The following is a 72089-nucleotide window of genomic DNA, read 5'->3' on the forward strand; positions in this document are numbered from 1 at the left end:
GATGTTTTAGTTTTTATACTCACGACATTGCACATAAATTATTTATGAACTTCATGAAATATGTGCAAATTTCGTAAGTTTTTTGCGATGTTCCAAAGTTTGATTGAAGTTCACACATAAATTATTTGTGAACTTCATGAGTTTTTTATGATGTTCCAAAGATTGAGAGTAAAACGAGGTTGGCATAAAATTATTTGTGAACTTCGTGAAATATATGCAAAATTCATAAGTTTTTTGCGATGTTCCAAAGTTTGATTGAAGTTCACACATAAATTATTTGCAAACTTTGTGAGTTTTTTTACGATGTTCCAAAGATTGAGAGTAAAACGAGGTTCACATAAAATTATTTGCAAACTTTGTAACATATGTGCGAACTTCATAGCATATATGTGATATTCTGATGTTCGAGATTAACAGGAAGTTTGCATATAAAATTTATGGGACCTTCGTGATGTCTGTAAGAAAAAAAAATGTGTGGATCTCTTTTTAAGTGGTTATTTGTATTATTCGAGAAGCAACACAATATATTGCACAAACTTCACCAAATTTGCACATACGAGGGTTAAAAAGGTCATAGTGAAGTTGGGTATTTACGATTTTGGGCATCGGGAGAATAGCAAAAATTACAAGAAATTTCTGAAAACATATAATATTTTCTGCGTAGTACGGTCATTTTTCATAAAATATATGCAGACTTCCTCTGGTCTGCATAAAATATATGCGGACATAAGAAAGTACGAATATATTTTATGCAGACTTGAGGATGTCCGCATATATTTTATGAGAACTTCTTCAAGTCTGCCTATATTTTATGTGAATTTTTTCATCCTCGCCTATGTTTGTTGTTTGCATATTTAGGAGGAACAATCTATATTTTAAATGATGTTTCTCTCTAACCGCTCATCATATCAAGGTGATCTTGGTGCCAGTGGAATGCTAACGTCCCAATCTATCTTTTTCTATTTTTTTTTTTTTGTACAGGTGACTAGAAAATAGTATAAAATAGATGAAATATGTGCAACCCTAGAGGGTGCATAATATGTTTCTATATCATTTTTGGAACTCAGAAACGAAAACCCTTAAAGGGTTTTCAGTTCTGACTCAAAACATGAAAGTTATAAGTCTGTCTCAGCTTTTCAACGACTATAAAAACCAAAGTTTCCAACATTTGATTGGAGAGACATATATGAGAACAAAGATTGTTCCACAAAAAATAGTCACATATTTGGGAAGAAGTTTTCATGTGTGAAGGGTAATAAATTTAGGTATTTGTGATTTTGGATATGAGGAGAATATTGAAAATTATAAGGTTTTTAAGAAAAATACGTCAAATTACCCATACATTACAGTCATTTTCCGATCTTTATTTGGCTATTTCTTTAGAAAATCTATACTATTTAACTAATTTAGGTTATTCAAAAGATAATTTGTTTTTTTTTGCTATGCCATGACTCCCATCACTGATCACATATTGGCAGGCATCCGGTTGGTAAAAACCCTTGAGGTCTTTCCCTCTTATATATATGCTTTTTTTGTTTTTAAGAAGCCTAAATGAGTATTTTGCAGATTTCGTGGTGGGACTCACTAGTGCAAGGCATCTCTTTCTCAAGGGATGAGTTCATCACGTGCTTTACACTTATGTTATTATCAATAATGGGTCTTCCTCAGTTAGGAAGCTTTCAGATGCTACAGTTTGCGGACGATTTATTGCTTTTTGGTGAGACAACACGGCCACAAATGGTCCACACAATTATGTTGCTTCAAGTATTTGAAGTAGTATCAAGGCTCTCTATTTCAGAAAAAAAAAATGGTCGCTTACGTTGCTATAAACATCTCCTTTGCGGAGCATATGTTCGGATGTAGAATTTAAATCTTCCCAATTGAGTATATTGGCTTTTACATCAATCAAGGCAGAACAGACCCATCTCTATGGAACAAGGTTGAATGCAGAATTGACAAAAAGATGCAAATCTGGCAGGAGAAGTGCCTATCCAAACCGGGGCGAGTAGCATTAATACGGTATGTCTTCAACTGCATATAGGGGTGGCAATTTCTGACACGACCCGCCAACCCGCCTCTTAGGCGGGTTCGGGTTGGGCTTAAGCCAACCCGTTTAATAAACGGGTCGACCCGCGTAACCCGTTTATTAAACAGGTCGGGTTCGGGTTGGGGGTATGCCAACCCGCCAACCCGGCTGACCCGTTTAATAAACGGGTTAGGCGGGTGGGTCAACCCGCCAACCCGTCTGCCCAACCCGATCCGTCAACCCGACCCGCCAACCTGAAAACCCGTTTACCCGACCCAACCCATTTATTAAATGGGTTGGCGGGTCGTGTCGGGTTACCCGTTTATTAAACGGGTCGGGTTCGTGTTTGCCACAGCCGACCCGTTTAATAAACGGGTCGGGTTCGGGTTGAGGTATGCTGACACGCCAACCCGACCCGATTGCCACCCCTAACTGCATACCACTTCATATATATGATGTGCCTTTTCCAAATTCTAAAAAAATAGAAGCCAAACTGGACCGGTTATGCAGATCATTTCTCTGGGATGGTCCAAGCCCCCAACAAGGCTTTGGTCGCTTGGAATCGGGTCTTCAGGCTCAACTCTAGAGGTGCATGGTAGCTATTGGCAGACATCATCAACACCCAGGATTGTCTTCAAAAAATAGATTATCATCTTGCAAACAGATGCCCACTGTGTTGCAACGGTATGGAGGAACCGATTCATTTACTTTGGCAATGCCAATTCTTTCAACGTATTTTCCAATCCTCCTGGCCACAGATCACCTTCCCTAAGCATGCTGATTTCAGAACATTACTGCTCAGTCCACCAATACTTCATAACAAAAGTTGGAGGATGACTTGGAGATGGTGGGTATTCGCTGATTGGTGTCCAGTGTAGGAGCAATGCCACTGCAGAATCTTCAAAAATAAAAAGAACTCACTGGGTGCTGTGGAACGTGTAATCCAAAGTGACGTCTCATTTCATCCTCCAACTTGTAGATAAATTTCTTTTAATATTATTTATATTCTTTCCCCCCCCAAAAAAAAAACAGCATTATTGGTATTTTTTATTATTGTCATGGAGAAAACCACTGTTTGATTTTTTTTTCCATCATTGGCAGGTAGCATCGTTCACTGAGTCGTGTGTCTAAATGACTTCAGTATAAAACCCTTGGGAGACACCCTGCCCATCGAGTGGAACCTTTACATCCCCTAGGTATCGAACTCGTGACGTTTCTTCAACTTTATACGTATGAGCCGACCAAGGCCCAGTTGATTGTACCTTACTCGGCCCTCGCAACCTGACTTGAGCCTGTAAGATTATCAAGTAGGCTTGAACCATGACAAGGCATAGCCATCATGTTTTGAGATTTTTTTTTTTTTTTTGTAAGCCTCTTTTGACATTATTTGATAATAAAGGAATTGAAACAACTTGCAACAAAATTAAGTCGGTACCAGATTTGAGGTTATAGCTGCTTTATTGTCTCTCATTAATCAATGCTAATAAAGGAGGGGTGCCTTAAGCCTCTACCTTTATTATTGAAATAGCTGATCTATTGTCTTCTCATTAATCAATGCTAACAAAGGAGGGTGCCTTTAGTCCTCTACCTTTTATTATTGAAAAGAATAAAGGAAAAAAAACAGGGATCAAGTACGTGCAATGAATAGTCTGTCTGGTAGGTGCAGCTCAAAACAGCTTTTTTTAAGAAGGTAGTTGCTGTGTCCACAGAGAACTCTTGGCAAAATCTGATACGTAAGCTTGCTAGAGGAATACAAAGGCCAGCTACCTGTTGGAGACGCCCTTGGTTTGGATGGACCCTTCTAAAACCATGTTTTTCACTAAAACCTGGTTTGACCAGGTTTTCAACTTGATTTTGCGTATCATCCAAACAGAACCTAAGCCAGCAACCATAACTTGGCTACCAAAATCCATTCTGGAAAGAGGATGAAACTCTCTCTCTCTCCTGTTTGTCAAACACTTTTTCATTCCAAGCCAGAGGGCATCATTGCCACGCGACACCACCCCTGGCTGATTTCTAGGAGAGAAAGAATGGGACTTTCAAACCCAGAAGTGATGCCAATTGGTCAAAGTTCTGTTATCAGCTGTTCTTGGGCAAGAAAATTTCTAACTCTTCCATTACATCTGTATTCTTGGGCATGAAGAACTGAAAGGCAGCTGATTAAACAACTAGCCTGTCCAGATCTCCATACATATTCATATCATGAAGGAAAATACTTAAGTTCCATATTTACAGAAGTCTCAATCTGTGCATGTATGCATGTGGGCATGCAGGCACATTAACTCTAGAAAATCAACTTATGTCACAACTTCCATATTTACAAAGTCTCAATCTGTGCCTGCATGCATGCACATTAACTCTAGAAAATCAACTTATGTCATAATTTAATAGCTGAAGATAGCTCCAGATCCAGGCCAAGACCAACTATTATAGATTTTCTATTAAAACCACCGAGTTCCAGTTGTAGAGGGATTCTACCCTATCCTAGTTTCAATGCTACTTGAACAAATTATAATTATAAAATTATCAGAAGAGCTGGTAACAACAGAAAACTACTAGTGACCTACTATTCAGACCAACAGCTGAGTCAATATATCATTTTCCTGAAACTATTCACTTTCCTTTTGAGGCACTTTAAGGAAGAGCCTTAGTGTATCCAGGAGCGCACAAGTAGAGCCAAACCTGAGATTGGGTTGTTCACCTGGATTGGTGATCAATTGAGTTGAGCTCAGAGTTGGTATTAAAGCTAAAAGCCTTCACGATCTTAGCACGAAAAGAGTAAAGGAGAAATAAAAACTCAATTTTTGGCCTTTAATGTGAAAGTTTATACAAACTTGTTACTGAGTTATTTATTGATGATATTATTAGACTTAAGTAAAAACTAACATATTTATTAATAATATTATTAGACACATAAATTTCAATGAGCCGATCAAACATTTTGATGAGCTTAGTTTCGATCTTGAGCTTGGCTTATTTATTAATCAAGTGAGCTCGAGTCAAGCCTGAGCTTCTCTTAACAAGCTTGGCTTGCTGATCAACCTTAAGCATATCGCTCATGCAATAAACGAAACCATCAAGGTAAAGTTAGAACCAATAAATAGCTTGTCTTTTCTTATATTAAAAGACTTTGTTCTTGACAATCAATACTATACAACATCGACAGCTTCTCTGAAGATCAATTCAATGAGCTCCATCACAAAGCATAAGATTAAAGCAAAGTATTGATGATTTCAAGTCCATGATTGAAAAGCAATAGTATACAAACTTTGGCTAAAGAAGTTGCTTAGAAGTAAAATTCTTATGGAACTTATTTAATGGATACCCATGCACCAAGTTGCAAAAGCAAAAACGCCTGTGATCTTAATTAAAAAGATATCCATGAGCTAAGTGGTCAAAGTTAACTCAGCTGATGTTTCTTCCAATACTTTCTAATTGACGAAACTGTCATAGATGATGATGATACTCATCATTGACGCTATCTAATTCATTTTTGTTTGAATTTTGAAAAAGAATGATTATGTAAAATTTTTACGTATTGAGAAAACAACTATGATATTGGTTTTTGTTTATGTAAACACATTATCATGAACCTTGTGACTTATTAGCTTAGATTCATTATTTAATATGCATAATATTTCATAGTTTGCATTTTTCTTATGAGATATGCATGTCATTTATACCATATTATCTTGATTATTGAATACAACACAACAACAACGCCTTCATCCCAAACAATTGGGGTCGGCGATATGAACCAAAAAGAAAATCATTTTGGGTCCTCCACATGAATCCTTCTCTTCCAATCATTTCTATCCAATGTCATGTCCTCGGTGAGGTTCAAAGCATTCATATCCTTTCTTATCATCTTCATCCAAGTCTTCTTAGGCCTACCCCGACCTCTTTTAGCTAATATATTTTCTCATTTCTCCATCCTTCTAACCGGAGCATCATTAGGCCTTCGCCGAATATGCCCAAACCATCGTAAACGATTCTCACTCATCTTATTTTCAATGGATGCAACGCCTACCTTCTTACGTATTTCCTCGTTCCGAATCTTATCTTTTAGTATCTTTCCACACATCCATCAAAGCATACACATCTTGATTATTGAATGTTCGATATTTTATGCATGCCATTTAGCACATAATTGTTTTGATATGTGATAATATAGTTTTACTCTTATGCAATTCATCATATTTCTTGTGTTATAAAGTTTTTAGATTTTTTCTATTTTTCTAGATTTTTTATTTAAAATATACGAATTTTTATGATATGATAAGTATCTTAGTTTGGGCCCAGCTGATACAGGTTCTGATACGTTTTTTAGAACCTTGGCAAGAATACATGTTCCCCAAGAGTCAAAATATAAAATGGCATTTCCTATAGATATAATTTAACTCCTACCACAAACAAAATTTTCTTTAGATGATTTTGATTAAATTAGCCATATAACCCCATAATCACAATGTTTCATTCAGTTTTAGGGCATATACTGTAGCCATTGGTTCCTTGTTCTGAATCTCAGAGCAAACTTCTCTCAGTGTTCATATGATGATCATTGGAGAACAAGAGGGCAAATACTCTTGAGGTTCCTTCTCATGGAGGGATGGCTACTTGGGTGATTAACAAATCATTATGTGAAGTTGTATCATGAAAGTTCTACTCAGGTCAATAGCAATGGCTTAGTGAGGGTGGTGTCCAAACAAAAGCAAGGCCATTAACATGCTTGTCAAGGGGACAGAGATGTTATCATCGACCACCTTGGTTATGGGAAGAGACTCCACAATTGTTGCAATCAAAGTAATTAAGGCCACCTTGCTTCCTGTACTTCCCCAGTCAAGAAGAAAATAACCAAGAGATTCAAAGTAGAAAAGCATCCTACATAAGAAAATCCTTCTCTGGTCAGTAACAATTTAAAGGAATATATCAATAGTAACCTTGAAAATTGTAGGTTAGGCAATACCAAATCACAAAAACTAACCAAGACATGCACACCTTAATCCAAATATGTCTGACCCAGTAAAAAGAAAGTAGATATGCCTGATTCAAGCATCATCCTAGTTAACCCAAAGTTGTCAGTGGAGGAAGCGTGAGCGGGAAGTGATTTATGAAGCGGAAGCGAGAAGTGAGGCACTTCTAAAATTTTAGAAAGCAGGAAGTACAAAACGACTTAGAATTGAACCAGGAGTCGTCACGTAAGCAACAAAATAAAATGAGTAGATAATATTAAAGTTGATCTATTAATCTCAAAACTGAATCATATATGCAAGTGAAACCATTTAACAAATGCATCATGTTGCAAGCATTTATTAAATAATACATCAAGAAAAATTCATAAATTCATATTTCATATTCCATATTCCATACAACAAGAATTTAAGAACTACTAAAATAATGAAAACATTATCACATTATTGGTAGTAAAAGTATAAGCTATAGAAAACTAAAATTTTTGATTAAAAAGTGTACCTTTTTAAAGAAATTATTCAAATGACTTGTTATTTATGGTTGTGAGAGACAGAGAGTGAGAGAGGGGGGGAGAGACAGTTAGAGAGAGAGAGAGAGAGAGAAAGTGCGAGAGACAGTCTGTCTGGTAGGTGCAGCTCAAAACAGCTTTTTTTAAGAAGGTAGTTGCTGTGTCCACAGAGAACTCTTGGCAAGATCTGATACGTAAGCTTGCTAGAGGAATACAAAGGCCAGCTACCTGTTGGAGACGCCCTTGGTTTGGATGGACCCTAATTCTAAAACCATGTTTTTCGCTAAAACCTGGTTTGACCAGGTTTTCAACTTGATTTTGCATATCATCCAAACAGAACCTAAGCCAGCAACCATAACTTGGCTACCAAAATCCATTCTGGAAAGAGGATGAAACTCTCTCTCTCTCTCCTGTTTGTCAAACACTCTTTCATTCCAAGCCAGAGGGCATCATTGCCACGCGACACCACCCCTGGCTGATTTCTAGGAGAGAAAATGGGACTTTCAAACCCAGAAGTGATGCCAATTGGTCAAAATTCTGTTATCAGCTGTTCTTGGGCAAGAAAATTTCTAACTCTTCCATTACATCTGTATTCTTGGGCATGAAGAATTGAAAGGCAGCTGATTAAACAACTAGCCTGTCCAGATGTCCATGCATATTCATATCATGAAGGGAAATACTTAAGTTCCATATTTACAGAAGTCTCAATCTGTGCATGTATGCATGTGGGCATGCAGGCACATTAACTCTAGAAAATCAACTTATGTCACAACTTCCATATTTACAAAGTCTCAATCTGTGCCTGCATGCATGAACATTAACTCTAGAAAATCAACTTATGTCATAATTTAATAGCTGAAGATAGCTCCAGATCCAGGCCAAGACCAACTATTATAGATTTTCTATTAAAACCACCGAGTTCCAATTGTAGAGGGACTCTCTACCCTATCCTAGTTTCAATGCAACATGAACAAATTCTAATTATGAAATTATCAGAAGAGCTGGTAACAACAGAAAACTACTAGTGACCTACCATTCAGACCAACAGCTGAGTCAATGTATCATTTTCCTGAAACTATTCACTTTCCTTTTGAGGCACTTTAAGGAAGTCCCTTAGTGTATCCAGGAGCGCACAAGCAGAGCCAAACCTGAGATTGGGTTATTCACCTGGATTGGTGATCAATTGAGTTGAGCTCAGAGTTGGTATTAAAGCTAAAAGCCTTCATGATCTTAGCACGAAAAGAGTAAAGGAGAAATAAGAACTCAATTTTTGGCCTTTAATGTGAAAGTTTATACAAACTTGTTACTGAGTTATTTATTGATGATATTATTAGACTTAAGTAAAAACTAGCATATTTATTAATAATATTATTAGACACACAAATTTTAATGAGCCGATCAAACATTTTGATGAGCTTAGTTTCGATCTTGAGCTTGGCTTATTTATTAATCCAGTGAGCTCGAGTCAAGCCTGAGCTTCTCCTAACAAGCTTGGCTTGCTGATCAACCTTAAGCATATCCCTCATGCAATAATCGAAACCATCAAGGTAAAGTTAGAACCAATAAATAGCTTATCTTTTCTTATATTAAAAGACTTTGTTCTTGACAATCGATACTATACAACATAGACAGTTTCTCTGAAGATCAATTCAATGAGCTCCATCACAAAAGGAGAAGATTGAAGCAAAGTTTTGATGATTTCAAGTCCATGATTGAAAAGCAATAGTATACAAACTTTGGCTAAAGAAGTTGCTTAGAAGTAAAATTTTCTTATGGAACTTATTTAATGGATACCCATGCACCAAGTTGCAAAAGCAAAAACGCCTGTGATCTTAATTAAAAAGATATCCATGAGCTAAGTGGTCAAAGTTAACTCAGCTGATGTTTCATCCAATACTTTCTAATTGACGAAACTGTCATAGTAGAATAAGAACCAGTACATCCAAATATTGTTTCCAGAAGGATGCAAGAATCAGTGTTGTAAGTACGTACAATACACTACAATAATCTATGGGGTTTTCCGATGCGATACACACCCATATCTCAATACATGTGTGTATCTTACGATACATTTCTGTATCTTATGATACACCCCTGTATCTTACCATACACTCCGATACGGGGCCTATCTGAAGATATGCTATACATGCAGTTTAAGTGCACTCATTTCAATTTGTTTCTCGAAAAACATATAAGGCCATTAGGGGCTAGTTCGCTTTCATCTCGAAAGAGCTTAAGAGTGATTTAGGGAGATTTGTTGCAAAAAAAAAAAGAAGATAATGATGATGATGATACTCATCATTGACGTTATCTAATTCATTTTTGTTTGAATTTTGAAAAAGAATGATTATGTAAAATTTTTAAGTATATTGTTTTTTGTTTATGTAAACACATTGTCATGAACCTTGTGACTTATTAGCTTAGATTCATTATTTAATATGCATAATATTTCATAGTTTGTATTTTTCTTATGAGATGTGCATGTCATTTATACCATATTATCTTGATTATTGAATGTTCGATATTTTATGCATGCCATTTAGCACATAATTGTTTTGATATGTGATAATATAGTTTTATTCTTATGCAATTCATCATATTTGGTGTTATAAAGTTTTTAGATTTTTTCTATTTTTCTAGATTTTTTATTTAAAATATACGAATTTTTACGATATGATAAGTATCTTAGTTTGGGCCCGGCCGATACAGGTTATGATATGTTTTCTAGAACCTTGGCAAGAATACATGTTCCCCAACAGTCAAAATATAAAATGGCATTTCCTATATATATAATTTAACTCCTACCACAAACAAAATTTTTTTTAGATGATTTTGATTAAATTAGCCATATAACCCCATAATCACAATGTTTCATCCATTTTTAGGGCATATATTGTAGCCATTGGTTGTAACGACCCCAACTCATCCCCTTTAAAATTGCGATTTTTTTTTTAAAACAGTGCGAAAAACTTCCCAGAGACCCGGGGTCCTCACAGTTCCAACTTCAGCTGGATAGCCAAACACCACAAACGAACTTGCAATCATCATCCATAAAAACCAAACCAATTTCTTTATTCAAGAGTTAAGAATTAATCTCAAAGTCAGTGTTCTACTCAACAGAAAGTAATGTAACTACTGATGAAAATAAGTAAATGAAAAGAACACTAGACTGAAGGACCAAAAAGAAAGAACCACTCTATCCACCAATGAAGCTGTCGAAAACTCAGTGTGACTCTCGCGCCCTTCCAGTAGCTGTCGACTTCACTGATCACCTGTTCTTGCGAAAAACCAATAAAATAGGGTGTCAGAATCGAAATCTTGAGCACAGCTACTTCTTAATGAAACAGGTGAAACAAAAAGGTTAAGATAAGATATCATGCAACATTTGAGAGAAATACATACAGGACCATTAATAGCATTTAGAAAATTTTCCATGTAACAATTATAAATGTTAAACATGCGCAAACAGTAAAGCAGTAGCAGGTAATAAAACTTCAACATACAACAAGAAATAAACATTTTACACTCACTATCATGTATTGATTGAGGAAACCATTAAAATATGCATGATCTAATACATAATAGAAAAATGCATGATTTTTGTGCAATGCATGAATCATTTTATTATCTTTCATTTAAGTCTTTTGTTTCCATCTGTATGCCCTATTAAATGCATATAACTTTAAGTTTCTCTTTTTTAATTACCGTTGCCCGCAGATACACCAAACGGGTACAATCTCCGAGGTCAAATTAGGTTCCAAGGGTAGCTTAGCACAAAATTTGTATTTTATTACTGGGTTCCAAACTTAGCCCTCGGTCGAATCACCTTCGGTACATTAGACCTCCACATCTAATGTCAGGGACACAAGGGACACCTCACGCCCACAAGTGACACTTTCTTAGTACCAAAAACAACAGATGTGTCAAAACACACTACCCCCAGGTAAAGTGGCGGACTCTCCCTAAAACCGTTGTCAAGAGAAGAAACCTCAATATCGGGTTCAGGGGACCAAATTAAGCACACAGAGTTTTTGTATTCTCACAGTCTCCCCAAGACCGGATCTCTAAGATCCCCATTCTCCAGATGAGAGATCTCAGAATGTATATTACATTGTTCTTTAATATTATATTTCATTAAAAATCAATTCCTTAAGTTTGCAACACCATAAGCAAAAATAAAGGTAATGACTCGCATATACCTCGCGAGAGCCATCACAGGACTCCAGCCCGTAGAAACAAATAAAACAGTACAATAAATAAAATATTAATAAACTATGATTTTTGTGATGCATTAGAAAGAATAAGGAAAAGCAATCCCATAGCTCGGGCTTATCAAGCCCTCGATGATTCATTTCGATCACCGAAGCACCATATGCATAAACCATAGCATGTTATATGTAAAGTAAATCACATACTTTCAATTTGCACATTTTTCAAGTCAGTTACAAACTCATAACCCATAAGCATACGGACATAAATTTCCAAAATTTCTCCACATGCAAACTCAAGTTTATGCATGTTTTCTTTTAAGTGGGTTTCCTTAAGTGCATAAATATTTCCCAAACTGTGTGTCTACTCATGTTGGTTGCAACACCTCAACAAGCGTCGCATATGCATGTCACTATATGTTCTTGTCATGTGCATGCCCCCTTGTAAATGCATGTGTTTTGTTAAAAGAAACATCAGGATATATGTATTTTCACGTGGGTGTAGCCAACAATAAAATGAGTTTGTTTGCAATAAACATAGGCACATCAATACAACTATTACAATACTACGTGACAGTCAAATGCAAAATTTTAAATAAGTGCATGCTTGCTGTTACAGGATTTGATTCAATCAATGCATGTATGTACGTGCCCATCATTAACGGTGATATGCATGCCTTAAGGAAAGATTTCTGTTTGTCAGTACTTCAACACCCATCCCATGTCCAGCCAACACCCGGTTGGTTATGGCAGCGTGTACACAGTCCCCAGTCCGGGCCTGTGTAGCCTGTCGAGGCTGGACAACATAACAACAACATAGGAACTTAACAGAAATATTTAAACTCTATACATATCTCACCTTTTATATATATATATATTTCCTCTTATTTCCTTTTTAATTTATGCAACTACAGACCTATACCCAGGCTCGGCCTGTCAGGCCAACCGAGCCCAGCTCGATTGGTCTGACAGCCAGCCGAACCCTGGGTACACAAAAAAAAACTTATTTTATCTTTTTTTTTTTTAGGGTATCACGCCCAGCCCAGCCCAGCCCAGCTGACCCTATCGGCTGGGTTCAAAAGCATTTACACAGGCTCAGTTTGGGCCTATGTACTGCTGTAAAAAAAAGAAGAATAACCAACAAATTAACATATTTTTTTTTAAAAGTACACTCCCAGTCCAGCCGACCCTGTCGGCGGGGTTCAACAGCATATACACAGACCCAGTTTGAGCCTATGTATGCTGTCAAAAACGACAACATAAGTGTTTACGCAAAAACTGTTTGATATTTATTATTATATACCCTTTTTTTTGTTAAGAAACAATAAAAATACATAGAGTTTAAGTACTATTCTCGGACTATGCATAGAGTTGAGATAGTCGAAACAAAAGAGTAGATATGGACCTAAGCGAATCCTGAACCAGCTATGGACCGGTTAAGCAATGCATGGAATGAATGTATGATATGAGCCTAAATTTTAAATTGTTAAATGAACATGCAGATGCAACATTTAATGTTGTGTTTATGCAAGTGCTAAGTGCCTAAAGGAACATGACATGAAAAAGCTTATTTTCGCATGTTTAAGATTGAATGCACACTGCTATTGAAGTGCATGTGTTATGCATTATGTGCTTATGTGATTGTGTATGGATGCATATAGTTAATCATGATCAATGCCTATAAGTGAATACGTGAATGAGTTGATATGTTACAATTGCACGTATGGCATGATAGCATCTTTTGTAACGCCCTAAAATTTCAACTTGTAAATTTTGAAAGCATTTAGAGAAAACCTTTCAAATTTCAGGGTTTGGTTTTAAAGACATCAATGAAAGCAATTTATTTTTAGAAAGGAAAACAAGTTGACAATTCTGGGCACGTTAGCTTACAAACCAACCTTATCCACCAAGAATAGCCAGGATGCCAGCAGAAAGAGGGTGATCTCGAGTCATGTTGCATCGCGCCATCGACCGTTTGTAAAGTCCTACTTTCCACCTGCCCATGAAATGGGTCAGTTTCATAACAAACTGGTGATAAATCTGCTAATAAACTGACGTGATTTGCAGAAAGTGTGAGAAAAGGAAGGGAAGAGAAGAGGTTTCAGAAATCGACAGTCAATCTATCTTATTGCTGCACTAGTGTTTCATTAATCTTAATAGGGTTACAATGATCTTTTTACAAGGACAAAAGTGCCCCTTGTTAGTAACACATGTTACATTATAATACAACTAAAGCAAAACTCGTGAATGGATATGGATCCTTTATTGGATCCATATCCAATCCATATTCCACATTCTAATACCCTCCCTCAAGTTGTGCATGGGGTTGAACCATGTGCAACTTGTTCTTCAGATACCAGAAGCGGTGACTTGTAAGACCTTTTGTAAACATATCGGCAACTTAGTCTTCTGAAGGCACATAAACTGGTTCAATCTCTTTGTCGGCTATCTTTTGTCTGATGAAATGTTGATCGATTTCAATATGTTTAGTCTGACTGTGATGAACAGGATTGAATGCAATTTGTATAACACTTCTATTATCACACATAAGTGTCGAATTTGAGATATCCTCTCCCATCTCTGTAAGAAGATGCCTAATCCAGGTCACTTCTGCTGTGGTAGCTGCCATAGATCTATACTCTGCCTCTGTGCTAGATCTTGCCACAGCCTTCTGTTTTCTGCTACTCCATGAGACAAGATTTCTCCCAATGAAAACACAGTATCTTGAAACAGACCTTCTCTCATCTGGATCCCCTGCCCAGTCTGCATCTGTATAGGCCAGTATGTCATGTTTTGGTGATTTCTATGAACATTGAGTATATGTGAGTCCATCACCCACCGTTCCTTTTAGATAGCGAAGGATGCGTTTGACAGCATCCATGTGACCAGTCTTTGGTTCATGCATGAATTGAGATACTTGATAGACAGAATACACAATGTCTGTTCTAGTGAAGGTAAGGTAGTGTAGCATACCTACTAAACTCCGATACTTGACTGCATCAGGATATAACTCACCATCACAAATACTGAGCCTTTGGTTAACAACACTGGGTGTGGGTAGAGGTTTACAATCTGTCATTCCTGCTTTAGCCAGAAGATCAAGAGTGTATTTATGTTGAGTTAATGACATTTTATCACCTTGTCTGTCTACCTTTACTCTAAGAAAATATCTCAGCTCCACAAGGTCTTTCATTTTGAACCGCATACTCAATAAAACTTTAATTTGCTAAATGTGGTCTGGAGCATTACCAGTGATAACAATATCATCAACATATATGAGTAAGAAAACCATAGTGGTACCGTTCCTATATATGAACAGAGAATGGTCAAGTTGGAAACGAAAGAAACCATGTTTATGGATTTCTAAGGAAAAGCTTTCAAACCATGACCTAGAAGCTTGCTTCAATCCATACAAAGCTCTAGTTAACTTGCATACATATTCTTTTGGGCTTCCCTTTGCATAACCTTGAGGCTGCTTCATATAGACATCTTCCTTTAAGTCCCCATAAAGGAATGCATTCTTAACATCAAGCTGACTGAGGATCCACCCATGTTCAATTGCCAGGCCAAGTATAATGTGAATAGTTCCCATTTTCACCACTGGGCTGAATGTCTCATCATAATCCTGACCATATTCTTGAGTGAAACCCTTGGCCACAAGATGCGCCTTGTACCGTTCAATGCTACCATCCAGTTTATATTTAATTTTATAAACCCATTTGGAACCAACAACATTTTTGTCTGGAGGATGGCCAACTATCTCCCATGTTCGACACTCATGAAGTGCCTCGATCTCCTCATTCATCGCTTCAATCCATTTGTTGGATTGGATAGCTTGATGAAAACCAAGTGGTTCATCATGTTTTTCAATCTGGGATAGAAAAATCTGAAAGTCCATAGAAAAGTTGTCATAACTAACCCATTTTTCAATAGGATGCCTTATCCTGCCTGATCTTCTTGGTGCTTCTCTGTCATTAGACAATGCAATGTGTTCTTCAGCAGGTACATTTGTTTGCTCTCTAGATCTCCTGGTATACACATTTCCTTTGCATCTCAGACACTCTGCTTGTAATGTATCATCTAAAACTGTCTCACCATGTATGCTTTCAGGAGACAGAATAGTATGCTCGGCAGCATGTGAAATAAGTTCAGCGCTAAGCCATGGATCATACCAATTATCAACTGCACCAGTAGGTTCACGATTGACCTCCGCTTCTTTTCCCAGAAAATTATTTTCATCAAAAACAACATTTCTGGAAATTCTAATCTTCTTACTGGCAGGATCATAGCATTTGTAACCCTTGTGTTCATCTGCATAACCTACAAATTGGCATATAGAGGCTTTGTCCTGGAATTTAGTCCTCATGGATTTGTCAATATGAACATAACATGTGCATCCAAAAACTCGTAACTCATTATAATCGGGATGTGCACCAAAAAGAACATAATAGGGAGATTGATTTTCAAGAATAGGCATAGGAAGACGGTTTATCACATGAGTAACAGTGTGAAAAGCTTCAGTCCAAAGACTAATGGGTAAGTTACTCCCATGCATCATACTCATTGCACTTTCCACAATATGTCTATGTTTACGTTCAGCAATTCCATTTTGTTGTGGAGTGTACGGGCAAGAAACTCTACGATGCATCCCATTATCTTGGAGAAAATCTAAAAATTCTTTGGAGGAATACTCACCACCTCCATCACATTGGAGAATTTGGATATTTTGAGAAAATTGATTTTTAACATAGGCATGAAAGTGACGGAAAATGGAAAAGACCTCTGATTTGTGTTTCATAAAGAATATCCAGGTAAAACAAGAGAAACTGTCAATAAAGGATACATAATATTTACTTCCAGAAGAGGAAGGATTAGGAGCTGGGCCCCAAACATCTGAACATATTATCTCAAAGGGTATAAAAGCTCTTTTATTTATTTGATGAAAAGGAAGTACATGACTTTTGCAGACCTGACAACTAGGACATATTTTATTCTTCAATGAAGGTGAAATAGACTCCGAAAGAAGACCATTAGACACTAACTTTTCAACAAAGACTTGACTACAATGACCAAGATGAGAATGCCAGAGATCTGACTTATTACATTTGGATGTACTTAGGACACTTTTGGAGACGAGATCAGACTGGGGCTTCAGGACACTGGAGGCTGGATCTTCATTAAAGACATACATGTCTCCACGTCGCTCTCCTTTAGCAAACATCTCCTTCGTTTGAAGATCCTTGACAAAGACAGAAGTAAGAGTAAATTCCACAGAAGAATTGGTAGAATCAACAAGCTTGGAAACAGATACAATCCTTTTCTTTATATTTGGAGGAAAAGGATTCATGTGGAAGACCCAAAATGAATTTCTTTTTTGGTTCATATCGCTGACCCCAATTGTTTTGGGATGAAGGCGTAGTTGTTGTTGTTGTTGTATATTTGGTGCATGAACAACATCAGATAAAGGAATAGATGACTTAGACAAAGGAATGACGACATTGCCTATGTTTGAAATAGGGTGGTGAGTCCCATCTCCGGTTACAATATTAGATTTTCCAAAATAGGGAGTCAGAGTAGAGAACTTACCTGCATTACCAGTGACATGGGTTGTTGCCCCAGAGTCAACATACCATATTCCATCATCATTTTGCTTCAGATTCAAATTGGCCATAGCAGAGAGAAGGAGATCCCTAGCATCTTCACTGACTCAAAATGTACCTGCAGTTTATGATATACCAACATTTCTGGCGTTTTGCATTCTATTCCGATTTTGTGGGTTGAACCAGCAGTTGGCCTTGATATGACCTCGCTTGTTGCACTGAAAGCATGTGGGAACATTCTTTGAAAAATTGACATTAGAATTTGGTGTAGGTAGAATCCCACGTCCACCCTGGATTGGATTTCCCTTGCCTCTGCCACGTCCTCCTCGTGCACGATCAACTATCACCCCTGTGGCAAGAACCTCATGCGTAGATGGTTGTCGTGTTGAAGCTTCAGACATGCTTTTCAGTGTCATCTTATACTGAAAAAGTTTGGCGCGTAATTCCTCAAAGGAGAGCAACGTAGGCAAGCATAATAAGGATGTAACAAGAACATGATATTCTGATCCCAGGGCATTCAGTGTTTGTTGCACCTTTTCTTTATCTGAGACTGGATATCCAACCATAGCTAATTGATATGTGATGCTTTTGACTTGATTTAAGAATTCAATAATGCTCATTGCACCCTTTTTTAACATTTGAAATTTACGTTTAAGAAACAACACTTTAGCCTCTGATATCTGAGAGTAGGTTTGAGCTAAAGCATCCCACAAAACCTTAGAGGTGCAATCATCAGGAATGGAAATCAAGACTTCTTGTGACAATGTGGAGGTGATGCATGCGACGAGTGCCTGATCACGCTTCATCCAAGCAACAAAAGCAGGGTTGCGAGTAATATTTGGCAATCCTCCATCCTCTTTGGCTTCAATTGTGATAAATTTTGGAGGCATTGGAGTCGATCCATCCAAGTGACTTGAAAGATCTTGACTCCGAATGAAAAGGACAATCTGTCTCTTCCAAGTCAAATAGTTGTTGGTAGTTAACTTTTCTGACACTAACTGCCCTAAGAAACTGGAAGAGAGACCTAAATTCCTTGAAGAATCCATTGATAGAATAAAAGGCTAACAAAGAATTAAGATAAATGAAAATAAGTAGGTCGAAGCAAATGGATTTGAGAATGGCAGCAGTATTGAACTTGGCTTTATGGGGCTGAAAGTGCCGAAGGACAAAGATAGAATAGCAGATCTGAAGGGATTTCAGATCTGCGAGGAATAGAAGAGGTTTAAATCAGACAATGACCTTTAGAAGTAGGAGAAAGAACTGATGACAGATCTGTCGCCACTTTCAGATTTGCGACAGTGAGAAAAGGACAAGCAAAGATTATAAATCTGAAAGTATTTCAGATTTACAAGGTAATGGAAGAAAAGAAACAGATTGACATTGCAAGAAATATAAATAACAGAGAGAAAAGGAGGAAAAACAAAGGTTGCGTGACCTACCAACTTTCACGCTAAAAGGGATATTTTCTGAAAGTATTTCAGATTTGAAAGACAATGGAAGAAAAGAAACAGATTGACATTTAAAGAAATGTAAATAACAGAGAAAAAAAAGGAGGAAAACCAAGGTTGCGTGACCTACCAACTTTCACGCTAAAAGGAATGACCAGGCAAGCACGTGATTTGGAAGACTGTTCACGCTGAAAAGGGGCTCTGTGAAATAGAAGAGAGGAGGTTTTAGATCTGCGATTTTCAGATCTGTCAGGGAGCTGTTCACGCTGACCAGGCACGTCATCTGCCTGCTTTCAGATCTGCGAACTGCCAACTTTTTCACGCTGACCAGGCACGAGCTTTATGTATTCATCATCAGGCGCGAGCTTTATGTATTCATCACCCACAGGATTAACCCTGCTCTGATACCATGATAAATCTGCTAATAAACTGACGTGATCTGCAGAAAGTGTGAGAAAAGGAAGGGAAGAGAAGAGGTTTCAGAAATCGGCAGTCAATCTATCTTATTGCTGCACTAGTGTTTCATTAGTCTTAATAGGGTTACAATGATCTTTTTATAAGGACAAAAGTGCCCCTTGTTAGTAACACATGTTACATTATAATACAACTAAAGCAAAACTCGTGAATGGATATGGATCCTTTATCGGATCCATATCCAATCCATATTCCACATTCTAATAACTGGCAGGTGCACAAATAGACAACGTAGAATAAATAAAGTAGAACATCGCAAGATAAGTAGTTTATTTCATTGAAAGCAGTAATAGCATTTATAATTGCGAGAAATTAAATCTGAGCAACATATGCAAAGAACATCTAAACTAAAGGAAATAGACAACACAAGATGTAAGCAACATTATATGCAGTTAACTAGCACGGTTAACTAATTAATACAAGTAAAGAACTACGTAAATAGTTTAACTAACAAGTGTAATGCCACAACAGGCATGAACAATTCAACTAGCAATGAGAACAGGTTAATTTATGTTTCGATATTAGCTAGTCTTGCGGGTATGCACAAGGCACGAATCGTAGAAACAACTGAGACTAGTTTGGGGGTCTATTATATCATGTATTTTCAATACCTTGAATAGCTAGTTGAGTCCGCTCCTAAGGGGACGGTCAGTGACCGAGAGAGAATTCTTCAAAGGTCACTTGTTCCAATGGATGCATCCAACTTCTGCAGAAGTGCCTGAAAGCTATCTTTTGTAGCCATTTTCCTTAACTCTGATGATTGGGGAAGCCGAGTCTTTTGCCCGAAATAGTCATTAATAGCCTGTCCATCAAAGTTTTTGTACATTCTCATCCTCTCTTTTGACGGGAGTCAGCGGTTCGAATGAGTACGTCAGGTGTTAGTTAACTGAAGACTCATTTTGCATGCTCTGGTTTTTCAACCAACTCGAGCATTTTGCCTGTGAAGGCAAATCATCACCATTTATGTGATCTCAACATTGCGTTATTTGCACGTTTTGAGGTTACCACAACCCCATCATCCAATCATCGTAACACAAACCAGACGTAAATGTTCAAAGGTACGGTCATACTTGTCCAAAGGTACGACTACGATGAAAGAGTAGCATTTACTATGTTGCAATACATTTAGTTCAAACTTGACATGCATTGCTCTTTGAGCATTTGGCCTGTAGAGGCGAACAACATTGTTTTTATTTATTTCAACAGAGTGCTTATTACACAGCTCGAGGTGCTCAACCACCTCTCATACTACTCATTGTAATGAACATACTGAACTTGTCAAAAAGGTTCAGCGATGACAGTAGGTCATGGGTTTCTCGAAGGATAACCCCACACAGTGTTTTGTATGACTTAAAAGCAATAATATACTAGGCATGCTCAATCACTACGAAACAAGAAATCTCAAACAAGCCTTGGAATCGCCGTGGATCCAATCATTCCTTCTGAGTAATTGACTCGAGGTACAATTAGTTGCATCTAGCAACGCACAGATGGAACACAAGCTAGAACTAATACTAGCAAATCTAAGCATGTGCAGTACGACGACAAGAAGAAACAAGTAAAGGAAAGTAATGGCAGAAGTCTAACCGCAGAACTAAACTATGCATGCACGACCTGGCGACTACAAGAAAACATGTAATTTCATAGAAATAAAGGTAAGTAAAGAATAGGCAATCACAAGTCATATTCATCTATATGAACACATGCATGAAAATATCAATTGTTATTATCTCAGGATTCAACTACTTTATTTAATTCATCCAAAGTTCCTGTGCGACTTTCCCCTACCTCGTGAGGTTGCGACGCTGCGTGCGCCTACGAGTGTAGGTGATGCAAAGCTCGGGTCGTGGAGCACGAGTGGGATTCATCATGCGAGCTGTGAACAATTAAAAGTGCTTATTAAAATACAAGAAACATTACCCGAGTTGGGGTTCGAACTCGCAATGTCGCCCCTGCCGAAAATGGAAGGAGAGGGCTTTACCCCTCTCTTGCCAAAAGAGGGCACAGGGAGGGGACTCAGCCCCTCCCCTGCCAACAGGGAGCGTAGGGAGGGGGCTCGACCCCTTCCCTGCACAAAGTGGGCACAGGGATGGGGCTCAGCCCCTCCCTTGCCAACAGGGAGCGCAGGGAGGGGGCTTGGCCCCTCCCCTGCCAACAAGGAGCGCAGGGAGAGGCTCGGCCCCTCCCTGCACAAAGAGGGCACAGAGAGGGGCTCAGCCCATCCCCTGCACAAAGAGGGGGCAGGGAGGGAAGGGTGCAGCATGGGCCACCGGCCCCTACCGGCCTTTAGGCCAACTCGGAGAGAGGGAGGGCACGAAAGGGGCCGCCGACCTCCTGCCAGCCCTCCGGCAAACAAAAGAGAAGAAGATGAGGAAGAAGACAGAGGGCATGAGAGGGAGGAAGGGCACGGTAGGGGTCGGCAGCCTCTTGCTGGCCCTCCGGCAACTAGAGGGAAAAGGAGAGGAAGACAGGGGGGAGAGATCGTGGAAGCTTACCTGCAAGGGAGCTAGTGTCGATGGGTGGCCGGCGGCGTCGACTCAATCGCACGCAGGGAGGGCGGAGCTGAGAGAGGAAGAGCGCAGGGAGGTGAGGGCGTCCCCTCCCCTTGCGTGCTCTTAAAGGCACGGGGGGCGCCGAATCGGGAAACCCCAAAGGGGTTTCCCTTTTTACCAAAGGTGTGTGGGGGGGGGGGGGGTAAGGAGGCTCGCGGGTGCGAGGGGGTTCTTCATGAAAGGTATATACCAGAGTTACCGGAAGCGCCTAGCTTAGTGGGGAAACGCGCTTCCCCACTTTTTTCAATATTTTTTGTATTTTTTCCGCCTCTCCCTCGCTTCCGGTTCGCTTCCTAGGTCGCTTTCGGTTCACTTCCTAGGTCGTTTCCGAGACGATTCTTGATTCACTTTTAAATCGTACCATGCTTCCCGCTTCCTAAAATTTTGAAAGTGACCCGCTTCCCGCTTCCTCGACTGACAACCATGGTATATACACTCAAAAAGACCTTGTTAGACATTTCTTTTTACAAGAAAAAATAAGAACCAAGCAAGGGCATATGAGTATTAGAGACTATTATAGTACTTTATCCCCTCTATGGGATAAACTTGCTCTCCTCGAACCACAATGGGAAAGAAGCGCTATTGCCATAAGGCAAGAGCAAATGGAGAGAGAGAGAGATTTTTTCAGTTTATTCATGGGCTTCGTGCCGAATTTAAACAAGAGGATCCCTTCTTCATAAGGCTTCTACTCCTTTTAGTAAAATCCTTATCGACTTATGCCAAGAAGAAACTCGCTTGGCTTTTAAAAAGGACTTTGATGAGGTCCATGTGATATCTACAACGGGAAATAACATGAGGATATATAAACCTCATTTTTGGAAAAATAACAATGGTGGAGGAAGAAAAATTATTTGTCACCATTGTAATGAACCGGGTCATCTTAGACCGGATTTTCCTAAGCTTAAAAAGGTGGCTTCCGTTTAAGATCGTCCAAGCAATTCAAGTGAAGAATCAAAGAGAGATGGAGACATAAAGAACTCCATTGCTCAACTTACGAAAACTCTCCAACAATTCATGAGAATCAACTCTTTCACTCCCTCCACCTCTGGTGTCGCTATCTCATCAACTCCCGGTATGTCCTCCTGGATCCTTGATTCGGGTGTCTCCTTTTATATGACTCCAAATGCATCTCTTTTATCAAAACCAAGTATTAATTCTTTTAAATGATTCATTTCCACGGCTGATGGAACATCATTAGATGTTAAAGGGATGAGAAACCTTGAAAAAGTCTTTAGTCAAGGCAAAGAATTTTATGTTCCAAAAATTAGGATTATTCCAAAACTTAACTTAAATCTCTTTTTCATTTCTCAAATAACCGATTTTGGATATAGTGTCTCTTTTTCATCAACCAATTGCAATGTGCAGGATCTCCAGTCCGAGAAGCGGATTGGGCAAAGCCATAGAAGATGAGACCTATATTACATGGATTTTTTGTCTTTGCCATCCAAATCATTTTGTAATCATATCTAATTTAAAGATATTGCTACTTGGAACAAGAGACTTGGTCACCCTAGTATTTCTAAGTTATATTTTTTTTCTTTTTTGGAAAAAAATTGTAAGGAAAAAAAAATTCCATGCAATGATTGAATCCTTGGAAAGATGTGTTGTATTTCTTATCTAGATAGCAATTTTATTTCCAAAAGACCATTTGAATTAGTGCATTCGGATGTATGGGGACTGACACCTGTTATGTCTAAAGGAGGATATTCATATTATGATGTCTTTATTGATGATTTTACTAGATACACATGGATTTATTTTATTAGAAACAAATATGATGTTTTCTCTATGTTTAATAAAGAATTTCACATCTTTATTCAAAATCAATTTTAAAATAACATAGCCATTTTTAGATCTGATTCCGGAGGTAAATACATGTCAAATGAATTTCAAAACTATTTTAAACATAATAGCATTATTCATTAAAGATCTTGTCCTAAAAACACCTCAACAAAATGGTCTTGCCGAAAGAAAACACAGGTATCTTATTAAAATAACAAGAACTCTTCGTGTCTCTAAAAATGTTCCAAAAAACTTTTGGGCCGAAGTCGCTCTTTCTGCAACTTATCTTATAAATCGGATGCCTTCCTCAACCTTAAAAATGTTTCTCCTTTTGAAAATTTGTTCAAAATGTCTCTGGATTTTAAAAGATTAAGAATTTTTTGTTGTGAATGCTTTGTTCTTTTTCAAAGACAAGATAAACTTTCACCAAAAACTCTTGAATGTGTTTTTCTTGGCTATGGTGAAAATAAAAAGGGGTACAGGTGTTATGATATTAAAAATAACAAACTTTATGTTTCAAAATGTGACCTTTCTTGAAGAACAAAATGGATTTGAATTTTAAAAATCTAAGGAAGAAATTGACTGTTCTTTTCTCTTTGACTTATTGCCTAGAAATAAGTCTAAAGATTTTAATGATACTATTTGTGATGACAATTCTCATCAAAATGATGCTTTGTTGCATCAAAATGATGATTCTCACAATGGGAATCCCAATGATATACTGTGTTGTGTATACTCAGCATGAGGGCAATGAACATCAAAATGCTTTCAATATATATTCTCAAGACATTTCTTTAGAAGATCAAGTTGAAAAATCCCACCTAGGCGATCTTCTAAGAATAGTAGACCTCCTAAAAAATTTGTGTCATACGATTCCTTTTCTCCAAATTATAGAACTTGTCTAATGATGATCCATTCCTATCATGAGTCTTTCAATTTTAAAGAAGCTAAGCAATATCTGCATTGGATTGATGTTATGAGACTTGAGTTAGAAGCACTCAACAAAGTTAACACTTTGACAATTTTAGGTCTTCCTTTAGGAAAAAAAGCTATTGGATGTAGATGGATTTATAAAGTCAAAACCAAGATTGATGGGACATTAGAAAGATACAAAGCTAGGTTAGTTGCTAAAGGATGCACAAGAATATGGAATTGATTATGAGGAAACCTTTGCTCCAGTTGCTAGGATGACTAGTGTAAGAACCTTAATAGCCTTAGCGTCTATTAAACAATGGTCTATCTATCAATTAGATGTTAAAAATGTCTTTTTAAATGAGAACCTTTGTGAATAAGTCTATATGGATCCTCCACCGGGTCTTGAGATTGAGAAACAAAAAATTCTTAAACTCAATAAAACTCTTTATGGTTTTAAACAAGCTCCAAAAGCTTGGTATGATCATTTTAATAAAGTTATTCTTGATAATGGTTTTACCTCTTGTTATATTGATACTGCGCTTTTTGTTAAGTATGCAGGTGATCACATAACTATTTTATTATTATATGTTGATGACATGATCATCACTAGAAATGATAAAAAGGGCATTGAGCTTATTAAAAATATTCTTAAAAACAATTTTGATATGTCTGACCTTGGATTTCTAAGGTATTTTTTAGGGATCGAAGTTGCATATTCTCCTCGGAGATATGTTTTGTCTCAAATGAAGCATGCATCAGATATTATTTCTAAGTCTAGCTTAATTGACGAAAATAAAGTGAAAACTCCAAAAGTAATCAATGCTAAGATGAAAGTCAATGATGAAAGTCCTCTATAAGATCCCACTCCTTATCGTCAACTGATTGAATCACTAACATATTTGTCTATTACCAAGCTAGATATTGCTCATGCCATTCACAGTGCAAATTAATTTCAAAATGCTCCTACTACCATTCACATGGTTGTCGTCATGCGAATTATCAGATATTTGAAGGAAACCATAACCAAAGGACTATTCTCATCTTCCTCTTCATCTCCTAATCTAATTGATTATACTGACTCTGATTGGGGTGGTAACCCCAATTATTGCATTTATACAAAAGGTTATTGTGTTTTTCTTGGAGAATCATTAATCTCTTAAAAATGTAAGAAACAATAGAAGGTGTCTCTATCTTCCACGGAAGCTAAGTATTGGGCGATGACCACAACTACCATTGAACTTGTCTGGCTGAGAAGCCTACTCAAAGATATGATAGTCATTATCTCTACTCTTTCGAAGTTGTGTTGTGACAATAAATGTGTTATCTACATTGTTAGCAATCACACCTTCCATAAATGAACAAAGCACATCGAGATGAACTGTCATTATGTTCGACATGAATTTTTACGGGGCACCATTCAACTACCATATGTTACTTCAGATTACCAACTAGCAGATTTCTTCACCAAAGCCTTGCCATCACCCCATTTCTACTTTCTCCTAAGCAAACTCTCGGTAATCTCATATATATATATATATATATATATATATATATTGTAATGCCCACTGGGGGCAAACTAGTCTTTTCACTTGTAAATATGCATGTCCATTAGGGACCTTTTATTGTTTCTATTATTTTTGTTTTTTGTCTTTTTTCTTTTATTTTTTATTTAGCATGGGCCCTCATAAGAGCCATTGGATCCTCTCCAACAATCACAAATGTGACCATTGGAGGAGCTCCTAACGACTCTATGGGAGCCACTTTGCTTCCATTAGTTGTATAAATAAGGGGTCTTGGCTCACTACTTGGTAATGCTTGTTGAAGCATTTTCTATAAGAGATTCTTTATATTTTTAAGTTCTCTCTCATATTATGTATGTTTGTCACTTGCCCCTTTGTGGCTTACTCTATTTTGCCCATTAGTGGCTTCTTGTTTGTATACTTGTGTATCTCTTCCAATCACTTTGTGACATTGTTCTTTTTACTAGTGTTTCATTACAACTCATGCATGAAAGATCTCATGTTCTGCAATGGTAAGTGCATACATTAATTATCTGCTCATGCATAAGATTATAATTGATTATGAATGATATTCTTATTGTGCGCTGCAATGTTATGCATACTTGAAATGAATAATTTCCTAAAGAGTTGTGTGAAATTATCGAATTATACTTATGCATACTGGTTTTGGTTTACCTGTGTTGGTATTCCCTACCAGGCTTTTACGAGTCTAACCCGTTTTATGAGTTTTCAAGTGGAGTATGATGCATAGCTGCATAGCGAATACGGGATGTTGGGGCGGTGTCGAGAGCCAGTCTTTTTCTTTCTCAGGGATAATTTTGAAAAAACATTTATTGTTATTTTGGATTGAAAATACTCTAATATGAATTTTAAATTATTGAGACTAAATTAAATTTTAATAGTATATGTTGTTTGTATTTTCATTCAATTATGATGATTGTTTGTACTGTAACCTGCCTAGAATGTTTAATCCAAAAAGGTTTTTTCCACTTATTTAAAAAAAATAGTGATTTTTTTTTTAAATTAAAATTTTGGGGCGTTACAATAGCCAACTGTTAGAGTGGTTCCAAAGACTATGGATCCCATTCCTATAAAATACTATTTCTTGTTGAAATGATTAGCTTATAACAACCATAAATTTTTACATCAATATCACATTTTGATGAATTTTCTTGAGCTAGAAAGGTGACATCTTTGACTGAAATTCATATCTTTTACATTGCCAAAAGAATCAAAAGCTATCCTCCAAGTTACCGCTGGAAGTTTCTGAACAGAATACCTCATAGTCTCTTTTCATGCTTTGTTCTTTTTCTCTTTCCTCTTCTTTTTTCCTTCTCTCTTTTTTCTCCCTTTCTCTTTTTTCTCCATGTTTTGCTTTGGTGTTGAAAGTCAAATGATGCCTCATAGTGACTTTCAATTGTCTTGCTTTCTCCCATTTTTTTTTCTTCCTTTTTGCTCTTCACCTTGTTTTCCTTAGAGTGTGCATCTAAACCTAAGCCTAGCCAACTCAAAACTAATAACGATCTTACATCTAATTTTCTTCCAAAATCAAATCCAGCCAAACTTGTCGACTGTATTAGCTCAAGTTTCTTGAGCCCCATTGATTGCAAAATCATGGCTTGCTTCAACTATGATTTGGAAGAATATTTACATGTAGGACCTACTATGCTAACTCACTACCAAGTGACCAGGGAAGATTTCCTTTCAAGATCACGCAAAACATGAAAGCAATAGTAAATGGCTCAATACCCATGATTAGTGTCTTCCTGAGCCAAGAGCATCAAGTGCAACATTAGAAACTGAAACGTACAAAACTAAGTCACACGGACTCGGCTAAAAGGTTGACGCACCCGCGTCGATACGCCTCGACACGGGTACGGCTTCGGACACAGAGCGGACACGGTCAACTAAGTGTCGGACTCGGTCAACGCACCGAGGCCTAGTCCATCCATATTTTGGACTCGGTCAACTTTGACCAAGTCTATTTTTGTCCATTTATTAAAATTAATTTGGACTCGGGTCGGGTCCGGATCCAAGACGGTGTCGGGGTCGGGGCCCGTCCCTTAAGAGGCTACACAGGGGGAGGGGCAGACGATAGACCCCTCCCCGTCGATCGCTCTCTCTCCCCCACCCATCCCTCGCTCCTTGTCCCCTTCAGGCTTGTCGGCGACCCAAACCCCAGCGACGCCAGCCACCGGTCCTCTCAGGTATATCCCTCCTCCCTCTTTCGTTCTTCTTTCTCTTCCTCCGCCCCCTGCCTCGGATCTGTTTTCCGGTAGGGAGCTCTGCCCCCTACCTCAATTTGTTTTTTCGGCAGGGGGCGGAGCCCCCTACCTCCGTTTGGTTTTCCGACAGGGGGCTCCCTCTAATTCAGATGATGAGGCAGATTTATGATAAGTTTTGTTGTTATCACACTCACAAACTTCTTTATGTGTTATATTTTGGTATGTTTGTGTTGTTACTTCAATAGAATTATTTTTTTGTTTTTTCTTTAAAATTTACAATCTTATTATTGTTTTATATATATATAGCCGTGTCCCCGTGTCCAAAATTTTTGAAATTGCTCTGCACCCGTACCCGCACCCATGTGACATAGGTACAAAACCATGAGCTGATTAGGCATGGGGACCTCTATAATTGGGGATTGTCGTGATAAACCATTCCCATTGTCAGCAGAACTCAATATTCTTCTTCATTAACTGAGTCAAGGAAAAAGTTGCCAGCAAATTAGCTATAAAGTGTTGTACATAGGTAAAATGGCCTTGTTATGCGTATAATTGCTCAAGGGTTTTCTGAGATTGAATTTAGATGGCTTCCATCCTCGAATCCAACTGCAGAAATTTTGGTAACTTGTTACTCTTGATTGAGATAGTAGTTAGTTGTTTGAGCCATAAATTTCAGAATTTATATGAATCAAATGCTATCTAATTAAAACTGTTTGCAAATCTAAAACCCTTAGCCGACCAGTCTCCTAATATTAAATTGTCAACTAACATCATGACACTTTTAGGCAGTTGGCACTTGATATTTCAGTTCTCCAATGCCGTCCGGTGTGGTAACCATAGCTTGGCAGGATTTTCCAGCATGGCAGGTCTCCTGATCTGACACCAGTTTCCCCATGTAATAAATGTAAAATAAAATAAAATAAAATTCTTATTTGATAATGCATATGAAAAACATGAGTAACAACCAAAACAATATGCTTTCATTTCATTACAAAAATCAGCAAAATTACCTAGAAAATGTTAGTATGAATAAAAAATGAAAAAGAAAACCTAATGTTAAAATTACAAAAATGTTCATATGTGTCTGTAATTGTTGACCATTTATCAGACAAGTTATGGTCCTTATGGAACAAATAAAAAACCATCCTTCTATGCTCTAGAACCAAAGATATTAATACATACCCCAGAGAAGATAATAGACCAAAGATGAACATAGATAGGCTGCCAGCCCAACTCTTATGCTCATTGTAGGGAAGCTTTTGAGTGCCAAATTTTCTACCCATTATATCAGAAACACCTGGAAATGTAACACGGTCTTTACAAATATAACTGGAGGAAGAATAACTGCCTAAAAATAAAACTTCAGAAAATTAAGTACTAATATCAATAGAGAATTACCATCTCCAGCACACATCATAGCCAATGAGATCACCCCAACAGGAGATTCACGCCAGAAAAACAAAGCTGAGAACATCAATACCAGGACATAATAGAAGGGCCCTCTCAGCAACTCCCTGTCAATTAGTCTATTAATAGGCACCGAAAAATAGAGGTCTATCTATGACAACACAAACTATTATGAAATAAAATCAAAATTTTAGTTAAAAGTCTTTACTCCGGTTTGCCTTCCCTTGTTACTGATTTCACCAGGCTTTCGTCCTTTGCTATTGAGAGACCATAAACAAGAAGCCTCAGCAAATTGGCTAAAGGCACCACTGAAGCAATAAAACGAGCCTCTGTAGAAGAGCTATAAACATGGGGGAATTTTCAGAAGATAGAGCTGTCTTCCACTACATAACAATAAGGAATTCAAGGTGACAATTTAGGATGCTTACAAGATTCATCCATATATTTTTACTCTTTCCATGATGAGAAACACAAAGATATGAAGAGATGGGAAGGGAAACTTCATTATATTTACCTGAACAAAGGCCAGGAAGTCATGAAAAGAAGTCCTGATAATACATGAACCAATTTACGACTCAGTTTCTGCAAAAAAATCAATTCAAAGATATTATAAAATTTGTCAATGAACTAATGAAAGTAAAAAAACACAGGCAGCCAGAAAAATTAGATTAGTTACTAGTATAATGAACCTAACAAGAGTGGAGAAAAGGAACATAGATGAATTGCTAAAAACTGTCTTTCATCAGTTTCAAGCCGGAAAGACTGAAAGGATATATCAAGACCATAGTTTTATTTTAGAAAGTTTTCACTTACAAAATTCTTAATCGAACATATAATTGGTTTATTAATTTTTCCTCTTCCAGGCAATGCCCTGCAAATATTTTGTAAGCTGAATGGCTCAAGCTCTGTCTCTGTGTGTGTGTGTATGTGTGCATATAAATTAAAGCATTATATTTTGTTTTTATGCAAGTGACTTACACCTTTTGCTTAGAAAGTTAGAATTTTTCTTACTTGCCTCTTTTTAAGCAGAATAATACCTTCTATATCATATACAAACAACATGCATATATCATCTGGCATAGTTGACAAAAAGCAACTTAGAAAAGCATCTTATTCATTAAAATCCATGCCGTCTTGTACTACATGAACTAGTGCTAAACTTACAGTTTTTTCTCATTTTTTTAAGGCACTTTCAGCCATAGTTATGGGGCTCTCTACTTTAAGAAGTGATTTGCAACCAAAATCCAACACTCCAAAGCATACCAAGTTCAAAATTTCAAATGATCATATCTTGACATATGGAGATGTTTGGGCCTTGGTGACCCACGACTGTCAACCAGTGGAAGGGCTGCACAACGCGCCAAGCTAGCTCAGGCTTGACCTGTTTAAGCTTGGCTTGAACTTGTCCAAAAAAATAAATGAACTGAGCTTGAAGGGATCAAACTTAGTAGACATAATTGAGCCGGGCTTGAATAGGTAATTGAGCTCGGTTAAGCTCAATTAAGCTTGATTCATATAGTTAATAACGCATCTAGGTATAGTATATGTACATATTTTGTTGACAAAACAAATAACAAAAAAGGTCTCACCCTACCATGTAAGATGTTGGGCATTTACAGAGGAGTATTGAGGTCTAATCTCAGCAGTGCTCTCCAGATTTCAATTTTTTTCTTTTAAGTAAAGATGTTCAGCTCGAGCTTAATTTGAGCGAATCATGGACAGATGCTCTTCTAGCTCGGCTGACCTCGACCCAAGTTTGAACAGCCAATTTTTTTAAGAGCTGAGTTCGAGCCAGCCCAAGCTTGGCTCAAATCCGGCTTGTGTGCAGTCCTAACCAGTGGACCTAGAGATTTTGATTTCAATTTCCTAAAGCATGTTTTTTGCTCCTTGTCTAGTTCACATTATGATTTGTAATTTGACAAATCAAGCATGCACTATACACACATATATACACAAGCTGATAACCTTGTAAAGGAGGGTCCAAGTCAAACAAAGAAAGTTATATGCTCTTCAAAATTTGAAAAACAATATCTTATTAAGTTAGCTTGTGACATATAAGCAAGCACAATTTATTTTTTATTTCATTAAGAAGATTTTAGTTCGTAAAAAGGAAAGACCAATGCGCGACACAGAGAGAATAATTTATCACTTTTTCCTGAAAATTAGCATAAGAATAATGAGACTCTATACCTCTATCTAATGGGCATTATATTAAGATACTCAATTATCCTTATGCCACATGGGCACCATCGTAGATACTGGTATGTAGCCTATTCTTATTATGTTTTCCAAAATGACTAGTATAAAATGGGGAAAAGGTATAGAAGGAAACTTGGAGTATCCATGTACTAGATATCTCTGAAACAATAGAAGAAAAAGAAAGGCAATCTAACCACAAACTATTACATATGTTGACATGTCATTTTCAAATCTTTTATAAGCTAGAAAGTTACCTCATCAATTTAAGAAGTGTTTACTTACACATACAATATATAAAAATTACATATGTCAACATGTCATTTATATAGGGCACTTCTATGATGGTACTGTACCACCATAGCTTATGCTGGCATACACTTAACTTATATAGATCTAATCTCCAAAAGCAAAATCTAACCATTGGATCATGTTTAACATGTCCTATTTAGTGGTGGTCGTTAACTGCAGGTAAAAGACTATTTTAGAACTTTATGTCATGCAGTTGTTGGATCAATGTGATCCAACGGCCATGCAGCGTGCATTTTTCTTCACCCATTTGAAGTGTATGGAACTACCCCCTGATCTCTCTCTCTCTCTCTCTCTCTCTCTCTATATATATATATATATATATATATATATATATATATATATTAGTTGTCAGTCGAGAAAGCTGGAGCGGAAAGCGATTCGGAGGCACTTCTAAAATTTTAGGAAGCGAGAAGCACGGGACAACTTAGAAGCAAACCGAGAATCGTCTTTAAAGCGAACCGGAAGCGACCTAGGAATCGAAGAGGAAACGAAAAAGGAAGCGGCCTAGGATTCGAGTGGGAAGCAAATAAGAATTGAGTTTTCTCGATATTGGATAAAAAAATTTGTTAAAGGCTCCAAGCACCTAAAAAAAAATCACTTCATGATATTGGAAAACGAGTGGGAAGCAATCGGGAAGTGAAATGGGAAGAGTGCTTCCCCATAATGGGAAGCACGCTTCCCATTTAAAAGGGTTATTTCCCTGCGTGTTTCGGAAGTGATGCATTTCACACTTTTGAAACACGTTTTAGGGAAGCCCCGAGTCCTATAGTGTTTCCGGTAACCCTGATATATAGACCATTTTCTAATAAATGCTAGGGAAATCAAAGTTCTAATTGTTGTCATACGTGTTATTGGGGCAAAGGTTTCCTCATAGTCTATTCCATATCTCTGAGAATAACCCTTGGCAACTAAGTGAGCCTTATACCTTTCAAAGGACTCATCTTCTTTTGTCTTAACTTTACAAACCCATCTACACTCTATACTCTTTTTTCCTATTGGCAATGATACTATCTCCCAAGTTTTTGTTTTTTCTAGAGCTCCAAATTCTAACTTCATAGCTTTTATCCATTCGGGAATTTTTATGGCTTCAGAGTATTTTGAAGGCTCATAATAGGAGTGTAGAGTCATAAGGCATGCTCTATATCTAGGTAAAAAAGTTTCATAGGATATAAATCTTTGAGGATACTTTGGATCTCTACTAGATCTTCTAACACTACTATCTTCCGGATTTTGGTCGTGTGAAAATTTATCAAGTGCATACAAGGGATTTTTAACCATCCTTTGGGTATATGTTTGAACAGGTTGATCTTGAACATTATCAATTGAAATACTAGAATCATCGATACACATATCATCATAATCATCAAATATGAACATTATCATTAGTACCCTTTTTGGGTAATAAATCAAATAAAACAGAATATTCAGATTCATCCTTAGACTTTTCAATTTCAAAACCATTTTCTTTTTCGAAAAAGTTCACATTCCTTGATATATATAATTTATTATTTTTCACATTGTAACATTTATATCCTTTTTGTTCATTAGCATATCCAAGAAATACACATTCAATAGCTTTAGGTGACAATTTATCTCTCTTGTCAATGAAAACAAAACATTTGCACCCAAACACTCTTAATCTTTTAAAATAAGAAAAGGTTTGATAAAGTTTTTCAACAGGAGATGTGTTTTGAAGGGATATTGAAGACATTCTGTTATAAAGCAGCTTCTGCCCAAAAAAATTTAGGAATATTTTTTTAAATAGTTAATGTTCTTGTTGTTTTAACTATGTGTTGATGTTTTATTTATACTAATCCATTTTGTTGAGAAGTGTTTAGACAAGATCTTTGATGTGAAATTCCATTTTCTTTTAAATAACTTTTGAAATCATTTGATAAGAATTCCCCTCCTGAATCAGAACAAAAAATAACAATGTCTGATTGAAATTGATTTTGTATAATTTTATGAAATTCTTTAAAGTCAAAAAATACCTCGGATTTTTGTCTAAGTATATCTAGTGTAGTCATCAATGAACACAACTTAATAAAGAAATCCTTCTTTGGATAGGATAGGAGCAGGTCTCCATACATCTGAATACACTAATTCAAATGCTTTGGAAGAGATAAAGGTTTTGGATTCAAAAGGAATCTTCTTTATTTTTCCTAAAATGCAACCATTACAAGTAAATTCGTGAATACAAGAATTTTTTAAAAAAGGAAAATGTGATATCTTAGCAACATTAGGATGACCTAATCTTTCAAGTCATAATACAACATATTTTTCCTTGACAAAATTACAAAATGATTCTTTTGGGCATTTAGGGAAATTCATGCAATAGAGATCTCTCCTACAGCCTTCCACAATCAGCTTCTCTGATTGGCAATCCTGCACCCAATATTTTTTAGATGAGGAGATCTCGTACCCATAATCAGAAATTTGAGAAACTGAAAACAAGTTCAAGTTAAGTTTAGGTATAACACTAACATTGGGTATTTGAAAGGTTTTTTATGGATTTGAAAAAGTTCCTACACTTTTAACTTCAAGTTTTATTCCATCAACGGGAGAAACACAGTTTTTATATGAGTTTTTAGTGCATTCAGATAATATGGAATCAAAAGGCGTCATATGAAATGATGATCAAGAGTCAAGAATCCAAGAAACCGTACCTAGAGTGGAGGAAGTAGATACAACAACACCAGTAGTGGATGAAGAGGAGTTTTTGAGAAGTTGTTGTAGAGCCTCTGGAAGATAATATATGGATTCTTTTAGATCACCTCCCTTGCTGATGCTTTCATTTTCCTTTTTAGGAGCTTCTTCCACTATAGTGGCCTTTCTTTTAAGCTTGGGGCATTCAAGCTTGATATGCCCTAGCTCTTGACAAAAATGGCATACAACCCTTCTTTTAGCTCCATTGTTCTTCCAAAACTGAGGAGGTTTGTACAGTCTTATGTTGTTTCCAGGCCTTGACACTGCAAGAACCTCCTCATTTCCTTTTGTCATATTAAGTCAAGTTTCGGCTTGATACACCTCACCAAGAGCATCATTAAGTGAGGTTGCGGAGGTTCTACGAAGAATGTTGGACCTTACTTGCTCAAATTCCGGCCTTAGCTCATATAAAAAGGTAAATAATTGTTCTTTATCCAATTGCTTTATTCTTAATTCTATAATTGTACCTTCCCATTTAGATTTCAAAAGTTCAAGTTCATCCCACAAGGGTGAGAAAATACCCTAATAGTCCCTCATGCTTTTGTCTCCTTGTTTAGTGGTTCGAGCCTTTTCTTGGAGAAAATAGTCGTGCTAAGTCTTTTTGCAAGAACATATTATTTAAAAATATCCAAGCTTCATTAGTCCTTTTGATTTTCACGATACTAGCCGCAATCTTGAGTTTCATGCTATTGAGGAACCAAAATAGGATTTGGGCATTCTCGGTTTCCCAATCTTGAACCTTTTGTAGATATTCGATTAGAGCTTTTTCTCTTTCATCATCATTTAGGGCCCTTATTTGATCCCCATCTTTCTTGGTTAGAATGAGTTGGGGTTCATATATTGATCCACTCACATAGCCCCATAGTTTCTTTCTTTTTAAATGATTTTCCATAGCAGCTGCCCATATAAGATAGTTTGAGTCATTTAATTTGAAGGCAATCACCGTAATGGAATCTTTTTTGCACATTTTGAAAGAGAGAAGGTAAAGTATAAAGAACCATGAGCCTTAAAAGAAGATGTAGACCACAAGCTTTTCAAACATTCTCCAATGAGCTCAAAAGCATCCACAATCCACCAAGGAAGCAAAAAGAAGATGAACTTGATGAGAAATAGTGATGGCACACTTTCCAATGCACCAACCAAAGCTCTCACGATCCACTACCTATCTTGAATTGCACCAATGCTCTGATGCCATGTCATGAACTGGTGGGGAAGGTAATAAAAATGATAAATGTTGAAGTATAACAATAATACACATGAAGTCCTCAAAGAAACAAGAGGATAACACATAAAATGCACTCAAAGTGCTAACGCAAAAGCCACAAAGGGAAAGAACACTTGAAAGAATCAAAATCTTATTAACAAATAATCATTTCAAAAGAATAATATACACTTGGCTAGAATGCCCTATTTATAATAAAGTGGGGAGGCCAATATAGTTGTTGGGACTCCCCAACTGCTAGAAATATAGCTGTTGGGGAGGTCTCAACAGGTATATTTGTCTTCTGAATAAGGCCCCAACAGCTATATTGTCTTTCCAATAGAGCCCATGACAAGTGTACATATTACAACAATAACAAAAAAATAAAAATGACCAAAATGACAATTACAAGTATTCCCTTATTGGGCATGAACTATGCAGCAGAATAAAATAACCAAAATACCCTTCAGCCAAACATCAATAATATATATTTAGTTGTATATATAATATATTTTAACACACTAGTGCTTTGACTCACTCGTTTGCAGATCTATATGATCTCCTCATCAACCAAGAAAAATGAGTTCTTATGCTTTACTCAAAACCAACTGGAGCACAGAAAAATACTAACACTACCTTCAACGTCTCTCAAGCCCAAGGACTCAGGAGTGGTTTCTACATAGGCTAAGACAGGGGCCAAAGAAGAAATCCCAACCAAAATTCGACTAATTCCAATCAAGGTGCACAAAATCCTTCAAATCAAAGAGGACTTTCAACTTGTCAATATTGTGGGAAATGTGGTCATATAGCCAAAAATTGTTGTGATATACCCAAAGTCTTCTCTGTCATGTCCCTGCAACAAAGCATTGATGACTACTGGTATCCTGACATCGGTGCGACAAATCATCTAAATATGGACAATCAGCAATTTTCAAACAAGTCCCAATACCAAGGGGGTGAGTCCATCATGATTGGTAATGGTAAGACACTTCCTATTTCTCACACTGAAAAACTAGTTTTATTATCCAATAGCTCTAAATTTGATTTAAAAAATGTTCTGCATGTTCTTGATATTGCCAAAAATCTTTTATTTGTGGGTCAATTTACTGAAGATAATGACTATATTTTTCAATTTACACCCATTGAATTCCTTGTTAAGGATCAACAAACATGCAAGATACATCTCAGGGCCCCGAAAACCAGCATGGGCCTTTATCCAATTAAGGTAGGAGATACGCAGTGCAGAGAGAAAACCATCATTTGATCTTTGGCATCAATGTCTCGGACACGCCAATAAGAAGATTGTTTCTTTTCTAAGTTCTAAACATGTTATTTCATTTAGTAGGGACAAACAAATAAAAGTGTGTGAAAGTTGCTTGGTTGCGAAAGCTCATAAACTTCCTTTTGGCCGTTCACTGTGTTGCACGTCTCATCCTGTTGAGCTTCTACATGCCGACGTTTGAGGATCAGCTCCAATGATCTCACGTGAAGGTTTTCGGTACTATCTTCTCATAGTGGATGACTTCACACACTTCTTATGGTTTTTTCCTATGCTTTTTAAATCCCAAGTATTTGATTGTTTCAAGAATTTCAAGCAAATAATTAAAAATCAATGAGTTTGTTATTAATTTTTTTAATCATACAATGGTGGTGAATTTACTAGTCATGATTTTGAAATTTTGCTACAAATCATGGGATCTTTCATAGATTGTCATGTCCACACACACCTGAACAGAATGGTTTAGTTGAGAGTAAACACTACCACATAGTCGAAACCGGCTTGAATATACTGAATGTTGCCTCTCTTTCCTATGATTTTTGGGTTGATGCTTTTTGCACTGTAACATATGTCATCAATAGGCTGCGGACCTTGGTTCTGGGACGTAAGTCGCCTTATGAGATGCTTTTTAAACACATACCTGATTATCAGCATCTTTGTGTTTTTGGCTCTCTTTGTTACCTGCTTAGTTCCCAATAATACGTCAAAGTTTCAACCAAAAACCAAGACAAGTTTATTTCTTGGGTACACTTCTCGCCACAAGGGGTACAACACATGTTTCGATCCTAAATCCCACTAAACTTATATTTCTCATCATGTTTACTTTGATGAGACGTCATTTTCCATAGGTAGCTCATCTTTATCACCCTCCCAACCTGACTTTTCTCAATGGGACCTATCTTCTTTGTTTGTCCTTCCACCCCTCTATAGTGAGCTTGAGGCCCTGTAACCTACCGTTGAATCCCCACCCCATCCATGTTTGGATGCCCCCTTGTCCCACCCGCACCTGGTCCACTTGAGCTCCTCTCCTCGGCATCACCTGCACCTCATCCACTTGAGCAGGTCTCCCCAAATAACCCATCTCCTACTGCACTCAGCACCTATGGTTTTGTCCCCCGTCTCCATCTCCTCCAATTTCATCGGTCACGTCTGCTGCCAATCATCCTCTCTCTCAACTTGTTGATCACATTCACCCCATGGTACCCGATCCATGACTGGTTCTCTCAATCCACGGACCTTCCTTACCCTATCTCCTTAGCTTGTTTTAATATCGTGTTACTTGAACCTGAACCCATGACCTTTAAACATGCTAATCTATATCCCAAATGGCGGGCAGCAATGGAGGATGAATTTTGAGCCCTTATCCAAAACCGTACCTGGAACCTTGTATATCCTCAAGATCACTACAATGTCATTGGCTTCAAATGGGTTTACCGTATTAAGCGTCATGTTGATGGTTCTATAGCTCACTATAAGGCTCGTCTCATTGCCAAAGATTTTCATCAAGAAGAGGGCATTGATTTTTTTGAGACATTTTGTCCTGTCATTAAGCCTACCATTATTTGTGTGGTTGTTGTCTCCTTGCAATGGCTTGTTCACTAAATGGGCTACTTTCGAAAGATGTCACGTTTGTCATAAAAAAAAGTCAGCCAATATATGCATCAGCCCACCGTTGCACATTGGTCTGCTTGTAAAAGCATCCTGCATCATCTCAAGAACACTCTTCATCATGGGCTCATGTTCAAAAGATCGATGTCCCTACAACTTAGTGCCTACTCCAATGCCGACTGGGCAGGCAGACCAAATGATCAAAAATCTATAGGTGGATTTGTTGTTTTCCTTGGCCCCAGCATCGTTTATTGGTCCTCTCGCAAACAGAAAACAATTGTGCAACCTAGCAGACAAGCTAAATACAAATCCCTAGCTTGTGTTGCCTCTGATCTTATTTGGCTCAAGTCATTGCTTCAGGAACTTGGCTTTGTTGCTCCTGCCCCATCGATTCTTTGGTGTGATAACATTGGTGCACTATACTTAGCTGCCAATCTTGTTTTTGACGCTCGCACCAAACACTTGTAAATTGATTTCCACTTTGTTCGAGATCATGTTAGCAAAGGCCACATTCAAGTCTGGTTCATTTTGCCTCACTAACTAAACCGCTCTAGTTTGACAAGTTTTCAGCTATTCGTGCCAAGCTCAACGTGAGGGACCCCACCTGCAGAGGCATGTTAAGGAAACCGATTCACCTCACAAGGCAAGTGAGTAGTTTCCAATGAACTCTATCCAAGTTGATAAGGATAGAATCTAAAGAAAGTCGTCCAGCACATCAAATGAGGTTCAACCACCTCAACGTCATTTCAGGAAACCAAAGAGGAAGGGATCACCGTTTCCACATTTGACGTCTTTCCTTTTGTAATTTCTTTGTAATATGTTACTATGTGTAAAACGAGCTGGACTCCTTTCCAGACTCATCTTGTAATCCACAACTTTATATATTTATCAAAGTCCCTCTTCTCTCTGTGTACAAGAGAGTTTGAGAGATTCCCAAAACGTGTGATCATCTTTCACAATTCAAGGGAAATTGGCTTCCCTTGGGTGGGGGTGTAAACAAATGGAGTTGAGATCAAAGGAGCGGCTAAGTGCCATGGCGATGTGACACTAGCCAATCACTTGACAGTATTGCATGGGGCCCACAGCTACATAGTGCAGGCCCCACAGGAAATGTGGTCATGTGATTTCCTGTGTCAAATAGTCATGGCACTTAGCCGCTCTCTGGATCCCTGCTCGTAACAAATGACCCCTAATATTGCAGGAGACTTGATGGCATTCCTTTTTTTCAGATATGACAATGGTCAAGAAATGATTTTCCTTTTCCCAGAAATCCATGAGCGTGCCAGGAGATACAAACATTAAACCAAGAAAATTATGGAGAGGCAAGGAAAAGAACAAGAGAGGATGACATGAGAAATCTATGGTTGGGTTGGTGGTGTTGGTACCTGGCCAATGAGCCCCCTCTCAGTGAGGGAATCGAAGCATGAGACCAGAGAGTAAGCTCCCACCAGCACTAGGCTCATTGCCACCGTGTCCTGTACCAAATTACTGCTCAAGGAGAAATCAAACGCACGAAGAAAGGAACGAGGAGAAACCACCCGGGGAGTCCTCAGACAATGCCTCCGAGAGCCTCTCCGCATGAAACGGCTGCCAGAAGGGTCCCTGCTTCTCCATGGATTCCTCACAGGAGGCAGGAAACTAACATCCTTGGGAATGACCCATTTTGCGGAAATGACTATGAGGCAAGAAGATGGTGCCCCCATCCCTTCCTGATTCTCACCCTTCACTCTTGATGGACTGGTTTTGTGAAGGAAAGAGGATGCATTCTTGGTGGGACTGCTAATTCAAGCCTACCAATTTGAGAAAAATGGAAGTGGGGTTGGTTGTGAAAAGCCTAGGGGTTGTTTGTCTTGGCATAACTCTCTCTCAACTTCTATTGCATGCTTTCCTTTAGCATGAGGAGTTATTGCTCATGACACCTTCATGAAAGTAGCTCGAAACCCTTGTGATGCAAGTGGTGGTGCTACAGTTTTTTTGGGATACTTTGTATCAAAGTAGCGTATACTGTCCACTAGTATCCGTTTGACAGGACGTGCGATCCTGCCCTATCCATCGCAATCAAAATTTGCTTTTTTGTTTTTTTCTTTTTTATCACATCGTGTCCTCCGTTTATGGCCATTTGTCCATGCCATAAACGACAAGCAAGTTGTCCTACAATTTTTTAATTACTTGTCATTTTCTATCAGGAACGCCGTGTCATTTACAACCCTGGCGGCGTTAGGGGTGTCATCGGGTCGGGTTTGGATCGAAATCAGTGAAACCAGACCTGATTCTGATTTTCAAGTATGGTATCTGGTCTGAACTCGGGTTTAATCAGACCTATCATAAGAGAAACCATACCCGAACCCGATAAAAACTGCATGAACCGGACCTGAGCCATACCTGATAAAAACAATATTTTTTATCATTTTTACATTGAAAATTTGCAGGTCTTAATTGAAACTCGCATCGGGCCTGAGTCAGTTATAAAATTTCACAAACTATACCCGGGTCGATGTATTAATCAGACCTTTGGGTCTGAACCCAGGTCTTAATCGGATCTTCTTATTTATCACTATACCCAGACCCTATAGGGTTTGAATCGGATCAGGTCCGGGTAAACCCAACCCATTGACACCCCTACCTTGGCGTCTTTCGGATGCTTGAAGGCCCCGCTGATCCAAAGTAATTTAGAAAGATTGTTTTGTCTTGATGGTGATCGGTCATGTTATCCATACCTCCTTCTTGGCCAAATCCTTCTTTCGATTTGCTTTTCTTCATCGTCAAGCCTGCTCGACTCGACAATTTTCTTCTATCGGTGAAGCTTTTAGAACCAAGTCAATCAAGTCCTATCAGTATAATTAAATCCTTATCTTGCCTGGCAGTTGGATTTCATCCTTTCCATCAAACAAACAACTGACATCCCTTCCAATGCTTGATATCTCCTCCATTGTATATCCAGGTGAGAATAGATTATTTTGTTAATCTAAGTACAGGGAATGAATGAATGAATGAACTCATTCTATCGTGTTAGATAGGAAGAAGGTCTGTTGATTCTACTCTAGGAACGGAGTTGGAAGCGGCAGGTAACCTCCTAATAAATTCTTGGTGTCGGTGCCCTTTCTTTTAGAACCAAACCTCGAGCAGATTCCTCTTAATTTGATCAGTGAAATGACCCAGATGAACGAAAGAGTCGATGTCCACTTGCATGATGGATACTCCTAAGAGACAGGCATCATCGCAACCTGCAGTGTCCAGGCGAGGATCTGAAAGAGAAAGGAATCGGGTGCCATATCGATGACTCAAGCTTTGAATCCTCCAGCGGAATTCTAATGATATTTCCATCACTTGCTAGCTGTCAGACTCCAACTGAGTCTTCAGGTTCCTTTAGTTAGATCTACAGAATGTCTTTCTTTTCTACCTTCACTTACTAGTTGCAGCTAGGGGTGGCAATTTCTGACACGACCTGCCAACCCGACCCGCCAACCCGCCTCTTAGGCGGGTTCGGGTTGGGCTTAAGCCAACCCGTTTAATAAACGGGTCAACCCGCGTAACCCGTTTATTAAACAGGTCGGGTTCGGGTTGGGGGTATGCCAACCCGCCAACCCGGCTGACCCGTTTAATAAACGGGTTAGGCGGGTGGGTCAACCCGCCAACCCGTCTGCCCGACCCGTCAACCCGACCTGCCAACCTGCCTACCCAATCAGTCAACCCGCCAACCCGACCCGCCAACCTGAAAACCCGTTTACCAGACCCAACCCATTTATTAAATGGGTTGGCGGGTTGTGTCGGGTTACCCGTTTATTAAACGGGTCGGGTTCGTGTTTGCCACAGCCGACCCGTTTAATAAACGGGTCGGGTTCGGGTTGAGGTATGCTGACACGCCAACCCGCCAACCCGACCCGATTGCCACCCCTAGTTGCAGCTTGCTTCAATACCTGAGCTCTACTCGCCTGTAATGCTTCCTATCCTCACTTTATTCAATTCTTTTATTTCGTACCTCATCTGCCCTCTCCAATACCTCTTATAGCAAGATTTGGCCTTTGCTCCCTCTCCTTTGTTTGAAGGCGCATGTTTTCTTTCATTGTGCTTAGTAAGACAAGAAAGCTCTTTCTCTTAGCATGCATCGCACAAGTTTCTAGCACTCAAGCAAGTGCAACTAACATGCCACAGCTATGCTATTTTTTAGCTATTGATTGTGGCGTGAAAGCAAGCCATCAACCAAGTCATTAAGTTGTAAAGTGCTTACCAAACAGTAACAAGCAATAGTGTCACTTCTGTCGACTACTACGCTTCGCTTGCTTAGCTTATTAATAGAGAAATGCACAGCTAATAACTAGAAAATATAAACGTGTGTAATTCCATAAGACAAGCCATAGTCACAACTAAGAGCCAGGCTAACGAATTCCATGATGAGAATCTCCCTCATTCATACTGATCTTCAGAACTGACCTATTTATCTCTTCAGGAAGCACAGGGAGAGGCCATATCAGAACTGTTGATGGAAGGTGACCACACTTCTACGATCAGAGAGGCGTCTATAAAGAGCATCATTCCACCTAGTATGAAAATCAAAACAAATCGTATGGTTGTTGGATGTCATTTATGGCATAAATGAAGGGCATCCAATTGAGGCTACCTCTAACCTCCCCAAGGGTGGAGCTACATGCCTCAATAAAAGCCCGCCACGCACACACAATCACACACTTGTGACCGCCCTAATTTGGATTCGGAAAATTACTGGATTGTACAACAAAATGATGGGTTTTCCAAAATGGCCTACACTTTTCAAAATTCACCTAATGTTCAAATTCACAAATATTTGGCTTTAAAAGAACCTTTTTACCCTTTACACATGCAAATTTTCTCAACTTCATGTGATATATTGGTACCCTCCCCGAGTATCGCAAACTCTTACTAAAAAGTAGATTCACACATTTTTTTGTGGACCTCATAATGTTCACATGACAAACTTGTAAACTTTCTGTAACTGAAACTTGTTGTAACTTCACAAATATTCAACTAAATTCGTATATATTGTACGAAGTTTGCATGACCAAATTTGTGAACTTCTTGTAATCAAAATCTCTAGAAACTTCGCAAACTGACTTTGCATAACCAAATATGTGAACTTCCTCTAACTGAAACCTAGAAACTTTATAAACTTTTGACTTTAAAAGGATCTTTTTACCCTTCACATAAGCAAATTTTCTCCAGATATGTGAATTTCTACTTAAATATATGGTTTTTGTCTTGAATTTCATGCAATACATTGCTACCCTCTTTGAATCTCAAACCTCTCATTAGCTAAAAACTATATTCACACAATGTTTTTGCAGAAATCTTGAATTTCTCATAAACTATATCGGTACAATCCTTAGCTATAGTAAACTCTTCCTAAAAGCTAGATTCACACATTTTTTTGCATACCTCACAAAATCCGCATAATCAAGTCTGCAAACTTCTTGTAACTGAAATTTGCCAAAACTTCACATATATTCTATTAAGTTTGCATATATAGTATGAAGTTTTCATAGAATCATGCAGATCTCATTTGTAATTGATCCTCAAAGAGATCTGCAAATATGGGGCAACCTGCATAAATTTTTGGCATACAAATTTTTTTATATTGTGTGTTGAATGTATGAATGTAAATACACATCAGAGTTATGAACCTCAGTATAATTGAACCATATTCGTATGCAAGGAGTTAACCTTATCAATTGGATCACATTCACACATCAAAATGTACGAACTTGATCAAATGTTTTGAATGTCCACCTTTAAGACTTGCGAGATCTGCATGAAAACAACATGCTCATACATATATTCATTTCATTTATTAAAAAAGAACCTGCTAATACAATCATTCATTTTATTCATTTATTCATTTTAAAAGTTGGACCACCTGCTCATACATATATATTCGTTTCAATCATTTGAAAATGAATTTGACCGTACATATATTTATTCTATTCATTAAAAAAATAAATATATTACAAACATTCACAATATATAGCAATGGACTTAGAGGCTGCATTGTAGCAATGAGAACTTCAATACAAACTTCATGAAAATAATCGTCATCAACTGGCTTAGGTTTTGGCATTCACAGAGGCGAAGGCCTGGAATGTTGCACATGCCCACTGTCACGACCAATGAGGCATATATTTGTTCTAGCATGGACTCTTTATGCAATTGGAATATGTGCATCCTAAACTCTAAAGCGCTTTACTTGGGTTCGGTAGATTACGTCACATAGGGTCATTAATTTATGAAATAATAAAATGCTCAACATCAAGGGGTTTGATCTTTGGCTTCTTAATGACAGTTGGTTTACTCTTTTTATCTGCATACCTTCTCTTCTCTTGAGCAAATAATTGAGGCGAAACTGTTTCCTCTGCAATTCGACTCTTGAGGTTGTGAATCCTATTGTCTGACTCGAAGCATGAACTTGCTCCTCCAAGGGCTCATCTTTCATCGCCTCAGACACCTCATCATACTTCTGCACACTCTCCACAACCGGGGCATTCTTTTTCGACTAATGATCATCAACATCATTCACCACCTCAGCATCTCCACCTCCTCTACCCTAGAAGTAAAGCAAGAATGCCCTCAACTCTCTCTCTACTCTATGATTGGCTTTCCCTCCAACGCAGGGTATCTTCTTATTCATTCTCCTAGCCTTGTTGTTGTCATATGTCTTCATCAGCCATGACAACTTCAACTTTTTAACTTCAAATGTATTCTCGGGTGCTCCCAATAAAACTTTATATAGGTGTTTTAAATCTCCAAACTAAAGTGCATTCACTAGATTCTTGTGACACTTCAATTTGGTGATGTGTGTCACGTCTTTCAAGGTGATGATCATCTCAAAATTAGAGATCTTAAATGTATTGGTTGTCGGGTTTCATAACTACATCATAGAATCTATAAGATCATGATGAATTTGCTATGGTATAACCTTCAAGAATTTTTTAAAATGCATTCAATCTAGCCAGTCCTTCGCTTCTTTCGATAATGTTAAGAACCAGGAATGTGCTTGAAACTAGTAGAATCAATGCATAAGAGGTATTGGATTCTTCGACTCTTGAACCTGCGAATTCTACAATCATAATAAAATTTGCATTGAATAAGTTAAATATCACATAATTCATAGAAAATATATAATTTAAAATTAAAATTTTGATATAATATCATATTTTAAATTCAAAACCAAACACACAATTGAAATTCAAATTTACATCTAAATCAAAACTCACCATTCAAAGCATGTTTGAAGTTTAAAATTCATAATATAATTAAAATACAAATTAATCTAGGTATGAAAATTTATTGAATGCTAATTTAATGAATGATTATGTATATATATATATTAATGAATGATTTAATGTAACATTGAAATTGATCGTAAACATCTTACAAGCATATTACACATAATAACCTTTGAAGAAAGTACCTACCCACACAAATTAGATAGAACTGGATCTTCTTTACTGTTGCAACCTCTTCCTTGGCGCATGCACTTGCTCCTCCAAGGGATCATCGCCCACCTCCATGGACTTTTCAGCATTCTCTACAATCTAGGTATTCTCCTTTTCTTGAGGTACCTCCTCTACAGAGGGACCCTCACTTTCCTTCTCCACCAGCTAAAGACCATCAACATCATTCACTACTTCGACATATTCTCCCCGTATCTTCTCCAAAATCTTCTTCACCTCAGCCATGTCATCCTCACCACTGCCACTGCAGGTAGCCACGTCTCCTATTTCCTCTAGTCGAACATTGAGGTTAGTAACAACCTTAGACTCAATTAATGGCTTATTTAACTTCTTCACCACTGAATGCACACATGAATATTGCTCCTTAGATGCTTTCAAGATGAGAGATATGATTTTGGTAACATGCTTCTCAATAATTTCTTTTGTAATACTTTTGGCCACTGAAGGTGTAGGTTGCTTATTTAAGCCCAACTTTCTGAGCCTTCTCTTACTCATGCCGCATTTACTATGGTATATGTCAGTCACTTATATTTTTAGCCACATATCAGGTTCCTTCTCTATCCATGTGTCAAGCCTCAATCGTACTTTATAGTAGAACAAATCAATAAGTGTGTAAGGTATTTGTTGCTTTGTTCCATCAGTAAGTATTTTTGCATCCATAACAGTCTCTTCAATTTCCATTTTATAATCAATAATTGAAGAATTTTCTATAAAAATAAAATGGACAAACTAGTGATTGGCACTTATTGTCTTTAGAACAAATTAAGAGGCATATAAGAAGATGGAGAACTTTTTATCATGAAACTCAAATCAAGATCCATAAAATGTATTATATTTATTATCAAGAGTGAAATCAAGTAGCATCAAGAAACAAAATGCAATGCATAGGATAAACATGCATGCCTAAAAGTAAATCAATATTTAAAAAGAAAGAGCCAAAAATATATGCTTACCGAAAAAGAGAATGCCAAAATAACATAAACAACTAAAATATGAAGTAATATTTAGAGTTGTACAATTGTCTATTTATTTAACAAAAAAGAGAATGTCAAAATAACTTATTCATGCCAACCTTCAGTTAAAAAATGGACTCATGCCAAAATTTTCAAAAAATAATTGTTTCAGTCATTAACGTTGTGCTTACTGAAATATCTAGCCACCAATGATGCCCCAGACACTGAAAAGTCATCGATGAAGTACCACTGAAAATATTTGTCAAATAATAGTCACTGAAAAAATTGCCAAAAAATTGATAGGGGAACACGATGCAACAAAAGGGGTTAGAGACCACAAAAAAGCCCTAAAATGTGAATCATCGCTTTTTAAATAAATAGCGAAGTGTTGCATTTAATGCCAGTACATACATTCACAAAAAGAGGAAGTTCATATTTAAGTCTTTAGAAAAATTTGTGAATCTCATATTCAATGTGCAAATATTTGAAAAGTTTGCAAATGAGGCACAAGATCTGCATATATAGATATTTGTGAATGTAAGCATACATTTACGGATATCATCGAGTGGTATTTACTTAACATAGGTTCCCAGGTTATGTTTGCAAAGTTCATATTGTAATATGCAAAATTTTGTGTATTATGGGTGGTATGAAATGAAGCGAGGTACAACATTTCAAGGAGATCAATTTTGCATGGGGATTGTGAAACAGAGAAGATACACATGTTTGATGGATGAATCTACTTTGTTGAGATGAAAACTAGCCATATTCACATAATAGTTAATGCAAAAATCAGGATTTCTGTGAAAACATCATGCAAATACAATTTTTAGTGAGAGATTGTGAGATCCAAAAAAGAGAATCGACATATCACGCAAAACTCAGGAGGGAAATTACATATTTACCACTAAACTTGCATATATAATTGAGAGGAAATCACATATTTGAGGAAAAAATCATATTTAGCATATTTGGAAGGAAATAAGGTACTAACTTCACAAATAGGGTCATTGCAAATATATTCTTTATAAGCAGATTTTTTAACATATTTGTGGGTTTTCATAAATATCATAAATATCGAGGATGAATAAAATGTAAATTTTCTTCTTTTAGCAGAGTTCCCTCTAATCTCGGATATATGCGAACTTCCTCCAAAATATGTTGATTTCCTACATTTTGTGAATGTTCTTGTTACAAAACATTAAACCTGAAATGAAATTAAACATGCATACATATATTTCACATAATAAAATTAAACATACAAAATATACATAACATTAAACCTAGAATAATATTTAAATTATATTTACAAAATAATTTCATTAAATTTACATGCAATCTTTGATAATTCTGTCAAATTTACATCTAATGTTTTACAATAATAATAAACTTATACTCCCCAATATTTTCCACCACCCAGCCTCTGATATCTTGCCATATGGCACCTCAGTGTCTTATGTCTCTTCATCCTCTGCCTTTTGTTTGGCTTTTGAACCTTTAGACTTTGCATACATGCACATTCTTCATAAGATTCCTATCATTCCATTCATTAACTACTTTTTATATATTGCTTCTAATTGATTATTTAACTTTGCAACTAATGACTTCTTGTATAGCTTTGTAAGCAACTAAGTAAATGCCCCACTAAATAACATCGATTCTACATAATCATCATCTAAAATATCTATCCATATTTGTTGGCTATTTATGTTTGGAGAATAACTATATTGGAGGTTCAATAACTCTTTTGAATAACTGGTTTTATGAGACATCAAAGCTACAAATTCACTAAAGCTACTATTTTTTGAGATCAATATAGATCTTCAATTAGTGTGATAAGTGCTATAATAGTGTACTTTAACCATACCAGAGGCCATCATTAATTGCCTATACCAACTATACAACATAACATTCCTCTAATGAAAATAGCATGTGAGAAAAGATCAACCATATACGCTTCATATATTCAATTAACATAACTACTTACAAATACACATGGGCATCATAAATGCTTATATCTACAAACAAAAAGAAAAAGTTTAGAATAAAATAAAATAATATGCATATACGTATATATTATTTGTATGGAACTCATAACCTAACCTGAAAAGTCGATGCAAAGGATACCGCAACTACGTCGAAAAACAACAAAAAAATTTCACATGAATTGTCGTAAGGGGAGAGGGAAGATGTTGAGGGTTCCAGATAAAAAAGGGTTAAGATTCTTTACAGAAACAAATGAGAAAAAAAAATAATAAACAAAAATGACTATATATGTGATTCAACAAGCACACGAATCTAAGAAAATTTGCACATCAAAAATTTTCACAGATCACCCAATATTTATGGATTTCCTTGAGGACCAGTTATTAAAGGAAATGCACACAATTTTATGCAAACTTTGTATTGTATATGTGAATTTAGTAGAATATCATGAAGTTTCGACATGTTTCAGTTACAAAAAGTTCACAGATTTAGTTATGCAAATTTCATACTGTATATGCAAATTTAGTGAAATTTTTACAAAGTTACAACATGTTTCAGTTACAAAAAGTTCATAGATATGGTTATGCGAACTTCGTACTATATATGCAAATTTAGTAAAAAATTTATTAAGTTTCTAGGTTTCAATTACAGGAAGTTCACAGATTTCATTATGCAAACTTCGTACTATGTATGCAAAGTTAGTTTGCAAAATTTCAAGTGGTTTTAGTTACATAAAGTTCATAGATTTGGTCATGCAAACTTCATATAATATATGCAATTTTAGTGAAATATTTATGAAGTTTCAGTTAAAAATGTGCAAACTTGTAGAATTTGCGATACCTAGGGAGTGTACTGATATATCATGTGAACTTGAGGAAATTCACTTGTGTGAAGGATAAAAAGTTTATTTTAAAGCCAAAAATTTGTGAATTTGGATATCGGGCAAATTTCAAAAATTATAGGGTATTTAAGAAAATACATCATTTTTGTCGTACAATGCGATCATTTTTTAATTTAGCTTTCTAGCTCTGTCACTGGACCTCCCTCTCATTTAATAGAACTATCACACACTACTCAAGAGAGAGGAGATAAGAGGTGACTTGAATGTTATTCATCCATGTGATGGATGACAATAAGAACACCATCATGTTTGCTTTATTATCAGGTGTTCATTCTCTACACTATAGATGTTGTTGGAAGTCTAAACTCATTTTGAGTTGTGAGTCAAAGTTAAGTGTTGAATTTGTCGTATAATTAAGAATAGTATGAACTTGAAAAAAATTATTAATGTGAGATTATTATGTAAGTTATTTATACACATATTAAGTAACTCTCAAATCATGTAGTGGATGCTGTGAGTCATGTGTCAAGTATAGGATCATTAAGATGGCATGAGAAGAATCTAGAGGGAGGCTATATGAGTTATGAGTTATGTGTGTTAAGACATACAAATAGTGCTCATAGTATTGCATGCCATTAGTAGTGATTAGTGAGTCATTAAGATGGCTTTCATAGTTAAAGATGTGACCCATGAAAGGAAGGTCAAAACTCTTCATGTTCATGGAAAGTATGTAGAAAGGGCCCAATTCTATATATACATATGAGCTATGTACTTTGAGTATGGATGAAGAGTATTATTTAATCAATTGATGTCTTTCGGTGCTTATCTCTTTTGAGCCTTTTTTTCTTTTGAGTGAGAGCCCCATCTAATTTTCTTTCATATGCCACCCATGTAAAACATGAATGGCTTTAAAAAAATTTGAGACCCATCTATAAAACAAGTTGTCAATTGATGGTTGTCTGTTTGTCATACTTCACATAGATGTACGACAACTAAGGCACCTTTGATGGTAATCTGCCTTTGATCTAATCCGCTCTCTGATTAGGATCCATATTTAAGGGAGACATAAAACAAGTTGACACTAGAACATGCACAAACATGATTTAAATATTTCGATAATTTTTTAGTTATATTTTAATAAAGAACTATTTTTATATATTAAAAAATTAAAAAATTCATGTCCTCGTGTCTTATTTTTAAAAAAATTTACCAAGGCATTGTCATGGAATCATGTGATGGTGTTGACCATACCCATATCTTTTGATATAACGAGCAGCTTGTGGTTCACCTCAATTTGGCTAGTTCTTGATTAGTTCGTCATCTGGTCATATAGATGACAAACTAAACCATGAGTACCTTGTTAAGATAAATAAATTGAGCATGAACAGGTGTTCGGCTTGCCTTTGCTCTAGTGAGCTCAAGTAGGTAAAATATATATCACTCAAAGCTCTATTTGGGAGTTGGTGTTGGGAGGGGGAGTGTGATTTTCAGAATCCCTGTTGATCTCCCCCATTTAGTGTCTCCCATTTATTAAGGAAGGGGAGATTGGAGGAGAGATGAAATGGGATTTGAAATCCTATCCTCAGAGTTTTATGCTGTCAGCACGATGACCGTAGGTATAGCAGGTTGAGCCAGTGCGATCAGGTCTTCATACCAAGTGTGGTTTCTTCCGATTATAAATTCAAAAAAAAAAAATCCCTTCCGATTTTCAGATTGCAACTACATCCTTTTAAGGATGTGAGTTTGACTCTCATCGTCCACTATTCATCATGATTCTCGTCACCTTTCTTATATCCCTTCCAAAACAGGCTCCTAAACAAGGAATAAACACAGTAAGTTTACAAAAACCATTGTGGTGAAGTTGGTCACTGCCCTATGTGCACCACACATCTTTAGATAGATGGCACCACTAACTTAGATGTTGCTTGCTACATTAGGTTTGTCATTAGCAAAATTTTGGAATAGTTGCCAAGTATTTTGAACATCTAGTTTCCCATTCCTGGCCACCTTATCTTTTATCTACATGCATTGCATTTCTTTCCGCTTTACCATCCATACACATCACTTTTTTTCCTTCCCTCCTTTTGAAATACGTATGCATGCATTCACATACACAGATGCACATATTTTTACTCCATTTGGTAGCTAGAGTTGGAGAGGAGATGAGAGGGTGACAAGAGTAGAGAAGAAAGTGGTTGATAACTACATCTTTCTAAGGATGCAATTGAAATAAGGCCATCTCTATTCTCATCTCTGTAACACCTACCAATTTTGTTTATTTTAACTATTAAATTTGAGTGCAATTCAAGTTAAATTTAGGTTAAAATCAAGTTAAATTCAGGTAAAATTCAAGAGTTTAAGTTAAACTAGGACTCTAGTTAGATCTATTATAAATGGTAAATCTCATAGGAGATTCGATTTGATGGTTTTGGATACGGGTTGGTTTAGAAAATGCATTTTTCAAATTAGACCAACCTCTATTTTGGGATTTTTCACTTAGATCGGATCCAAAATTTGATTTTTCAAAATTGACCGGGTTATATTTTGGAGTCAACCCATGTTCCTTATGAGACTTAGAGGGTCACGCCCAATCCAATGGGATGGCATGTGTCAACGTGGTGGCCACAGGGGTTCAGGGGTAGCCAATGACTTTTATGAATCTTGGATGAGTCATATTAAGATCCAAACTTTAGTATTTAGATCCAATTTGGATTTGAATTAAATATGGATTCTAGCATTAAATTAGGTAGTGAATTTAACTAATGGTATTTGGATCCAACCCAATTAGGTTGGATATAATACATGATATATGGATTTAATTAGGGATAAATTGGGTTTGATATAACTCAGGATATTTAGATCCAATCTCATTGGATTGGACCCATAGGGTGAGACGCTCTGAACAACGTCATTATTGTTTTGACAAAAATTTTGGCCGTTCAGTGACTCACCTATTAAATCAGAGTTGACCTTGACATTTTTTATTTTGAGGGCATCACAATCGACTATTTATATGCCCAAATTGGTGTTGATTTAAGCATTTTATCATCGACCAAAGTTTATACCTAATTGTAGGTCAAAAATCAACATTTTTCGGTGTCAACTAAATTTTCTTGCTGATCTGTGTACATACACTTAAATCTAAGGCTATCTCGATGATCTACATTTTGAGGGCTATCGAATCAATTATTTAAACGTCAAATTCTATTGAGTCTTTGAGTTCGTAGGCCTGCCAGAAGGTTACCCTGTCACTGAAGCCCAAACCAAGGTAAGAAGTTTTCATGTTTTTTCTTTAGCTTAATTAATTTCAAAAATTAATAAGCTAAAATTTATAAAAAAATTTAATTTTATTAATTAAAGAGATTAATATATATATTAACCTCTTATATTAGAAATGAGACTATTGTCTAAGCTCATTTATAAATAGAGGTCCTCCTGAGGAGGAATAAGAAGGATAGTTTTTTCTCCCTCTTTCATTCTCATTAGAATTCTCTAATCTCTCTCTCTCTAATATCTTCTTCTTCTATCTTGATATTTTTTCAGCAGCCATTAAAGTTTCTCCAATGTGTTAAGATGGTAGACAAAGACATTAGTTTATTCGAGCACACGATTAAGGTATCATTCATCATACTAGTAGTATAGATAAGATGCAAACACATAAATCGTGCATCTTGATGATTCTACAGGCTGATTCATGGTAGATCAAATCTGGAACAAGTTAAAAAAATATTTTAAAATTGTTTTCAAATTAGTATCATACTTTGAAACAATTTTAAAAATACAATTTCAGTAAAACTATGCTCGGACAGTTAAACCGAGAAATTGGGTAATGCAAAATGCATTGTTTCACGTTCTTACATGATTTGAGATTGTTATATCTTTGTTTCCAGCATAATTGAATACATATTGATTTTCTTTCATGTGTATATAGTATGAATCATGTTCTCGCAAATTTATTTTATGTGTTCCATGATGATTTCACATGCGAGCATCTTAAACTAGTTATTCTGTGCAAAAATCATGAGTTATATTGATAGTTTAGGATCCGAAGCATGCTTTATGACCATATGATGTTTTTATAACTCTATATGATATTTAGATACTGTTTATATAATTGATGCATGATTTAAAATCAATATTATACATTGATACATGTGTTTTTCCTATTTCTATCAGGATTAATTTATGATACACATGCTTTCATGATTTTCTTAACCGGCTCATTATGAGAAATAATTATAACTCTCAAATCAAATCACCTTTGGCCAAACCCTTTGATGGAGACCTTTCAAACATCTGGGAGGTATCTTAGAAAAAAATTGGGCCCCAATGGTGATATAAAATTAAGGGTTATGGTTGTGCAACCCAATAAAAAAATTATGTTCTACATGTAAAGCAATTTTCGATAGTGGATTTTGCATAAAATTTAATAAATCGAGGGTTTATGGCTGATTTTTGGATATGTGATGGTCATTATATGAATAAATCTAAAAAAATAATAGAAAAATAAGTCTAATTTTTTGTGAACCTCAGAGTCTCACACAAGTCCTATGAAATTCAAGATTTTGTAGACAATTTGGATCTAGAACTGTCTCAGACAGGGTTTGGTTCAGAAAATCCAAAAAATTCATATGATAGAGTTTTTTAGTGAAATCAAATGATTTTTAAAGCTAATACATATATCTATCAGCAAAAAAAATCAAAAATTAAAACTTCAATTGGATTGGGGTTGATGTAAGTTTCTTTGAGTAATTGATTTCTGCACTGTTTTATTAGAGCAGAAAAATAGGTTTCAGTCTGTGATTTACAGTGATCAAATGAAAATAGATTTTTATAATCTGTCACTTGGGTCTAAAAACTAACACTTGAGGGTATGACTACAAATTTTGGTAGGTCTAATTCTTTTCTATATGTTTACAAGATTTTGATAATACATATATGAATTACGTATGTATGACGTGAATGACATACATAGAAAATACATATGCTTGAGGTTTAGATGTTTCATATTATTAAATACACATTTTTAAATTATGAGATATAATTATTTTAATTAATCAAATATGCATGCTTCGAGGTTCAATTTATGAAGGTATTGATTTTAAATAATATAAAATATGATATTACATATGGCTGTGTTGCAGTGTTAATGTGTGTGATGATATGATTCTATGTAATATTGAAATGCCACATGAGCTGAAGTTATGAATGTATGCAATAAAAGTTTAATCTCAATAATGAAGCTATTGGGTCACAGAACCCTCTTGATATACTAACATGTAATTATATATTGAATTGTCATATGATTGTAACTTATGATATGAGGCATGTTGAATGTATACCTCATTCTGCCCGAATTGGTGGCTATTGACCCTGTAAGTGGTTAACTGTATTCATACATGTATGGCAATAGATCCATTGAAGAACTATTCCAAAGAAAATATATGTGAGAGTGTGCATGATATAACAATAGATCCATTAAGGAACTATTCCAAAGAAAATATTTATAAGAGTGTGCATGACCAAGATCAGGTAATCCAACTACGGTGGTAAATCTCTATGAGAAGGTACATTGTCTAAGATCAGGTAACCCACGAGGATGGCAAATTCCTGTGAAGAAGTGTATTGTCCAAGATCAGGTAATGCGACTAAGGCAAAAACTACTTGTGAGGTTATACATTCTCAAGACCAAGGGATCCAGAGTAGAACTTGTTTTCAAGATATGATGAATTTCTGAGGATAAGCAATGAAAGTAAATTTTGATATACCAGATTAAGGATGTATGTTTGTGATTACTTATGCTGATTATGATATAATGTTTAGTATAAGATACTAAAGAGTAGAAATCATTTTTTTCGTTTGATCAATGACTGCTTCATTAAATATTTTTCTGACTCTTCGAATCAACGAGGTAATTAAAATACATAGCATAATAAATCATTATCTAATTGCTGAGTTGGAGTAACGCTCGAACTTTTAAAAACAAAAATTTAGGATTTTTTTTAAATTTTTTTTACACAATTTTTAAGAAACATAACAGAAACTCTTTTTAAATATGGTTCAAGCCTTGAGTAGGTTACATATACAATACACACAAGTAAGACTAGAATAATTAAATCAAACCATAATTTGCATTTAAATAAATCAAATACTAGTCTCAAACTTTATCAGAGTTAACAAGACTTAATCAAATAACCAAATAATCAAGTATCAAGTCCTCTTAAAACCGTAAATAGCTGACCTTCTTGGCGCCACCCCGAGCCTATTGTCATCACCCATTGGCTACTCATTACTTGAAATATTATAAGTAAAGGAATAAGACAACAACCTCAATAGGTAATCACCAAAATATGTGAACACAATTATTTCAATCACATAAATAAACATTGGCACATTTTCATATAACATCTAAGTCATGCAACATCACAATATAAAAAATAAGCATAACTAACATTTACATAACTAATCATGCTTGCATTCATCTTTCAGAAATAAATATGCTAGAATGCATCATACCAATGAAATAACAATTTATGCACAACTGAAATATTGCAATGATTCCATTATGATTTCTTATGTGCCACTTGTCCTCGTGCCTGATAGTACATATTCGGATTCCTAACTTTGATTCCACCAATTCTGTGAGGGGTATATTATGCTATGTATTTTATTAACCTCATTGAACTAAAAGAACCTACCAACCCCTCACCAAGGTCCCACTAGAGCGGTTTGTAACCGAGAGAAACTCCTAGTGGTCCAACGCTGAATTGATTCATACTCTAGAGAGATTTTGGACCTACCACTTAGGACACATGGTAGTCTGAGCCCTCTTCAACCAGAGGCAAGGGACCAGGAGACACCGCCGCTCTCCAAAATATGTCAATCTCTTAGTCGTGTATACCCCTACTCTCTCCAAAGTGGGTCACAATCCAAAGGACTATATCTAAATGGTTCATGGGTGCTATTTAATTATTAGGCTTATAATTTAAATTACATGTGCACACCGCACACACACCCGAGCTCACCAACCCCATCTCCCCACTAGAGATTCTATATGCAAGTCTGTTTTGACCCATCAGATCCCACAGTTAATACTGTGGGTACGACCTTCACGAGAAGATTAAATGCATGAATATCTTTTCTGTCTCTAGTGCACCACAAACATCCATAGGTTTCATCGAACCCTGGCTCGCACTTGAGCCACACACATGCTTATATCACACATCATTATTACCATGTAATATGTCCACATGCATATATAAAGGCTGCATCTATATAAAATTTATGGTAAAGCTTAAACAAGCAACAACATGTGTAACAATTCGCTTTACACTAATCATGACTTATGATATTCAATATTCATTAACAATGCATGTCATATAGATGATTACAAATCAAGAATAACATGAAATACATTCAGTTTGTATGCATATAAGCCAAATTATCAAGATAAACATTCATAATCATGCTGCATAATATGAAATACATTTAAGCATCTATACATGTTTTAATGCGTAAATTCTGATCCCTGATAACCTATTTTTGGAAAACTCACTGAAAATCACAAATCTGATTTACACTTTTTGATTTTTTTAAAAATGCCCCTATGTTCTAAAAAAATATTTCAAGAAACAAAACCCCAAAATTTATTGTGAATAAATCATGAAAATTCTTGGACTAAACCCTATTAAGAAAAAATATAAGTCAGATCCTGTGATCTATAGAAATTTATCCCGGTTTGGAGAATTTCTCCAACCTTACTAAAAAAAACTTTTTACAAAACCCTTATTAGATAATATTCTTATACCTATTACCTTTCACCTAGATTTTCCCCAATTTATTTTGATTAGTCTTTGTTGGGTATTTAGAAGTAACAAAATCGTGGGTCGGAACAGTTTTGTAGATAGGGCAAAAAAGCAGTGCTCTGTTGTAAAGAATGTTTCAGTCTCAATACTACTCCAAATAAATCAATTCAAGATTCTAAATTCAAGCCCTGGGTGTGTAGAACGTGCAGTATTTTTATGTTAATTTATTAACTTCATTTTCATAGAGTTATTGATTTGTTTGAGAAATATATTAGAATAAAAAAATGAGGACAAAAAAGCCAAGATTCAAACTCAAGCAAGATTCATCAAGAAAAAACAAGATTCAAGGTAAAGATCTCACAATTTTTTATGCTCTAAACATGTTTACATCATTATACAACAATTATTTACTCAGATCTATTCTAATCTTGCTAAAACAAATAATGTATATCATATACAAATTACAAAACCATCAAAAAATAGTTGAAATAAGATTACATCCATACAAGAATCATAATAAACCTAAACAATCATGAGAACATGGATTCGTTATACATTAACATATTGTTTAATCATGCTAAACATGAAATAATCCATCATACATGATCATATCATCTTTCTTTATAAAAAATATCAAAACCCTAAAAAAACATTTTTGCCAAAACCTTGTTTAAATCGATCTTTCGCATACACGAACATAAATTCAGACATATAATGAATTTTCAAAACTTATAAATCATATATTTTATCAATATAAACTAAGATTAACATATTAAATATGCTGGAACAAATAAGATCTAACAAACAATAAGTTTCTTTCCCCAAATCATTTTTTTCTTTACAAGCTCATAAATCGTTCTGTTTTAAAAACTAGTTTTATTTTTATTTTTTTGATAACATAGATCCATAAAAACATGTTCTCTAGATTGAAAATCAATCTTAGAGAAGTATTTTAAGGTCTGATCCATCATTAGTTCAGATCTGAAAATCGTCCCACACATATTTCATGCATTTGGAAAAATTGATGCCTACGCGATTGATGTACCTACCTTAATCGAGTTCTCAACCGTAGATCGACCTTCGTCTCCCTTCTTAGAACCTTGGAAGAGCTCTAATGGCTACTGAAAAAGTTTTAAGAAAGAAGAAAAAAAGAGAAAGAAGAAGGAGAAGAAAAGAATAGAAAAGAAAAATAAAAGAGAACTCTTTTTTTCTTTTTATAATAAAAACCTAACAGGGGGGGGGGGGGGGGGGGCGCTCCTTGGACTTCCAGTCCAGCTGGTACTCTCTAGGACTAATCCCTATGAGACATATTCCAAGAATATTCTAACTAACCTCCTTAATTAATTAAGTAATTAATTTAATTTGCTCTTATTTTAATCTTAATTAATTACTAATTAATTTAAATTAATTATGGCTATACTATGGAGGGGCATCCCACCCTCTCTAGAGCCTTCTATGGTTTAAAGACTCTCTAAGGGCTGGAGTGGATCCCACTTGGGTCTAAATCCAAAAATAATCTAGATCCAAAAACTCGATCCAGATCCAAAACTTGATCCAAATTAAAAACCTAGTTGGGTTGGATCTAAAAACCAAACAAAAGATCTAAATCTGAAACCAAATTAAATATTCATATCCAAACATAAGATCTAAATCAACATTGGATCTAAACTCTAGTTTGGATCTAAACCTAACCCATTCAAGATCCAAAATTTTAAATATATATATATATATATCATTTATTCTCTTGTTTAATCCATATATTTTAGATTTTTTAATTATTCTTGAAATTTGTTTTATAACTTGAGTCTTAATTTCATAATAACTCGAAATCAAGAAAATCAAGAAAATCAAGAATTTCAAGAAAGCCAAGAAATGCTGCCTGGATTTAACCTTATTTTAAAATGAATTTAAACGTTAAACTAAAGCAAAAATCACAGATGTTACATTCTAACCCCCTAAAAAAAATTCATCTACGAAATTTATAGCAACTCAAATAGGTAAGGGTATTTCTCCCTCATACTAGCCTCAGGCTCCCATGTACATTCTTCAATATTGCGGTGTTGCTAATGCACCTTTACTAAGAGAATGATCTTTGATCTCAACACTTTCTCCTTATGGTGTATGATCTCTATTGGGTGTTCCTCTATAGTCAAGTCTTTTCATACCTCAACATCCTCATACTAAATCATATGCGACAGGTTTGGTACGTACTTCCTTAACATTGACACATGAAACACATCATGGATCTTCTTATACTAGGGTGGTAACTCCACCCTATAAGCTGTTGCGCCTACATTCTCTAAAACCTTAAACTGTCTTACAAAATTTGGACTAAGCTTCACTTTCTTTCCAAACCTGAACACACTCTTGGTAGGAGAAACTTGCACAAAAATAGAATCTCAAACCTCGAATGTGAGCTTTCGACGTCAACAATCTGCATAACTCTTATGTTTACTTTGAGTTGTCTGAAGTCTGACACGAATCCTACGTACCTACTCAGTGTAATGCTCTATCACTACTAGTGTGTTTAGATCACACACACCAACTTCATCCCAATACACTGGTGACCTACACGACCACCCATATAGTGCCATGCCAATACTCGCATGGTAGGTGTTATTGTAGGCAACTTCTGCCAACACAACATGTTTATCACACTCACCTCTTCAATTCAAGGCATAAGCTCTCAACATATCCTCCAAAGTCTCAATTGTCCTCTCTGACTGACCATCTGTCTGGGGATGAAAAGTCATACTCAACTTCAACTGTGTCCCCCAAAGCCTTCTGCAACTGTCGTCAAAACTTTGACATAAAATTTAGGACTTAATAGTAAGCTTCTACTTCAAGATTTGAAAACTATCCTCACACTAGGAGTCCCATATAAACTTCACTCTCTTACGAAGAAGCTTCATCATCGGCAAAGCAATCCGTGAGAAATCTTATATAAAATGATTATAATATCAGGTCAATCCAAGAAAACTCCTAATATCTCTAATATTCTTGGGTTGCTCTCACTTCAGTACGACCTCCACCTATTAGAATACCAAAAGCTTATCTATTAAGGTTCAAGAATTCTTCAGAATTTCTATACTAATACTCATGAAAAAAATCAGTTACCTTAGCAGGATCTACCAAAACACTATCTTTAGAGATAACATGACCCAAAAACATCACCTCATCAAGCCAGAACTCATAATTAAAGAAATTCGCATATAGCTGATGTTCTCTAAGGGTGCCCAAAATGATCCGCAGGTGTTCCTCATGCTCTTCCTTTCTCTCGAAATAGATCAAAATATCATCAACAAAGACAATCATGAACGCGTTCAAATACAATTAGAATATCCTCCTATTCATGAGATCCATGAATGCTGCTTGGGGTATTTGTGAGTCCAAAGGGCATAATCAAGAACTCATAATGCCCATAGCGGGTCCTGAATGTTGCCTTAGGGACATCTTCATCCTTAATACTAAGCTCGTGATAACTTGATCTCAAGTCGATCTTAGAAAATACCTGTAATCCATTAGAAAATATATCAAAAGTTATGTCTTCACCATCTTTCACAACCCCCAAACTACAGGTTAGGATTCACCTTAGCCTTCTGAAACTGATCAAACAAATCCTCAATCCGCGACAAAGGGTATTTGTTTTTTATCGTCTTGGTTCAGCATCCTATAATCGATGCATAACCGCAAAAAAATATCCTTCTTCTTAACAAATAACACTGGTGCTCTTCACAGTGAAACACTCGATCGAATGAAGCCCTTATCTGTTAACTCCTGCAACTGCTTCTTGAGCTCCTCAAGCTCAGTTTATGCCATCCTAAACAAAGCTTTGGAAATTGGGGTCGTTCCAAGCACCAACTCAATAGCAAAGTCCATCTCTCATCTAGGAGGTAACCCAGGTAACTTCTCGAGAAAAATATCTCTGCATGATTTTTAGCTTTTCTATCATAGTCGATGTAAGCTCGACCAAAGACATATTGGCAAAAAAAGCCTCACAACCACATCTAACTAGATGTTGGGCCTCATCACTGAAAGCAACTTCTCCTTCTCTATCGGTTTACCTGTTTTATACTCGAAGACATGTTGGTCCGAATGAACAAAAACATCTACCTCCTGCAACACTCCATACAAGTATAATGCTCATACAACCAATCCATGTTCAAAATCACGTCATAACTGATCATGTCCAGGATGATCAAATTGGCAGATAAGTTCTGCCTAGAAATCAACACCTCTACCTCTGATAGGTACTCACGGGCGATAGTCCAACCATTTGAAGGTGTAACTATCTTTAGGGTATAACCCAACATAACAGACATAATGTCTAACAATAAAGCAAAACATGTGGCAACAAAAGAGTGAGTTGCTCTAGTGTCGAACAACACTCGAGCACTAAAATCAGCTAAACCAAACAAGGAAAACTAAGTAAATTTCTAACTAAATTTTCATGTAGTGTCCCTAGCATATGTCTAAGTTCTCGCATTACACTATAATTTTCAAGCAACAGTAATCAAACAATAAAAAATGTAAAATATGTCATATTTACATTGATGACTGAATGCTCGACGGGCCAAAAGTCATAATTCATTTAACTTTAGCTCTGATACCAAGTTTATAATGCCCCAATTTTTTAAACCAAAACTTTAGGATTTTTTTAAATCTCTTTACACGATTTTCAATTTTCAAGAAACACAACAGAAACTCTTTTTAAATATGGTTCAAGCCTTGGGCAGATTACAAATACAATACACACAAGTAAGACTAGAATAATTAAATTAAATCAAACCATAATTTGCATTTAAATAAATCTAAAACTAATCTCAAACTTTATTAGAGTTAACATGACTTAATCAAATAACCAAATAATAAAGTATCAAGTCCTCTCAAAACCGCAAAGAGTTGTGACCCTCTTGGCGCCACCCCAAGCCTATGGCCATCACTCATCGGCCTACTCATTCCCTGAAATATTATAAGTAGAGGCATAAGTTCACAACCTCAATAGGTAATCACCAAAACACGTGAACACAATTATTCCAATTACAAAAATAAACATTGACACATTTTGAGATAACATCTAAGTCATGCAACATCACAATATAAAAAATAAGCATAACTAACATTTACATAACTAATCATGCTTGCATTCACCTTTCAGAAATAAATATGCTAGAATGCATCATGCCAATGAAATAACAATTTATGCACAACTAAAATATTACAATGATTCCATTATGATTCTTATGTGCCACTTGTCCTCGTGCCTGATGGTACACATTCGAGTTCCTAACTTCAATTTAACCAATCCAATGATAGGTATATTATGCTATGTATTTTATTAACCTCATTAAACTAAAAGAACCTATCAGCCCCTCACCGAGGTCCCATTGGAGTGGTCTATAACCGAGAGAAACTCCTAGTGGTCCAACATGGAATCAATTCTTACTCTACAGAGATTTTGGACCTTCCACCTAGGACACATGGTAGTCTGGGCCCCCTCTTACCGAAGATAGGGGACCAGAAGATGTCGCTGCTCTCCAAAACATGTCAATCTCTCAGTCGTGTGTACATCCACTCTCTTCAAAGCGGGTCACAGTCTAAAGGATTACATATGAATGAGTCATGGGTGCTATTTAATTATTAGGTTTATAATTTAAATTACATATGCACACTGCACACACACTCGGGCTCATCAACCCCCATCTCCCCCACTAAAGATTTTGTACGCAAGTCTGTTTTGATCCATCAGATCCCACAATCAACATTGTGGGTATGACCTTTACGTGACGATTGTGTGTATGAATATTTTTTCTGTCTCTAGTGCACCACAAGCACCCATAGGTTCCACCAAACCCTGCCTTGCACTCAAGCCACATACATGCTCATATCACACATCATTATTATCATGTCATATGTCCACATGCATACATAAAGGTTGCAACTACACAAAATTCATGATCATGCTTAAACAAGCAACAACATGTATAATAATTCACTTTACATTGATCATGACTTATGATATTCAATATTCATTAACAATGCATGTCATATGGCTGATTACAAATCAAGAATAACATAAAATACATTCAGTTTGCATGCATATAAGCCTAATTATCAAGATAAACATTCATAATCATGCTGCATAATATGAAATATATTTAAGCATCTATACATGTCTTAATGTGTAAATTTGGATTCCTGATAACCTGTTTTTTGAAAAACCCATCGAAAATCACATAAATTGAATTACACCATCTTAATGTTTTTGGCAATGCTTCTATGTCTTACAAAAACAGTCCAAGAAATAGAACTCAAAAATTCATTATGAATAAATCATGAAAATTCCTGTTCTAAAACCTATTGAGGAAAACTATAAGCCAGATCTTGTCATCTGCAGAAATTTATCCCGATTTGGGGAATTTCTTCATCATTACAAAAAAATTATTTTACAAAACCCTTTTTATAGGATCTTCTTATACCTATTGCCTTTCACATAGTTTTTTTCAAATTTATTTTGATCAGTCTTGGTTGGATCTTTAGAAGCAACAAAATCGTGGGTTGGAATAGTCTTGCAGACAGAGTAGAAAACTAGTGCTCTATTGTAAAAAACATTACGGCCTCAATACTACTCCAAACAAAGCAATTCAAAATTCTAAATTCAAGCCCTGGGTGTGTAGAACACAACAATATTTTTATTTTTATTTATTGACTTCATGTTCATAGAGTTATTGATTTGTTTCTAAAATGGGTTAGGATAAAAAATGAGAATAGAAAAGCCAAGATTCAAACTCAAGCAAGATTCATCAAGATAGAACAAGATTCAAGGTAAAGATTCATACAATCATAATTTTTTATGCTCTAAACATTTTTGCATCATCATACAACAATTATTTACTTAGATCCATGCTAATCTTGCTAAAACAAATAACATATATCATGCACTAATCACAAAACCTTCAAGAAATAGTTCAAATAAGATTACATCCATGCAAGAATCATAATAAACCTAAACAATCATAGGAACATGGATTCTTTATACATTAACATGTTGTTTAATCATACTAAACATGAAATAATCCAGCATACATGATCAGATTATCTTTCTTTATAAAAAACATCAAAACCCTAAAAAACATTTTTGCCAAAACTTTGTTTAAATCGATCTTTCATATACATGAACATGAATTCAAATACATAACAAATTTTTAGAACTTATAAATCATATATTTCATCAATATAAACTAAGATTAACATATTAAATATACTGGAATAAATATGATCTAACAAAGAACAAGTTTCTTTCTCCAAATCATTTTTTTTCTTTACAAGTCCGTAAATCGTCTTGTTTCATAAACTATTTTTCTTTTTTATTCTTTGATAACATAGATCCATAAAAATGTATTCTGTAGATTAAAAATCAATCTTAGAGAAGTATTTCAAGGTCTGATCCATCATTGGTACAAATCCAAAAATCATCCCATGCATATTTCATGCATTTAGAAAAATAGATGCCTATGCGATTGATGTACCTACCTTAATCATGTTTCCAACCTCATATCGGCTTTGTCTCTCTTCTTAGAACCTTGGAAGAACTCCAATAACTGTTAAAAAAGTTTCAAGAAAGAAGAGGAAGAAGAAAAGAATAGAAAAGAAGAATAAGAGAGAACTCTTTTTTTTTCTTTTTATAATAAAAACCTAACAAGAGAGTGGGGGGCGTCCCCCTTCTTGGACTTTCAATCCTGTTGGTACTCTCTAAGGCTGATCCTTATGAGTCTTATTCCAAGAATATCCTAACTAATCTCCTTAATTAATTAAGTAATTAATTTAATTTGCTCTTATTTTAATCTTAATTAATTTAAATTAATTATGGCTCTACTAGGGAGAGGTGTCCCACTCCCTCTAGAGCCTTGTATGGTTTAAAAACTCTTTAAAGGCTAGAGTGGATTCCACTTGGGTCCAAATTCAAAAATGATCTAGATCCAAAAACCCAATCCAGATCCAAAACCTGATCCTGATCCAGATCCAAAACCTAGTTGGGTTGGATCCAAGAACCAAACAAAAGATCCAAATCCGAAATCAAATTAAAGATTCATATCCAAACATAAGTTTCAAATCAACATTGGATCCAAACTCCGGTTTGGATCCAAACCTAACCCATTCAAGATCCAAAAATCTATATATATATATATATATATATATATATATATATATATATATATATAAATCATTTATTCTCTTGTTTAATCCACATATTTTAGATTTTTTAATTATTCTTGAAATTTTCTTTATAACTTGAGTTTTAATTTAATAATAACTCAAAATCAAGAATTTCAAGAAAACTAAGAAATGTCGTCTGGATTTAACCTTATTTTAAACTGAATTTAAACGTTAAACTAAAGCAAAAATCGCAGATGTTACAGTTGGAGTAGGCTCCTAGGAGTGTACCCTTACATGATAGAAAAGAGAAATAATGCATTAGATTAGGTCCACAAGTGTTTAAATGTTTCATTGAATGTTGGCATAAATATTTATGCATGTCATATATGATTTTAAGTTCATGCATATGTTGGCATATATGACTTTGTCTTATTGTGCTCTTGATTATTAATGATATGAATGCAAGTTTGTTACTTGAGGGTATGAATGAATTATTGTGAAATCTTGTATATTTATTTATCATTATTGTAATCATGATCCTTGTTGTGTTTATATGCTATGACATGCTCTGATTTGTTTGTATGGAAAAAGATGTGTGCTTTATGTATTTGTATTTTTTTGATGCCTATGTGGTAGAATGTTTCCTACTGAGCCTATGGTTAATGCCCCTACTTTTAATATTTCAGGTAACGAGTAAGTGGGCTAGTGATGATGGGAGGCTCGGGGTGGTGCCAAGAGAGTCACAATTCTTTTAAGTTGTTGGGAGGACTTGATATATTTTATTAAATCTTGTAAACTCTGATTATTGTGAGACTGACATTTGATTTATTTCAATTCAAATGATGGTTTGATTCAGTTATCTATAGTCTTACATGTGTGAGTTGGAAACTATAACGCGCCTAAGGCTTGAATCGTGCTTAAAAAGAGTTTCTATTGTTTTCTTGAAAATCATGTAAAGGAATTTAAAAAAAAAATCTCTGAAATTTTGGTTTAAAAAATTTGGGCGTTACAATCTCTACTTATCACCACTCTCATCGCCAAAATCCTGATGCATACATCATAAAAGTAACAGGTGGGGTAGGTAGAGGTATGCCAGATTAACAAAGCTTATTGCAATTCAACTCACATTGTGCTCTCTCTCTCTCTCTATATATATATATAGATATAGATAGATAGATAGATAGATAGATAGATAGATAGATAGATAGATAGAGAGAGAGAGAGAGAGAGAGAGAGAGAGAGAGAGAGAGAGAGAGAGAGTGTTCTAGTAAAGTCCCAATTTTGTTAGGTCCCAAGTTAGGTCTTAGCGAAAAATGTGGTTGCAGGTGCTTTTTGTTGAATATGAACTTGTAGTCGTGTTCACAATTGTTTATTTAAGAAGAAACATGTTTTGGATCAAATCAATTTACCAAAAAAGTTGGATTCTTCTATCATCAAATTTTAGCACAATATGAGCCATTGATTTTTCACCTCTTTGAAAAAATATACATGTGCATGAAAATACCTAATTGAATTTATGTTAACTACTAAGTAAACTATGTTAAAACACATCTATTAGTTTAGATCAAGCAAAAATCACCTCCAGTTATGTTTGTTGCTTAAACCTAACTTGGGGCCTAACGAAAATGGAGCTTGACTAGAACATTCTCCATATATATATATATATATATGCTAATAATGAAGGTAAGGAACTAATAAGCTAGAAATCATAGGTGCAAGGTGTATTGACTCAATCTAAACACACGTGTTCACAATGGTTTATTTGCTAAGAATCAAGCCTTGAATCATGTTTTTTCAACCTAAAAAGCGTTATGAAGTTTTGGTACATTGTGGGCTGCTGATACATGATTCAAAACATGTTTTCTACTAAACAAACAATGTAGATCACATATGCTTGTCATAATTGAAAAAACATTTGCTACTAAGCATGTATATCACATCCCTATGGTTAGATTCAAGAGAAAAAAACAAAAAATCCATGAAAATCACAGTTCACACAATAGTTCTCATATTCTAGTGACTCTTGTATGTACAATATAATTTAAAAATCATAAGTGCAAGTTGAATCCACTCAGTCTGACCTCATAGTGAATTCAGTGCAATGTTTGCTAGGTAATGTAGGATTTGAGGTTCAAAAAAGTAATGAAGGTAGTCAGTCGATTTACTAGTGCATGATGAAGTTAGCAGTGTTGTAGAGTTCTGTCGTAATCTATTCAGGTTTCCTGGTCCAATCATGGGAGTTTCGTCCTTGTCTATCTAGGAGTTAACACTTTTTCATTAGCAGGGTTCTTTTTAGGTTTGATTAAGATGAAAATTATAGTGACATTATTGGAAGGTAAACCCTTTTAGAGGCATCTTTTCTTAAAAGAAATTGACATTTTGGATCACATTTCTTCAATGTAAAAATATGTTTTTTTGAGTTATGAAAATTCCATTCATTGTGAGTTATTGATTTTTGAACCCGAGAGAGAGAGAGAGAGAGGTAGCTAATGAATTCTTTGGGATATACGATGGGAAAAAGTGAGGGTTACTAATAATTATTAAAAATTTAAAATGATTTACTTTTCTATTGATCCAAAACATGCGTTCGCATCTTATTTTGATCACAAGATTGTGACTTTGCACACACATCAAGAAAGAGAAAAGTTAGTTGCTACTAAACATTTTTATGTCACCAACAGGGGGCTCTCCTTTGTCTGCTAGGAGCAGCTAGCGCACGTCACCTTGCAGGTTCAAAACCCAATGGTAAAGTTATATAAATGGTAGGGGTCTGCCTAACCCCAGCTTGCTTTAAAAAAAACAAATTTTGTCATGAATGTCTTGAACACTTCTAAAGGACATAGTTGCAAGTGTTTTTTACTTAATCCAACCAGATGTGTTTAACACTGCTTATTTACAGAAAACCATGTTTTGGATTTTAATCAATTTAATGAAAAAATTAATTTTATCAAATTTCAGTGCAATATAAGTTGCTGATTTTTTATCGCTCTAAAAGCACAACATGAAAAATGTCTAATCTAATATATGCTTTCTGTAAGGAAGCTATAGAGAATACATCTGGAAAGTATTCATGATAGGTAGATCAGTAAACTTAATACAAGATCATAGTTAGCTTAGTTGACAGGGTTAGGTCCCTAATTGACCATTTCTATACAAAGATGTGGCTTAGCTAAAATTGGGCTCTAAATTGGAATTTTTTCTGAACACTTTTCCTTAAATAAATGATATTAGGAGTGTACTGGTAACATGCTAAAATGTTCTAAAATGCTTTTGATATTTATATATTTGCTTTTGCAGTATTTATTTTCTATCAATTTTATTCAATTTTTCTTGAATGCTTATACTGGTTTTTTTATTTATGAGAATGATTATTTGGTTTTATATATTATTTAATGTCAATTTATCATTATATTTCATTCTATGATTTTTCGATTTCTTTCTTGAAAAAATAAGGTTGAAAAATACTTATTAGTTTTTGTAAATATTGAAATATGGAATAAGACAATCTGATCGGAGGAATATTGTTTAATAGGCTGCTTTTTTTCTTCAACCATACCCAAGAAATTGACCCATTTTTTAAATGAGTTTAGATTTTAGTTCCCAACTTGAACCTGTCAGTCTATTAAGATCGGGTCGAGTCTAATCGGTTTGAGACATTGAGTGGGTTCCGATATACCCGAACCCAGTTGTACCCCTGTATGGAACCCTTTCCATTCCTTTAATTTCCAATAAAGACTCTGTGGAGAAATAAGGAATTAATGTTATATGCGAGTTACCTATAACAAATTTACTAACCCATCTTGTATACTCACACAAAGGTAAAAAACTTTTCAAAGCAAAGTTAAAAGGATATCCCGTACGCATATTAACTGTGAAATTAACATAAGTCTCTCTTTGATTTTTTTTTCAATTAGACGGCTTATAAACATCAATTTTTAAAGCATAAATCTATTTTTGAACATAGGGAAAAAACTGGGTTTGTATTTGGATATTTTATTTCCATTGAAAGGTTGAAAGAGCTTGGGGCAAATCACCTGGATGCACATTGACCGGTTTCCGATTGGTAAAATCCTTGAGGTCCCGTCCCCCCTGCCCACCGGAGGAGAGTACACCTAGCTTTGATATGCATTAACCTAAGTATCTTTTTTACTATTGTCTGGGTTTTAAAGTGTCATTTTTTGGAACTTGGTTCTATTTTTGTTCGTAGGGCAAAAGATGGTTCTTTTTTTTTTTAATTTCCTTAAAAAAAAACTCCATGGGGTTCATGCTTAAGATAACCTGCATCATTGGTTTGTCATGGGTTTTGAATACATTGCACTCCTAAAGAGAATATTGCTAGTGGAGCTAGGAGTTGGAGGTAGGGATGGCAGTGGACCCTGGGAAAGCAGGGCCCCACCCTGCCTCGCCCAGTTTGGACCGGGGATGAAGGGTATGAAACGGGGATGGACGCGCACTTTTCCCCGCCTCATCCCTGTTTGAACCGGGGATGGAGGACATGAAACAGGGATGGAGGATAAAATCCATCCCCGCCGGGGATGGAGGCGGGGGTGGAGGATAAAATCTTGAGGCGGGGCGGGGGTGGAGACCTTGTCTCCCGCCCCGCCCGCCCCACTGCCATCCCTAGTTGGAGGGAGCTTATACATTTTGAAGAGTGAAAACAATCAAATCTTGGAATTGACAGCTGCCACCATTGAGGGGTGCTATCTACCAAATCCAGCTTTGGGTGCAAATACAAAAGGGAGATCATCTCACCTCCTCTCTCATTTCCATAAACCACGTTCTCAATGTCATTCTCTCAATCCCTTGCGCAAGCCGAAGCATGACGATTCTTTGGAGGTAAGGGTAAGTCTACATAGTTTTACGTTGCTAGAACAGTGCAACCGTAAGTACGGCAGGCAGAGCCAGCGCGCGCGGTTAGATCTCTAATCCCCTATAGTAGTTTGTCCAAATATCAAAAAAAGAAGAAGAAACCAACCATCACTGTATAGTAGTTTGTCCAAATTGAAAACTGAAGTCCTCAAGTATCATCCCAGCTGCCAACCTGCCATCTCTCAAATAGAGCCCAACTTCCCCGCAGAATTCCCCTACTCATGCTTGCAAGTCAAAAAAACATTCCAAAATAGTTCTGCAATGTATATCAACTCTTTTTTTTTTTATGGAAGATGGTGGGGAATTACGGGCCCCTCCTTTCTTAAATAAAACAGTAATCGTACAAGATCTTCCTCATTGGGAAGTCAATATGTATATTTTTTTGATACATATAATCTCTTTCCCCAAATAATAAAAATAAAGCAAGATTTGTTGTGATGCAAATGTAAAACAATTAAGACATGGATTGTATGGCCAAATGGCATCAAACTTGAACACAAATTGAGACAAATGTTATTCAGTTAGACCTTGGTCAAAATCGAATCAGATCAACTCAGTGTTTTTTCCAGCAACACATTGAATAAGTGAAGTTTTAAAATATTTTGCTACATATATGCTTAGTATTACAAATCGAAGTTGGATCTAGAGATGGTCCTTCATATATGAAGCCTGTTAAATTTATATTTGCTTCATAGAAAATGGAGTCATAGTTAAAATAGGATGTAATCCATATCCAGTATTTCCATCTCTTTTGCCCATTCTCAATGCTAAAAGAAGAAAAGCAAGACAAAATTTTGAAATGGAATTGTCTCTATGCAAAAGTGAGGCCAAGTTATTGGTTATTCTATAAAAAAATGAACCTATAGTTAGGTTATAGCTCGACATCTAAGCGTTGTAATTAGAACTTTTACCCTCTTAGGAAATGTTTACTTTTGGCAAAAATATAATTTCAACTTATATTTTTTACTTAAAATGAATTTTAAGAATTTCATAAAAATATTCATTATATATATTATAATAAAAACAAAATATGATTGTTTTAATATGAGAAAGTTATTT

At 36.0% G+C, this 72089-nt stretch overlaps 1 protein-coding gene across 3 annotated transcripts; it reads right to left on the minus strand.

Annotated features, from left to right (window-relative positions):
- Positions 1-6444: 6444 nt before the first annotated feature.
- On the minus strand, positions 6445-40835 carry LOC149831633 (putative phytol kinase, chloroplastic). Of its 3 annotated transcripts, XM_090014026.1 has the most exons (7): positions 40324-40835; positions 30151-30218; positions 29845-29976; positions 29628-29743; positions 29412-29526; positions 7011-7086; positions 6445-6907 (listed from the first exon to the last, which is right to left on the minus strand). In XM_090014026.1, the coding sequence occupies exons 1-6, from the start codon at positions 40639-40641 to the stop codon at positions 7026-7028; spliced, it is 810 nt and encodes a 269-aa protein (XP_089870152.1). In that variant the 5' UTR covers positions 40642-40835; the 3' UTR covers positions 6445-6907; positions 7011-7025. The 3 variants fall into 3 exon arrangements, with proteins under 3 accessions (XP_089870152.1, XP_089870151.1, XP_089870153.1); XM_090014025.1 differs by lacking the exon at positions 7011-7086; XM_090014027.1 differs by lacking the exons at positions 6445-6907; positions 7011-7086 and adding an exon at positions 10676-10777.
- Between the last annotated feature and the right edge of the window lie 31254 nt (positions 40836-72089).

The sequence above is a fragment of the Nuphar pumila genome, chromosome 7 (assembly GCF_984573655.1).
Source record: "Nuphar pumila chromosome 7, dmNupPumi1.hap1.1, whole genome shotgun sequence".
Classification (NCBI taxonomy): Eukaryota; Viridiplantae; Streptophyta; class Magnoliopsida; order Nymphaeales; family Nymphaeaceae; genus Nuphar; species Nuphar pumila.

Bases quoted from the DNA above. Each gene is read 5' to 3' on its own strand.
- LOC149831633 (XM_090014025.1), bottom strand. From the start codon at position 40,641: ATGGGGGCACCATCTTCTTGCCTCATAGTCATTTCCGCAAAATGGGTC. The intron at 30,219-40,323 runs GTACCAACACCA...ATTTTTTTGCAG, and splicing joins AGAGGGGGCTCATTGGCCAG to AAACTGAGTCGTAAATTGGT. The intron at 29,977-30,150 runs GTAAATATAATG...CCATGTTTATAG, and splicing joins ACTTCCTGGCCTTTGTTCAG to CTCTTCTACAGAGGCTCGTT.